Source organism: Psammomys obesus, unplaced genomic scaffold (assembly GCF_907164565.1).
Source record: "Psammomys obesus unplaced genomic scaffold, mPsaObe1.curated_primary_1811, whole genome shotgun sequence".
Taxonomy (NCBI): domain Eukaryota; kingdom Metazoa; phylum Chordata; class Mammalia; order Rodentia; family Muridae; genus Psammomys; species Psammomys obesus.
Genome location: NW_026590435.1, coordinates 837,614 through 906,938, shown reverse-complemented (window position 1 = coordinate 906,938; position 69,325 = coordinate 837,614). Strand labels below are relative to the sequence as shown.

The 69,325-nt window shown below is 46.2% G+C and overlaps 4 protein-coding genes across 14 annotated transcripts; 2 read left to right on the top strand and 2 right to left on the bottom strand.

Moving 5' to 3' along the window:
* Window positions 1–10,531: 10,531 nt before the first annotated feature.
* Window positions 10,532–17,525, top strand: Znf324 (zinc finger protein 324). 2 transcript variants are annotated; one of them, XM_055607351.1, is made up of 4 exons: window positions 10,532–10,587; window positions 13,295–13,463; window positions 13,863–13,979; window positions 14,630–17,525. In XM_055607351.1, exons 2-4 carry the CDS (start codon window positions 13,301–13,303, stop codon window positions 16,021–16,023), a joined length of 1,674 nt encoding a protein of 557 aa, XP_055463326.1. In that variant the 5' UTR covers window positions 10,532–10,587; window positions 13,295–13,300; the 3' UTR covers window positions 16,024–17,525. The 2 variants fall into 2 exon arrangements, with proteins under 2 accessions (XP_055463326.1, XP_055463325.1); XM_055607350.1 differs by having other exon boundaries at window positions 10,545–10,983.
* A 4,503-nt stretch (window positions 17,526–22,028) lies between these two features.
* On the top strand, window positions 22,029–29,827 carry Znf446 (zinc finger protein 446). Its single transcript, XM_055607361.1, has 6 exons — window positions 22,029–22,084; window positions 22,826–23,207; window positions 23,281–23,482; window positions 23,752–23,846; window positions 25,896–25,977; window positions 26,182–29,827. The coding sequence occupies exons 2-6, from the start codon at window positions 22,866–22,868 to the stop codon at window positions 26,733–26,735; spliced, it is 1,275 nt and encodes a 424-aa protein (XP_055463336.1). The 5' UTR covers window positions 22,029–22,084; window positions 22,826–22,865; the 3' UTR covers window positions 26,736–29,827.
* A 5,565-nt stretch (window positions 29,828–35,392) lies between these two features.
* On the bottom strand, window positions 35,393–46,628 carry Slc27a5 (solute carrier family 27 member 5). Of its 3 annotated transcripts, none has more exons than XM_055607347.1 (10): window positions 45,831–46,627; window positions 44,924–45,133; window positions 43,137–43,295; window positions 41,474–41,598; window positions 38,302–38,496; window positions 38,125–38,215; window positions 36,394–36,589; window positions 36,071–36,168; window positions 35,776–35,918; window positions 35,393–35,699 (listed from the first exon to the last, which is right to left on the bottom strand). In XM_055607347.1, exons 1-10 carry the CDS (start codon window positions 46,522–46,524, stop codon window positions 35,523–35,525), a joined length of 2,088 nt encoding a protein of 695 aa, XP_055463322.1. In that variant the 5' UTR covers window positions 46,525–46,627; the 3' UTR covers window positions 35,393–35,522. The 3 variants fall into 3 exon arrangements, with proteins under 3 accessions (XP_055463322.1, XP_055463323.1, XP_055463324.1); XM_055607348.1 differs by having other exon boundaries at window positions 35,776–35,906; XM_055607349.1 differs by lacking the exon at window positions 43,137–43,295 and having other exon boundaries at window positions 45,831–46,628.
* Window positions 46,629–55,411: 8,783 nt separating this feature from the next.
* Zbtb45 (zinc finger and BTB domain containing 45) lies at window positions 55,412–60,151 on the bottom strand. Of its 8 annotated transcripts, none has more exons than XM_055607353.1 (3): window positions 59,921–60,151; window positions 56,789–58,097; window positions 55,412–56,130 (listed from the first exon to the last, which is right to left on the bottom strand). In XM_055607353.1, exons 2-3 carry the CDS (start codon window positions 58,092–58,094, stop codon window positions 55,874–55,876), a joined length of 1,563 nt encoding a protein of 520 aa, XP_055463328.1. In that variant the 5' UTR covers window positions 58,095–58,097; window positions 59,921–60,151; the 3' UTR covers window positions 55,412–55,873. The 8 variants fall into 8 exon arrangements, with proteins under 8 accessions (XP_055463328.1, XP_055463327.1, XP_055463330.1 ...); XM_055607352.1 differs by having other exon boundaries at window positions 56,789–58,094; XM_055607355.1 differs by having other exon boundaries at window positions 56,789–58,094; window positions 59,958–60,151.
* Window positions 60,152–69,325: the final 9,174 nt, after the last annotated feature.

Below are 69,325 nucleotides of genomic sequence, written 5' to 3'. Positions count from 1 at the left end.
TGGTTTAGTCATGGGCTTGACCCAGGTCTGGCTAGGTCAAGTTAGTGGTCTCTCTTCAAGAATTGTTTACCCTTTTTTTTTTTTTTATCGTACACATGGTGTTTGTTGTATTTGAAGAGAATTTTGTGTTGCTCTAGAATGTGTGGTAATAAAAGCCTTATATTTTTCATATTGGGAATTCTGATACCTGTTGTGTGGAAAGTATGGGGTTGGTCCCTTGTTATGGAGGAAATAGCTTTTTCAGAAGTAACCTGATTTTGTGGGGGTGTTGTGTGAGTGTAGTGAGGGTGTGCACAGTAAGTTTGTGTGCATGCATGTAGAGGCCAGAGGATCAACTCTGAGTGTCATTCCTTAGTCCACCTTCATTTTGTGAGCAAGTGTGTGCCATGAACAAGCACTGAGGGAAAAGGAGGACTCTATTGTCTTACTCTGTTGCTCTTGAAAGAGTTAGACTAACTTTGTAACCTGTATGTCTCCTAAAGCCTATAGTTTTGAGTTTTAGGTTCAGGTTAAGCTAAAGCCTCTTAGTACCTTTCCAGAGAATGGAAAAATGTGACCCTATCTATGAGGACAGATAGAAAAAAAGGCAAGCAAGCAATGACCTTCACTCAGCAAAAAGAAAAACTCCTGTCTTTGAGATAGTGTTTCTTAGCAACAAACCCAGACTTCTTCTGAGTAGCTTTTGACCTCCAGCCAAAAGTCCAAAGCCCCTAATCTTCAAGGATGAGCTAACCACCCCCACCTTAAATTACAGCTGCATCCACACTTGGCAGAACTGGCCAAGCTTGAGCACCTAAGACTAACCAATTATCTTACATTATAGCTTCCTCATCCAATCCTAAATTGCCCAAACTGCAACTTCAAATTTCCCGCAATTTTTCTTTTAAAAACCTAAAGGCCTTTGACTCCCAGGGCCACTCTTTGCTGACCGGCAGGGGTGACCCCATTGCGCAATGGTTAATAAACCTCTTGCTTTTGCAACGAGTCTTGGTCTGGAGGAGTTTCTGGGAAGGGCGCGATCTTGAACTCCTGAGCTGTGAGACCCCAGGTCTTACACTCTCTAACATTCCTTTAGAGAGTCTTTCATTGAACCATAAGCTCACCATTTTAGCTAAGCATCTGGGATCTTTGTGTTTCATCTTCTCAATGCTGATTGCAGGCATGTGCAGCAGCCATGCCCAGCTCTTACATGGGTGCTGGGGAACTGAGCTTGAGTCCTTATGCTTGAATAGCAAATGTTCTTGCTCACTGAGCACTCTTCCCAATCCCCACCTTGGTTTTGTTGTTTTGTTTTTTTGAGACTGGGTCTCACTATGTGGCCTTGGCCTGGAGGTCTATATGTAGACTAGGCCTCCCACCTGAGTGCTGGGATTAAAGGCATATGCCACCAAACTCACCATCATATTTTTATATAAGCACTGAAGATGAGATAGAACTTCGTTTCTTATGCTTGTGTGGTTACACTTTTCATTAATCTATCTCCCTAGCCCCCCCCCTTTTTTTGAGACACGGTTTCATATAGTCCAGGCTATCCTTGAACTTGATATCTAATCCAAGCTGGCCTTGAACTCATGATCTGCTTCCACCTCCTAAATGCTGAGATGACAGATTTGTACCACCACATCCGGCTTTCCCTGACTTTTGTATACAAGAGAGCAGAAAACAGCTGTAGTCAAGGTTGGCTTGAGTGATGTTGGTTCTTCAGTCTTCTAGAGAAAGTCTTCTTTGTGGGTCCAGCATTCAGGAGGGAAAGGATCTCTATGAGTTCCAGGCCAGCTAGGGGCTACATAGTGAGCCATGTCTTTTTGTTGTTGTTTTTCTGAGATAGGGTTTCTCTGTGTAGCATTGGCTGTCCTTGACTTGCTTTGTAGACCAGGCTGCCCTCAAACTCACAGAGATCCCCCTGCCTCTGCCTCCCCTAGTACTGGGATTACAGGTGTGAGCTACTATACCCAGCTCTTTTTCCTTTTGTTTTCTATTTTGTTTTGTTTTTTCAATACAGGGTTTTCATGTGTAGCCCTGGCTGTCCTAGAACTTGCTCTATAGATCAGGCTGACCTTGAAATCAGAGATCCACTTACCTCTACCTCTAGTGCTGGGATTAAAAGCTTACACCACCACTACCAGCTATATATTTTTTGTATGTCTGTGTGAGGGTATCAGATCTTTTAGAACTGGAGTTCTGATCCAACTGGAGTTGCGAGCTGCCATGTGGATGCTGGGAATTGAACCTGGATCTTTTGGAAGAGCTGCCAATGTTCTTAAGCACTGAGCCATCTCTCCAGCCCCAAATTGTTTTCTTAATCTAAGAAAAACCTGACCATGAGACCACATAGAGAAAGAGACAAGGGAAATACAAATCAGAGTACCAGAACCCAGGGCACCTATGATGGACACCCAGGAAAGAAGAGTCCAAGACTTGGCTTCAGGATAATCTGAACTTGAGATAGAGAAAAGGCAGAAAGCAGAGGCTGGCTACTGTGCTGAAGCAGGACACAGGATCGAATCAAGGCATGTCATGAGCTCCTTTTCCAAAGTCACTTGGTAAAACAGGTACCTTTGGGCTGCACCAAGGAGTTCCCACTCCTGGGAGAAGGGTATGGCCACATCTTCAAAGGTCACTGTGCTCTATATTGATGAAACAACAGAGGAAGAGGGAGAATAGATGGCTGAAAATCAAAGACCGTTAAGTGAATATGCCCAGGCCACGGTCCTGTGGCTCAGTTTTGACATACCAATCACTGCCATCTCTTCTTAGGATCCTCTCAGCTCATCTTCCTCTTGCTTACTCATAGCTCATCTTCATCTCATAGCTCAACCTTCATTTCAGAAGAGATTAATCTTGATATCCCTGGTGCCACTCCTTCAAAGCCCTACAAGCTCACAGTACCCAGACCAGCCTGTCCAGGAGGAATAGGCAAGTGTGCAGATGCGCAGAATCTATACTCTGGTCTGGCTAATATCTTTGTGTCTCCCAAACATAAGGAATGGAGCCAAGCAAAATGACTAACAATGCTTGTAATCCCAGGATTTGGGTGAAAGATCCCCGGAGGGTATCTTCCGTCAGAGAGACCCCCTCCCAAGGATCAACGAGGCCATTCGGATGCAAACAGCAAGAGGCTTTTATTTTGATACTCGGGTACCCGGGGCGAAAAGTCATTCGGAAGACTTCCGCGCCCCCTAGATGGGAAGCTGGGGTTTTTATAGGGTTTTAGAGGCAGAAGCACTGGTACAGACACGAGAGGGCATGGTTACAGGGGGCTGATTGGTACGTTTACACGAGACCACAATTTGCGTCAAAGTTTGGCAGGGGCACCAAGATTCCAGGAACTGGGTGGTCAAGGGGGGTAGGATGACCCCTTGACGTGGCCCGCCACCTGTTATTTTGTTTTTCCCTATCTTAGCTGAAACAGTCTCACAGATATCTATGAGAGTGATTAACACAAACTGTTTTTAGTATGACTGGGGCACCCTGACCACAGATATCCCAAGTGGGTGACACAGCTAGGATTTCTCAGTAATTTTCCAGTTTCTCATCTGGCCTTCAGAGTTTTACAAAACAGTGGTGTCTCACAAAATGGCGTTAGCTATGTTTAACTCAGTGTGAGGCTGGGGTCTTTCATTGGAAGTGAAGGCAGGAAGATCAGGAGTTCAAGGCCATTCTCTAATACATATTGAGTCTGAAGCCAGCCTAGGCTACATGACACCTCTCTCAAAAACAAAAAGAAACACACACACACACACACACACACACACACACACACATACACACAAATACACACACACCAAAAAAACTCTTGGGATCTCATTTCTCCATTAAGCCTCTAGCAGGGCCCAGGACACATTAGTTCACATGCTCTGCTCTCCTCCTTCTCATCTTTCTCCTTTTCCTCCTCCTTCCTTTTCTTTTGGTTTTTCAAAACAAGATTTCTCTGTGTATCCTTCGCTGTCCTGGAGAGTGCACTCAGTAGACCAGGCTGGCTTTGAACTCACAGAGATCTGCCTGCCTCTGCCTCCCTGAGTGCTGGGATTAAAGGCATACAATATCACCGCCTGGCTTACATGCTGTCTTCTTAAAGGTGTCACTCTTCAAACATCTTCAAACCCTCCATGTCATCTTGCCCCGCCTCATCATCTCACTTCCACCTTCAGCTGCCCAGAACAATGAGCAGATCTCAAATCTCTGTCTTCTTCTCTACCTCTTCTTTTGCTATGCATTATTCCCTCACAGCTGTCCTTGGTCTAATACCCCAACTGCTGATCCACTGACTACCTATCTACCCAGGGTTTCTTGGGACTCCGAGTAATGTAGTGAAGGTTTTGGTTTCTTTAAAAAACAAAAACAAAAACAAAACTCAGTTATGTTATGTAAATTTGTTTTTGTTTTAATCCCAAGTGGTGGGATATGAGCTGCTCTTCATTTATCCACAGCTGATAATTACCTCATGTGGTAGTGGAATTCTGAGAATTTAGAGAGGGTATAAATACCAGAGCAGGGAGAGAGCAAAAAACTCAAAGAAAGAAGGCTGCTGCTCCGTGTGCTGTTGCCGGTTCATCCTTTTGCGGTGTTTATTGTTGCTGGTTTGCTGGGCTGCTAGATATCCTGATGACTGAGATTGGTAGCTCCCAAAGAACCAGACCACCCTAACCAGCTGGAAGTAGTAAAGAAAACTATGCCCCCTTTCACCTCTAACCTTCTTTCTCTCCTTCCTAGTTTTTGGGGTGTTAAAGGGTGGAGAAGGGAGGTAGAGGTAAAAGAAACAAAAATAAAATAGTTTAAAAAAGTATGCCAAAAGTGTAGACTGATCCTTTCTGTTCTGCTACTTGAACAGCCTGACAAAACCCTCATTCCCCAAGGATGATCACCACACCTTTCTGGGGAGGGTGAGGAAGGAACATGCTGGGGATCAATAGCTTTGTTCATGGTAGGCAGACTCTTTACAATTGAGAGAGGGTCTTGCTAAATTACTCGTTCTGTCCTTAGCTCACTTTGTGAGTCCAGGAACGGGGATGAACAGCCCTTCAGAGCTGTGGACTGTGGTTAGCATGAAAAGTATGCTAACTCATTTTGAATTCAGGTCTTTTGAACTCATGATCATCCTTCCTCAGCCTCGAGTGGAACTGTAAGCTTGTGCCACCACACCCAGCCTATGCCTCACTGTTTAGTGCCAGGTCTTCTGTTTGTATAGTTATATAAACACAGGGGAAAACTGAAAGTTTTGGATGCCATCTCGTACAAGACTCCAGGAACCTGAGGCCCAGATCTCTGAACGAGAACTTGGGCACCCTCTCTTCACTGTAGTTTTGGGTCCATCAGAAACTAGGAGACTAGGAGCTGGAAAGAGCCTTTCAGATTGGCGTGGTGAGAGTGGAGGACATCCGCCCTCAGGCTCTCAATTTTCCTAACTTGAGAAATCCATCTAAGGGCTCGGAGACCCGATTCCGGGGACAATGGGAACTGAAGCCAAGCTCGGAAGTCCTGTCCTGTCCACTGCCGCTGTCCGGATTTAAACCAAATCTCTGAAGTTTCATTGCCTCAGGGTTAGACAAGGCCACACTGTTTCCCAGAAATCATCACACCGTCGCTAGGTTGCTACCACGGTGATCGTGACGCACAGACGTGCCTCATTAAAATCACGCGACTTGTACTACATCAATCAGAAACCCTTCGCTGGCCAAAGAAAACCCAGAAGGGCGTTTCCGGGCAGGCCAAAGGGACGCTGGGCCAATGGTAGACTGGGAGTCACTTTTTTGCTTCGTAGAGGAGGTGGGACTTCCGACGTTTGACCAGCCGCTTTCTGTGGAGTGAGCCGTGTCACCAGGTGTTTGACTGCAGCAAGGCAGCCTCTAGGGGTCGCGAAAAACCGGAGCCGAAAGGTGAAAGACTTTACGTCTCTATGATATCAACACAAGTCCTCACCTACTGAGCCATCTTTCTAGGCCAACAATCTTTTGAGAGATAATACCAGAGAGAGAAGCTTCAGAAATAAGGACGATCAGAGTATCAGAAAAAGGATACTAGGCCGGTATCAGAGAGAAAAAAAGGCAGGAAAAAAAAGAGAGAAAGAAAGAAAGCCGGGCCGTGGTGGCTCATGCCTTTCATCCCAGTAGTCAGGGAGGCAGAGGGAGGTGGATCTCTGTGAGTTGAAGGCCAGCCTGGTCTACAAAGCTAGTCCGGAACAGCCAAGGCTATACAGAGAAACCCTGTCTCGGGAAAAACAAAACAGGAAGCCAGGGGGTATTGGATCCTGTCGGGAGCCGCTCCCGCCATTACAAGATGGCACCGGCTTCCTGCTTCCTGGTTCTTCTTGCCAGCATTTTCGCGCTTCTTGCCTGCGCCGCCCTGCAGTTTACGCATGCGCAGCTTTATGCTAATGAGGGTTTAGGCTGCACTCCAATTGCCAGCCATATGCTTATGAAGACTTGAACAGAGTACCAATTACAGACGGACAGGTCGCGCTGCTGGCTATTTAAGCAGAGCACAACCCGGGGTTTGGGTCCTTCACCATCTGCAAGAAAGAGCTGTTCAATAAACTTGCCGCTGAAGAAATCCTCGGTTGTTGCGTCGTCCTTATCGGCAAAGGCCGCGCGCGACAAGTGGTGCCGAAACCCGGGAGCCGCCGAACCCCGGAGTGGAGGATCGCTTTGAAGGACCCCGACTGCTCGTCGAGTAAGGATTCAAAGTCAGTGGCGTGAGAACCGCGGTACTTTTCTGCAAGGTATGATTTCTGTGGTCTTGTTGTGTTGTCTGTGCCTTAGTTGTGGGAAACGGGACCATCAAGACAGTCTATCCGAAGCAGAAAAGGGAATTAAGACCGGTAAATTCCCTAAGGATGGGACCAAGGAAGATAAGGCTAAAGCGCTGAAGGCGCGAAAGCTAGTTAAGAAGTCAAAGAAACCAAAACAGACTGGTAGCAAGGAAAAGAAGAAAGCCACCTCGTCATTGAGCGAGCCGGAGTCTACAGAGAGCGAAAACAGCTCTTCTGAGAATCAACAAACTGATGAGGAATCAGGGCTCGACCCTGATGAGCAGGCAGAGTTGGATGAGGAAGCAGCTAAATATGAGGAAGGGCGTTACCGCCCGGATCCGCCACCATATGTGGCCTATGCTGGCACTTCCGGGTTCTCCATGCGGAAGTCAGCCACTAAAAAACCCAAGTCTGCAGAGACAAAATTTTCCCTGATATCAGAAAAAGAGAGGAAGCGGATTAAAACCGCGTTCCCAATCTGGGAGGACGCTCGGGTAATTAATCAGACCTTATACCCACCTGAAGTATATGAACAAATACCGGAAACAAATCAAAGCTTGGCAGCAGCTGTGCTCTCTGCTCTTATAATCATTAAAGGACCGGATCCTATTTTAATAAGATCCAGGGGAGCTGTGTGTATTTTCCCACAGGACCAAGAAAATCCAATTTGGGTTCCGGCGCGATTGACCCGGGTGGTGAAGCAAGATGAGCCTGACCCTAACTTTGATCCTGATCCTGAGCAGAGTGCAGATGAACCTGGAGGTGGAGACCCAGGAGATCCGCTGGGGGATCCTATCAACATTCCCACGACCAATGCCAGTCATGTATGATGCACAAGTCTTCCCCCGGCTCTTTACCACCAATGACTCCATAGGGCTACCATATTTGCCAATGTCTCAACAATCTAATTGGTCCGCCGAATTTGATGAGACAATGAGAAAATTACGCCTAGCAATTGTTCAAATTAATTCCACTCGCCTAGATGTTTCTGTTACTCAAGGATTATTTAACTGGTTGTCCTCTGCATTTTCCTATTTTAAAGAATGGATTGGTGTAGGAATGTTTGGCATGTCTATGCTCGCGGGGCTGTTCCTCTGTTTTTGGTTGCTCTGCCGTTTTAAGAGACAGCAACATCTTAAAAATGTGGCCATGGTGCGGGCTATGCTGGCTGTGGAACAGGGAGCATCTCCCCAAGTTTGGCTTAACATGCTCAATCGTTGAGACACTGTCCGAACTTGTAGCACTCCTGACGGGCACAGGTTCCCATTGCACCAGGATGCTGTTCAAGACAGACCTCTGCACCTCCCAGGGCTCAGGTTCCCATTGCACGGGACTCAAGGTGCAGAGGGTCTCTTACACTGTGTAAACTCCTTGATCGCTGACGCTGTTGGCTCAGCAGGCTGATCGGTAACCTCATGGTGTGTTATTTTTCTGATTGAGATGGCCTTTAATATATATAAAAGGGGGAGATGTCGGGAGCCGTTCCCGCCATTACAAGATGGCACCGGCTTCCTGCTTCCTGGTTCTTCTTGCCAGCATTTTCGCGCTTCTTGCCTGCGCCGCCCTGCAGTTTACGCATGCGCAGCTTTATGCTAATGAGGGTTTAGGCTGCACTCCAATTGCCAGCCATATGCTTATGAAGACTTGAACAGAGCACCAATTACAGACGGACAGGTCGCGCTGCTGGCTATTTAAGCAGAGCACAACCCGGGGTTTGGGTCCTTCACCATCTGCAAGAAAGAGCTGTTCAATAAACTTGCCGCTGAAGAAATCCTCGGTTGTTGCGTCGTCCTTATCGGCAAAGGCCGCGCGCGACAGGATCCCTGGACACTAGAATTATATATAAGCAGTTGTGAGAAGGCTGATGTGGGTGCTGTGAAGCAAACCTGGGTATTCTGCAAGATCAGTAAGTATTGAGCCATTTCTTCTCCCATCTGGAGATAGAAACCAGGTTGTCAGGCTTGGTGACAAATGCCTTTACTTGCTGAGCCATCTTATTTGGCACTTTGTCCTTTTGGAGACAGGATCCCATGTATCCCAGGCTGCTTTTGAACTCCCTGTATAGTAAAAAATATAATTGTCCTTAGTCTTTCTCCAAAGTACTGGGATTACAAGCATGTTCGACCACACCTGGCTTCTTTTTCTTCTGGGGTGTGTGTGACAGACTCACTCTGTAGTCCAGGCTGGCCTTAAATTTGTGACAAAATCTCCTGATACAGCTTTTGAGTTCTGTAATTATTGTCTCTTGTAGCTCAGGCTGCTCTCAGATTCACACTAAAGCCTCAGCTGCTCTTGAACTCCTGATCTTTCTGCCTCTACCTCCCAAGTACCCTAATTTCAGGTGCTACCACATCCAGCTCTCAGTCCATGCTATTTGAGGACCCACTGCATGTAGGTTGGGAACTGCCCAGCCCAGTCCCAAAAGACCCAATGTCCCTTTTCTGTTTTGAGAGACAAGCCTATGTACAATTAAGGAATTCAACACAGGAAAAATGGGAATCCTAAAACAAGATTACTCATGTGGTGAAATACAGAATAATAAAACCCTGAGAACACAATGTCACTTGTACTTGTCTTGGGTCCCCAGAACCTCCTGGAGAGTGCAGAGTGGGCCAGGCCTTCCACACACCAATCATCATCCGTGCTTGCTTGGCAAGCTGCATTGTTATTGAGTATTCAGCAAAAAACATGTTTTCACCCTGGCCTTCTCCTAGAAACAAAGATAAGCAGGATGGTTTGCCAAGTTTCTTTAACTTGTTTGTGTGACCTTGGACTACATCTGCTACTGGGAGGTGGTTTAAGAAAACAAGTTTGGATGTGACTTGTTTTGACTATAAACTCAGGCTGCAATATTTACTGATAGTCCTCTGGAGCTGATCCCTTGTGTCTTGCTTTATTTCTTTCAATCCTCACTCCCTACTCAGGTACTGTTCTACTTTGCCTGTGGGCTCTGGCAGAACCCCTTTATTGTCCTCCAACAACAGTCTGCACTGAGTCAATCTGCACTGAGATAGCCGTGCCCCTACAAAATCGTATCATTTATCAGTTAAATTCGCCCCAAGGGAATTAAGAATCGGTATTGTGATGTGTGGGAAAAGGCAGGAACAGGTGGTCCTAAACAAGCGGCCTAAGCATAAGGAAAATGTTTGATCTGTACAAGCGTCTGAAAATAAGGGCTTGCAAAATTGACCATGACTTTTTACAAGATGGAAGTCCCTGCAGCCACAGAGCGGGAAATTGCCAGAGCTGATATTTGGGATGTAATTTTGTTATGTGGTCCTGGTTGGCATGGAAGTCTAGCCTCTCTGCCTTCTGAATGCTGAGATTAAAGGCATGCACCAGCATTTGGCTCTCACTTTATACCTCAGGCTGGCTTTGACCTCTTGCCCCTGCGCTTCAGGCGCTGAGACTAAAGGCGTGTGCTACCACCCTCAGCTGCTGCTCTGCCTCTTTAGGCATGGTTCTCTCGTAGCGTTTTTTTCTTTGTGCTCTTGGCTTGTCTGGCTTGCCTCAGGAATCCGCGAAATTCCCACTTCTTCATCTCTAGGTTTTGGTCCAGGGCCGCTTACCCGACGCAGGGACCTACCCAGGACACGTTTGTGCTCAGGCCCCGCCAAAACCCCACGATGATTGTAAATTTCACTATCCAGCGCTCCGCCAGGGCTGGAGGGTTCGCGGAAAGATGCTTGGGCTGTCATTCACGCAAGCCAGCAGGAACTACGTTTACCCGAGCATCCGCTGTGTACATTGGACCTACGCAGGCGGGGAGGCGGGGCTTCCGGCGCTCTAGGTTGTCACTTTGCAGACCGGCTTCAGGCCACACGGTGATTAAGATTGTGGTACGTGGAGGGCTCCGCCGACTTTGCACTGTCCAGGAGGTTTTGGGGACCCAAGACTAATGCAAGTGAGGACGGTGCTCTCAGCTGCCCGCTTCGGGCTGTAGCTCAGTACACGTCGGCGCACTGCAATCCCTGTCTCCTAGCTTCAGTTTCCTCTGTTGGCTCCTAGGCTGCGGTTGAGACCTTTAGGGCCGTGCAGAAGCCACGTACTCTCCATCACCCAGCCGCAGTCCTCTGGGCGTACAACGCCCTTGACTGATCGGGAAACTGAGGTCCCGGCGGGCTGCGCAAGGCCTTGGGCGGGCATGGGCAATGCCCCCGTCTCCCGCCCGCCGTGCCCCGCCCCCACTACAGATTCCGATGGCGGCAACTTGGCCGCTGACAGAACCAGCGCGGGTGAGTGTAGGAATTCTTCCGTGGACCCACCAGGCGTCCTGGCTTGCCCTCTTGCTATGTTATGGGGAGGGAAGCAGTTGTTTTCAACACCACAGTCCAGCAGATCAGTGAGGCTGACCGGTGTGGAATTCTCACGTGTGACAGCCAAGTGCAGTTAAGGTCTAGAAGGAAGTTAACGGGAAGGAGCCATACGTGCAAAAGCCACGGGGAGGCTTATGATTTGAAGGCAGCGTCTCTTCTTTTGAGATTGGCCTCAAATTATTTATGTAGTCACGAGTAGCCTTGAACTTCTGGTGGTCCTTGCCTGTACATCCCTAGTGCTAGATTTTCAGGCATGTACCACTACACCCAGTTTGTATTGTACTGTTGATGGAACCTAAGGCCTTATACACACCATGCAAACACTGCAAACTGAGGTCCATCCCAGTTTCGATCTTAGCAATGTAGATGTGGAATGAACAATTGGAAGGGAGGTCTTGTGTGTTTGAAAGAGCAGACAGGGGAGTTTGGGGACTTTGCCCCAAAGGCATTGGAAGACACGTAGTCATTTAAACACAGACTGGACGGTTTCTCAATTAGGATTTTAAAAAGGATTTTTAAATTTGTAATTGTGTTTGTATGTGGGTATATGCACATGAGTGTTGCTTTTCCTGGGCTTGCTTACAGTCACTTGTGAGCCATCCAGTGTGAATGCTGGGAGTTGAATTCATGTCCTTTGAAAGAGTAGCACACACTCTTAACCACTGAGCTGGCTCTAGGTATTGGGGTTTTTATTTGCTTTGTTTTGCAAGACAGTCTCACTATGAAGATCTAGCTGGTCTGCAACTTGATATCAGGCTGACCTGAACTCACAGAGAGCCACTTGCCTCTTCCTCCTGGGTGTTGAGATGAAGGCTTATACCACCACACCCAGACCCCCCAGTTAGGATCTTTAAAGCATCTTTTTCTGTATGTAGAACAGTTGGAGGATGCATCATTATGCAGAACAAAGGCTATTACCCCATGGTCTGTGTGAATGATGGTGGGACCACCATTAGTAATGGTAGTGGTTAAAGTGGCTGAATTATGAGTAGGTCTGCTTGATGTTTGTGTGAAGAGCTCTCCCATTTGTCAGCCTCAGCATCTGGGAGGATGGAACTACTGTAGACGTGGGAAAGCCCAGGAGTGTGTGATGTCCCAGAGTGGACTGATTTGGTGGGCCTGAAGTGACAGAGTCCACTTAACCGATCCTGGTGTCTTCAGCCAGAACCTGGGAATTGAAGAAGGATAGTGTACTGGCTACTTTAGTATGTCACCTTGATACAAGATAGAGTCATCAGAGAGGAAGGAGCCTCAGTTGAAAAAAAAATGCCTCCATGAGATCCAACTAGAAGGCATTTTCTCCATTGGGGAGGGCCCAGCCGGTGGTGGGTGGTACCATCCCTGGGCTGATGGTCCTGGGTTCTATAAGAAGGTAGACTGAGCAGGATATGAGGAAGCCAGTAAGCAGCACTCCTCCATGGCCCATGCATCAGCTCCTACCTCCAGGTTAAGCCCTGCTTGAGTTCCTGTCCTGACTCCCTTTGGTGATGAACAGCCATGTGGAAGTGTAAGCTGAATAAATCCTTCTCTCCCCAAGTTGCTTTTTGGTCATGGTATCTTGTTGCAGAAATACTAAGATAGTTTCACAGGCTTGATCAGGGGTGGTCACTTAGGATTTGAGAACAATAAAAAAAGGCTTGTGGTGCTTGTGACTGAGAGGAAGAGCTCAGTGGGTGGCTGAGCAAGGGGAGGAATTGATAAAGAGCAGAAAGGAAATGGAGCATTGGTATCGAAGGAAGGACTGACTTCCTGTATGTTTACCAGAATGATGAAGCCACTCCTACCCCATCCCCATGACAGTGACTGAGATTATGAGATTATCTGTTTATTTAAAGAGGTTAGCTTTCCCACACAGGGTTTCTCTGTGTACTATTGACTGTCGTGGACTCCCTCTGTAGACCAGGCTGCTCTTGAACTTACAGAGATCTGCCTGTCTCTGCCTCCTTGAGTCCTGAGTGCTGGGATTACAGGTGGTGCTCCACCCCCACCTGGCTCATTCTTTCTCTTTTGAATTAGTGTTTTTGAGACAGGGTCTCTCTACATAGTCCTGGCTCTCCTAGAAATCACAATATCGATGAGGCTGGCTTTAAACTCACGGAGATATACCTGCCTCTGAACCAGTACTACAAGGAAGAAAGAAGCATTAGGGAGAGGTAGCCATTAGGACACGGAGCTGGTTCCTGCCTCACACAGCCACAGCATAAACACTCTCTCATTCTTGCTGTTGTAGGGCCTAATGGCCTTTGAGGATGTGGCTGTGTACTTCTCCCGGGAGGAGTGGATGTTCCTGGATGCAGCTCAGAGGGCCCTGTACCGCCATGTAATGCTGGAAAACTTCGCACTTGTAGACTCCATTGGTAAAGCCCTGAGTCCTTCATTGGAAGCAAAGCTGGGACCAGGTATGGCAGCCAGCTGAGCATACCAGGTTTGGAGGCCATTACTACTGTCCCCTCTCCTCCCTAACTGTCTTGTGAGTAGAGCCCTCTATCCATGTGCATCTAAGAGAAGGTTGGGGCCCTGGACACACAGTCTGATAAACTCAGCCATTTCCTGTATCCCTGGGGTACAGGCTGGTTACATTCTTCTGTGCCTGGGTTCTAGCAACTTCCTTTGGAGCAGCTGATTCCTTACGGGAACCCTTGAGCTGGCCCTGTGATCCCCCTTTGTGGTACGACCTTTTGGGTTTGGGGTGCATAGATTACATGGTTGATATCCATGGTATCTCACATCCTGCTCTCTGTTGGGGCTGGACTGGCCTAAGCTGGGGTTGGCCTCACATGCTCCTTCTCCCTTCCTAGGACTCTCTGTCCCCCGGCCCCGTGTGATCATCCAGCTCCAGCGTGGTGAGGAACCCTGGGTTCCCAATAGGACAAATACAAATCCAGGCAGGCGTACCCACAGGAGATCTAGCATTGGTAAGTTGAGTCCCACATAGGGTGAACTCAGGGCCAATCTGGGCTACTACTTTGTCTCCTTCCTGGTATCACAGAAAATCTCATCTTGTGGCCTTCTCTCCTGCCCTTAAATGAAAAATTTGAAGGGCACAGGTGCTGTGTCCATTAAGGAATTACTCCTTTTGAGTCCTGCCCCCCTCCCCAATACACACACACCTGTTCTGTGTGGCTTCACTTTCCACATCTAGCTGTCACATTTGTAGAGTTAATCCTTCTCCCCAGTTGTTGTTTGAACACTTCTGGTCAGGCTGTTCCTGGTGCTGTGCATACAGCATTGGTCAAGACACGGCTGTGTAGTGTGAGAATAATGCCAGGGAAAAGCAGACTGCAAACAGGATTGATAAACAGTGCATAGACTGGAGTGAAGAGCACAAAGAGAAAGCACACTAGGGGGTGCATGCTTGAGAGAAAGGCCACAGGACAACCAGTGCAATCTTGACCATGAAGGGCCACAGCTGCCAGTACAGACTTCCCAGCCAACTTCTCCCAGATTCAGCCTATGCCTCTATTTTTCTCCTTACCCTTTTACACTCATAGGGGACCCCTGACTGCCCAGGCTGTCTGCTGTAGTTACTTCCTGATACAGATAACTATCTATCCTCTCCCTTCAGGATTCAATTACAATGCAAGGGACCAACATGTATCTGGAGATGGAGCACCCCCAAGGGTTACCTATGACAGGCCTGATGGGATACCTACTAGTGTCCTTCCCCTTGCTGATGCCTGCCCTGATGCAAAAATCCCGGAGGGACACCAGAGGGCCTCCCCATCCCTGCAGAAAAAACCCACAGGGGTATCAGTGATCTACTGGGAGCAGCTACTGCTAGATTCCAGCAGCAGTGAGGCAACTATTAGCCTGCGATTGACCTCCCCAGTAGGGGTTCCTGAAAATGGTTTGTCCAGAGTGAAGGCTTTCTCAGACTTCCTGGTCCCAGGGAAGCAGCTACAGGTAGCAGGGCAGCAAAAGCCAGAAATGCAGCTAACGTCTGAGAGAACTTTCCAAAGCATCCCTGACCTTCACGGGGCTGAGGAGGGACATAGAATGAGTGGAACTTGGCATGAGTCTCAGAGAGACCACAATGTTCCAGAGCCCCCAATATGGGATGAGCTGGGCGAGGCCCTCCAGGCCAGCCCAGGTCTTCTCTCAGGGGACAAACCTTTCGAATGTAGGGCATGTAACAAAGTGTTTGTGAAGAGCTCAGACCTCCTCAAGCACCTACGCACCCACACAGGGGAGCGGCCATATGAGTGCGCCCAGTGTGGCAAGGCCTTCAGCCAAACATCACACCTGACTCAGCACCAGCGCATCCACAGCGGGGAGACACCCTATGCATGCATGGTGTGCAGCAAGGCCTTCCGACACAGCTCCTCACTGGTGCGGCATCAGCGCATCCACACGGCTGAGAAGTCATTCCACTGCAGTGAGTGTGGCAAGGCTTTCAGCCATGGCTCCAACCTCAGCCAGCACCGCAAGATCCATGCAGGAGGGCGGCCCTATGCCTGCGCACAGTGTGGCCGCCGCTTCTGCCGCAACTCCCATCTCATCCAGCACGAGCGCACACACACTGGCGAGAAGCCCTATGCCTGCTCCCTCTGCGGCGCAGCCTTCAGTCAGGGTTCCTCGCTCTTCAAGCACCAGCGTGTGCACACTGGAGAGAAGCCTTTCTCATGCCCACAGTGTGGCCGTGCCTTCAGCCACAGCTCCAACCTCACACAGCATCAGCTGCTGCACACTGGCGAACGGCCCTTCCGCTGCGGAGATTGCGGCAAGGCCTTTGCCAAGGGCGCAGTGTTGCTTAGTCACCGGCGCATCCACACGGGTGAGAAGCCCTTTGTTTGTACGCAGTGTGGCCGCGCCTTCCGTGAGCGCCCTGCCCTCTTCCACCACCAGAGAATCCACACAGGAGAAAAGGCCCTGAGGAGGCCAAGGGGCAGCATGCACTCTCAGGCCAGGTCTCTGGCGGCATCCTTGGATAGTGCACATCCCAAGGCCACTTCCACCTAGGCCCAGCAGTGGTCCCAAAGCTGGCTGAGGCCTGAGGTCTGCTGTGTCATCCCCTGCTCTCTCTGAATCCCTTTCACTCACTGTTGAAGAGCCTGTATCCTCAGCAAATCTACTAAGAAGCCAAGTTAGGTAAGCCAGGTATGAGGAAGACTTGCCAGTTGGTTCCATTTATATATGACAAGATCTGCTGTTCAGCCACAACTCACACCCACCCCCTGAAAGCAGCTATCTTGGAGCGGCACCCAGAGTAAGCATGTATGCCCTCAGACTGGTAGAGCAGGCAGGGGCTGCTCCCAGAATCAGTGGGTGACCCACAGACTTTTATCTTCATGTTGATGTCACTTCAGGATCTGCTGACTGTGGTGAGAAAAAGAGCAGGCAGCAGGTATAGATGGTAGGATTCAGCCTGCTCTCAAACAACTGGAGATAATACTCTCAAACATTCAGTTTCCTTGGTGCAAGCCTCAGGCAAATAAATGGTTTGTTTCTGAATCTCAGCTTTCTCCTCTAGAAAATGAAGAAGGAAGGAGATTTGGGCCAGTGGAGCGTGGTAGACACACGCCTATAAACCCAGTACGTGGGAGGCAGAGTCCAGTGTTTAAGGCCAGCCTGGTCTACATAGTAAGTTCCAGGCCCATGAGAGCTAAATAGCGAGACTATGTATTTAAAAAAAAAAGTAAATGCTCTAATAGTACCCAAATAAAGTCCAAGTAGACTCATTGTTAGCCATGGGCTAGATGCTACAGAATAAGCAGCTTGTAGGTCTTGTATTTGGTGTCTCTACAGAACCAGGACTCAACTCAGATGGACTTCTCCAGTCTCCACCCACAATCCCTTTTCTCTAGTCTACCAAGCTTGAAGGGCTAGCATAACCCACCAGTAGGAAATGGAGGCTTGGAGGAAAGATGTGGCTTTCAGCACTGAAAGACAACTCAAGAATGCTGGCTCCTCATCAGTACTCATTGTTATGCCCACCCAAGCCTGTCATCAGCCATTACCAAAGCCCGTTATATGAGCCTTTAAGTCTGAAGTGCTAATGTTAACTCTAGAAGATATGAGATGGAGCTGCTTATTTTTGCTGGGCTTGGTATCATGCCCCCACCCCCAACACACACACACACACACACACCGTGGTTGCAAGGTAAAGAACTGAGCAGGGAGGACTTGACATTTCCTATGACTTTTGAGACTACTCTTCAAGGTATAATGACTGAATGGTGAGGGCAGATAGATGAGTGGGGTTCAGTTTGCTTATTTGCCTTCAGTAGGCCAGATCCCATTTGGACCTGAGGCCACACCAACAGGGAAATGAATGCCAGCATTTAAAATTTAAAACACGGGGCCTGGAGAGATGGCTCAGAAGTTAAGAACACTCACTGTTCTTCTAAAGGTCTTGAGTTCAATTCCCAACAACCACATGGTGGCTCATAACAATCTATAGTAAGATCTGGTGTGCAGGCAGAATGTCGTATAAATAATAAATAAATCTTTTAAAAAAAACACATATAATTGAAACACATATAATTTTTTATCTAGGGATGTGAATGTCTACATATCTTGCTCCAGGAATGCCTCCTATTTTTTTTACTGCTATTTATGGTTTATAATTATGCGTGTTGCTGCATGTATTTAAGGGCATGAATGTTGAAGTCAAAGGAAAACTTCCAGGTAGCAGTTTTCTTCTTCCACCATATGGGTGCTGGGCATGGGACTCAGGTTGTAAGGTTTGGTGGCACATGCTTTTAACCACTGAGCCATCTTGATGGCCCTGGTGTTTTTTTGAGACAGGCTACCCTTGGTTATATGTCTTTGTAACTGAAGCTGGCCTTGAACTTCTATTCTCCTGCCTTTACCTCCAGACTGCTGAGACTGTAGGCATACAACACCATGCCTGGTCTAGTCAATGCTGGAAATTTAACCTTGTACCTATTTAGCAAGCACTTGGCCAACCAAAATGTATCCCTCTCCCTCAGTTCCAGGTTTTAATTAGTTCAAAGAATTAGGCTTGGTGATAAATGCCTGCAATCCCCACACTCAGGAGAGAGAGGTAGGAAAAGCTATTCAAGGGTAGCATGAGTCCTATTTACATTTTGTTTTTTCCAAAACAGGGTTTCTCTGTGTAGCTTTGGTTGTCCTGGAACTTACTGTGTAGACCGGACCAGGCTGGCCTCGAACTCATAGATATCTACCTGCCTCTGGCTCCCAAGTACTGTGATTACAGGCATGTGCCACTACTGTCCAACATTGAGGCCCCTGTCTTAAAAAGAAAAAAAATTTAGTTGCAGTAGCCTGACATTTTAAAAATCTGTGTGAACAGTAATACTTGTTTTTACCTTAAAACAATGCAGATAGTATTAAATGGATGCACACAGACATGCCATTGGAGTGTCAGCACAGAGATTTGAATTTAATCTGGGTTCTCAGAGGGGCCATAGAGTAGAAGTACAGCTTGTCTGCAGCCCAGGGCAGGGTTGGATCATCTATATCTCCTACATGGCCACAGTAGGCAGGGGAAGCCTGGAGATCCGAGGAGAGTGGGACAGCTTAGAGCAGCAGTTCTGTTGAAAGAGGAGCCTTTGTGGATTAGGCTGTAGGAGGGAGGAGGGTAGGAAGGAGGCCTTGCTATGACTGCTATTGAGGCTGAGTAAATGTGCAAAGTTGACTCCAGCCCTTTGGGAACTCCAGTCTCATCACCTGGAGGTGATGCATACCTGTAACCCCAGCACTTTGGGAGGCTGAGACAGGAGGGTGTGGAGTTAAAAGCCAGTGTGGGACTATAGAGACAGTTTGGAGGGGAAAAAAAGTCAGATATATTGATGGATACCAACGCTAGAGAGACAGAGACAGCCAGGCAGTTGTGGCATGTCTTTTCTCCAACCACTCAGGAGGGAGAGGCAGGCAAATCTCTGTGAGGTGTGATTCTAGGATAGCCAGGGCTACCACCCTGTCTTGAAAAACTGAAAGAGAAAAAGAGAGAGGGAGACAGAGACAAGCAGGTCTATATAGAAGTTGGGGTTCCATAGTAAGACCTTGTCTCAAAAACCCAACAGAACAAAACCCTTTTGCAGTCATCCTCTCTACTTAAGACACATCTGTCCCACCCATTTGCCAGTGGAATCAGACACATCTGTCCACCCAAGCAGGAAGGGATGTTGTGTGGGACCTAGCTACTCAAGGCCCTGTAAGAAACAGTTCTCTGAGCTAGGCTTCCTCATACACAGTATTCTACTATCAGCACCTCTTGGATGGAGCTGTGTAATGCCAGGAAGACTCAGAACCAAAGATATCTGTTGAGCAAATGAGTTCCCCAACAGTCACAGGAAACCCGAAGCAGATGTCCTGAGCCTTCCTGGCTCCTCAGACTGGGATCGGTACCATCTCTTCCTCACCAGCCTCCTCTACTTGTGTTCCTATTGGCTTTTAATTCCACCCTCCTTGAATGTACTTCTTCCAGTACTCAGAACTGATCTATGTTCCCTTATGTCTGGACTTCCCCAGCAACTATGGTTGTATTGGGCTGGCCCCTCTTAACAAGGTGTAAATGTACAAATGACCTTGGACTTTCTAAGTCAAAATGTTAAACCAGCTAAGCTTGGTATCACCTGCTTATATTCTCAACACTGGGAAGACTGAAGCTGGAGGATGGAGACTTAGAGACCAAACAGGTCTCAAAAACAAAAACAAAAAAAAACAAAAAAAACCCTCTCAACTAAACATATGCACACACTTAGTTCATGTAAGTCTACAAATGAAGATGGGGGAACACTGAGTTTGCCACAACCTCTGACCTTGAAAATCCATAATCCCCACAGTGGAAACCTTCACCCTGAAAGTACCCCCCCCCCCAAGAAGCCCTATATAAATCCTGTCTTCTGCTCAATTCTTTGCTGATTCTCACCCAAGCAGAGTCAGACACCTCCTGAATTTTACCCTCCCAATAAATCTCTTGTGTGAGGTTTGTTGTGTGGCTTTGTGATGTTCCTTGGCTCCCAACTGCCAGGATACCTTTTCCTTCAGAGCTGTAACACTTGCAATGGGGAAACCTTCCCCTCATAGTTGCAGCTCTTCCACTGGGGAAGTCTTTCTCCACAGAGCTGTAACATTTACATTGGGGAAGCCTTTCCCCCTCAGAGATGTAACATTTACAAGAACATGGGTGGCTGAAGAGTCTCAACACTCAACAGTTTTTTTTTTTTACCTTAAATTTCAGCATTTCTAAGACCATACACAGATGATCAGGAAGGACTTGAAGGTGAGCAAAATGTCCCCCACACCAAGAGGAAATGTGAACATCTCAGTATTGTATACCTAACTATAATTTCTTTTTCTTTTTCATTACCCTTAAGGGCAAGGTCAGTAAGTCACCACAAGCCCTCCGCTTTATGATGGCTAACAGGACAACCTGGGTAACAGATCTTGTCTCAAAAAATTTTATTTTATGGTTACACTGGCCAACTCAATATAACCAAAGTAATTGATGAAGTTGGGGCTAGCTCAACGGTAGTTTACCTAGTAAATATGTGGTCCTAGACTTAATGCCCCACACTAAGGAGAAAAAAAGATGGTAATGGTCATGTCAAGCCCAGGGGGAAGAGGAATACCACAAGATTCAACCAGGTCTACCCTGCAGAACATTGAAGGCTTGGGAACTCTCCAACCAGGGTGTGAATCCCTAGAACAAAGATGCTTTCAGGGGAGAGGTCTCTGAGGAGCCCCTTGTAGTCCAGCCTCTCCTCACTGAATAGGTAGTGAGAATCTGTAAAAGACCTGATCTCCCAAATAGCTCAGCTGGCAAGCTGAGTTAACAAACTCTACCCATGTAGCCCAGGAGTTTGGGATGTAGAGAACTGCTGCTCTCCGCCAGCAGATGGCAACCAAGGACGGGGTTCACACGAACCAGAAGAAAACAGACAAGGCAGATCCAGTTCAGCATGGCTATATCATGGTTCAACCATTTGATATGCGGAAATAAAGCTAACCCCATCTACAATTAAACTTCCTCTAACTTCTGGGTGGGGTGGACCCAGACCCGTTTAATCTCAGCAAACGGGAGGCAGAGGCTGGAGGATCTCTGTGTGAGCTCCAGGCTACCATGGTATACAGAAAGTTCCTGGTTAGCCCGGGCCTTTTTTTTTTTTTTTTGGAGGGGGGGAGGGGGCTTTCTCCCAAAACAAACAAACAAACAAAAGCCATTAACTGCCTGTTGAAAAATAAATAAAGGTCACCTGTCCAACTGCAGCCTCCAAAGTTAGGGTTGAGTACACCTCATCCTCAATCTCAGACAAAAGCCTCAATCCTCATTTGTAGTACCGTTCGTTATCTGAAGACTGTTAGTGAGAGAGTAATTTATATGGTTGCCTCCTCTGAGAGCTTGCCCACCCGTGGTCCAATTGCCTCCACAATATCCAGGGAGCTTAACCGGGATCCAACAAAGGCCACACTGGGCCTTCCTGGCCCAACAATGCCTCCCACCGGGATCATTTGGTCGTTGGGACGATGGCTGTATTCAAAAGACCAAGGAGTCTCCACTTAGGCCTTCTTCACCGCAGGGCGACGTTTACAATGTTGCTTTGAGAACTTCAAGAAGCAGCAGGTTGTGCATTATCTGTTACCTAAGAGACACAAGTCGTTAGCAGAGCGCCAGCTTTGATTGGTCAGGACCCCGCACCAGCCAATAGAAACCTGGTCCACTGTGCACATGCGTAAGGAGTCTAACCTGCAATCTGGGTCCGCTGTGGGTGAGTCCTACGGCTGGGGTGAAAGAAAAAAAACGGTTGCCAAGTCAGGAGAGGGAACCCCATGAACTCTGTGGCACCTCAGTCTCAAGGACAGGAACGAAACACTTCGTGCGTGACAAGCCCTGGGAGAGTAAGGTCGTCCTTGCTTGAGGCTCACGGGAGACGTAGTCCGAGCGGAAGGGGCCTCGTAGGTGCAGGATTGGCCAGGCTGGTAGGGCAATGCGCGCGAGGCGGGGCGTTCTGTGAGTGGCAGTGGGACGCGCTCGTGCCGTGTCACTTCCCGGAAGTGCTCCGAGCTTCTCAGGCGGCCAGAGGCGTCAGAGGTGAGCACACTCCTAGCTGGGCAGGCACAGCGACTTCCCACGGCTCCCCCCAAGTTCCAGGAGCGCCCCCCAGCCATCGAACACAGAGCATTCAGTCCCATTCTCCTGAAAGACCCACCCCTTTCAGAGACCGGCACCCCAACTCTGAGTGTCTCTTGGACGGACAGGACGGGTGCCCCAGGAGAGCCGGTTTCAATCCAGCGCGTCTTAAGAGCTGGGACATAACGTTTCAGTTTACGACTCCACACAACATAGGGCTGTTTGCATTGGCCTTTTTTGCGGGATTTCACATACGGAGGCTGATGCAGTGTGAAGCATCCATAATTCAGCTGTAATCAGCGGGCAGTGCCTCCCAGCCCATATAGGCCCCTGGGAGTGCACCCAGGCTTTCAGCTTTGTCCCAGGTGATGTGCTCGGGCCCCAGAGCCTCGGGGCTTCAGGTCACCCTGATGGTGGTCTGACCTGTGTTCTGTTGATCCTTTGTCTATCGGCAGAAGCCGCTTTCATCTCCCAGAAGCCCTCTGTTGTACCAATGTTTGAGCCAGCCATTTGCAGTTTTCTAGAAGGTCCCTGCACACCTTCCACCATGCATTTAATTGTCAAGGCTTTTTCCTGTTCTCCTGCACCTTCATAACTTTCCTGGAAGCCTTCCTGGCCTCAGGATTCACTTTACTGGTTTCTAGGAGGGGACTGGTGTGTGCCTTCTGGCCTTAGATGATACTGATTCCTCCTTTTCTGTAGGCCCCTCTTGTTAGCTCCAAAAAGAACCTTCATAACAAGAATGCCATCTCCTCTGGGTCCCCAACACCTATCCCTCAGAGACTGCGAGACCACCTTTGAGGAGCCTGAGGCTGCACGACTCAGATTCCGAAGTTTCTGCTATGAGGAAGTAGAGGGTCCCCGAGAGGCACTGACCCAGCTTCGGGGATTGTGTCACCAGTGGCTGCAGCCTGAGTCATGTTCCAAAGAGCAGATGATAGAGTTGCTGGTTTTGGAGCAGTTCCTGGGTGTGTTGCCCCCTGAGATCCAGGCCTGGGTGCGAGGGCAGCGACCAGGAAGCCCTGAGGAGGCTGCAGCCCTTGTTGAGGGGCTGCAGCATGATCCTGGGCAACTGCTGGGCTGGGTGAGTGTAATGACATTAGCTTTCTCGAGGGATAGATTGAAGGGTAGAGCCCCTGTGACATGCTTCTCTTCAGATCACAGCCCACATCCTGAAGCCAAAGCTGCTTCTTACAGTCCAGAAGAGGAAGGAATCCTCAGGGAGCCACCACATCTCCGTTGCAACGGAATCCTCTGAGGCAGGCCCTGCAGAGGCACCACAAGATGCCAGGATAGACAAAGCTACCCAAATCAATTGTGGTGTGAAGGAGGAAACCAGTGCTGATGGACAGGAGATGGGTGAGGGATACAATATCAGAACCTCAAATCTGGGTGTATGTGTTGGGGGTGAGGGGGTGTCCTTGGAGAGGTTGTGTCAGGGTTGTGACTCCTGAAATGAGTCTGGATGTCCCCAGCTGGGATAGGGACTCTAGAGAGACTATAAAACTGGATTCCTGAGAAGCAACGAGACAAGGCTGACCTCCCACCATGTCACATGGCAGAAACAGGCCAAGGCCAGTGTGGTAAGGACAGCTTGATACTCTTTCCCATCTGCCTCTTTTTCTCAGTATCTGCAAGCCCTCTCTTTCCAGCCCAGGCCCTTAAGGGACATCTTGAACACCAAGAACCAGCCTCCACATCCTTCCAACCTGGAAGGATCCAGGTAAACAGCCTCCAGCAGGAAATGTAGGCCATGGGTGTAGGAGGGAGGGGGTTGTCTCTGGTGGCTATGCTCTGCCCTGTGGTTTTGTAGGATTCTCTGCCATGTGTTTTTTGCTACTTCTGAGTAGTAAATACCTTCCCTCCCAGCAGGTCCTGAATAGACTGGTAGTCTCTCACTGAAAAAGATTTAGGTATCAGGCCTAGTCCAGAATGGCTAGAACAGGTGGGCATGGCTTCCTTACCTCCAGAGAAGTCAGTTACTGGAAAGGTTTGCAACACCCATAGGTCATGAACCAGCTGTTATGTGTGCAGGTGGGAAAGGGACTGCCACTGCAGAATTCCTGCATTCCTGAGATGAGATCAAGACACTCTTCCCAAACAAGCCTCAAGTCTTGTACTGCACTTCTCAAAGTACAGTGACAAGGAACCTTAGCTGAAAACCCCTGCTACCTGAGTGTATATAGTTAATGTGGAGGGGTTACAAATGTCTTCTCCAGATTCTTTCTGCTACTGAACCCCTTCCTTCCTCAATATGTCTAGTTTTTGTTGTTGATTTTGTTTTGTGAGACAGGTTTTCTCTGTGTAGCCTTGGCTGGCCTGGAACTTACTCTGTAGGCCAGGCTGGCCTGGAACTCACAGAGATTAACCTGCCTCTGCCTCCCTGAGTGCTGGGATTAAAGGCATATGCCACCACTAGAATGTCTAGTTAAGGTGTGTTTCAAGGTTAACCCCCTGGGGGGCGGGGAACAGGTGTGGTCAGGCAGACCGATCTCTGTGAGTTCAAGGTGAGCCTGGGCTACAAAGTGAGTTCCAGGACAGCCGAGGCGACACAGAAAAATCCTGTCTAAAGGATTTTGTCTAAAAAAGATCTTGTCTAAGAAAAAGAAAAGAAACCCTTTTGGTGCCCCTCTCTGTGTCCTCACTTGTAGCCACCACCTCTGGATGTAGCAACCTGTAGCTGCCACCTTCATTTCTCCACATTTGCTTTGGCAAATAGCTTTCAGGGTTATTTTTCTCAAAGTACCAAAGACCTATATGGTAGACGTAGGGCAGGAAAGAAGGTAGAACTTTTAGGCAAGGAATTCTTTGGTAAGGCCATAATAGCTAACCCCCTGTCCTGCCACCAAACTCCCCCTCTTTAGACCGTGCCTGAACCAGCTGGCAAGCACCCAAGCTTCCTCTATCACCTTTGCTGCCTCACTTCATCGCAGTCCTGAGATTCCTCATTATTGTTTTTAATTTTAGTCTTCCCACCCCACCTGATGTTGTTTTTGTTAAGACATTATCTCTCTACATAACCATACATGTCCTAGGACTCACTATGTAGGCCACGTTGGCCTTGTTCTCACAGAGATGTGTCTGCCTTTGGCCCTGAGTACTGGGATTAGTGTGCCCCAACATGCCTGGGTCCTTAGTCCTCTTTTTAAAAACTAAAGTTAAATAAAGGTTTTGCAAACGTAGATCACTTGGTAGAGTGCCTAGTATGTACAAGGTCCTAGGTTCTATTCCCAGCACTGCATAAATTGGTATGGTAGCCTGTACTTGTGGTCCCAAAACTCAGGAGGTGGAGACAGGAAAATCAGAATTTTAAAGTCACCCTCAGTACATAGTAAATTTGAGGCCAGCCTGGGCTACATAGACCTAATCCCTCTCACAAACACCCCAATAAAGGCCAAAAGAAAATTTTCTCACCACAAAGAAGGCAGAACTTTCAGTTTTGTTAATCAGTCTTGACAGAAGGTCAAGGTAGTCTCCTAGCCTCTTACTGACCTTCCAGTACATCCTGTACACAGTTTAGTGACTAGAAGGATGGGGACAGCCATGGGGCTCCTTGTCCAAGACCCACCCACAATTTCAGTCCTTCTGGCCATACTAAGACAGATGATGGTAGGTTGGACAGATGAAAGCAGCCCCTATATTCAGAAATGCCAGTTCTGGTTTGGCCCTTAAGCCTGGTGCAGATGGGGATTTAGTAACCTGCCTCCCATTGCGTGATGGGTAGGGATCTGAGGCTGGGTGGGAGAGGCAGTGACTGTTTGCATCCTTGCAGGAGTGGGGCCTGTTGGACTCGTTACAAAAAGAGCTGTACTGTGGCGTGATGCTGGAGAAGTATGGCATAGTGGCATCTCAGGGTGAGAATTGATGGCCCTCCCTGTCCTAACTTCCTTGCCCCATCCTCCACATGCCTCCCCCGCATGTGCTAGCTCCCTACTGGGGCTCCCAGGGCAGTGGCCGAGCATCTGGGCTGCATCTCTCTTCTAGAAGGTGCCCACCCCATACTTTTGTGGGAGCCCCCATGTGTCCAAGTCCCCAAATGAATGTTCTTCTCACCCCAGAAAGCCTGCCACTGCTAGAGCCAGAGATGCATGTTGAATCTGAGCTGAGGCCAAAACAGGAGATGCCACATGCAGGACCGGAGTCCCTCAGGAGCCATCTCCCGGAAGTGGGAGCCATTGCAGTTGAAGCCTGCCCATCCTCTCAAAGTGAGAGCCTGAGCCCTTGCATGGACCCTCCAGGCTTGTCTCCTGCACCACTACATGAAGCCTCCGTTAAGGCCACACCTCGGAAACTGTACACTTGTGAGCAGTGTGGCCTCAGCTTTGATTGGAAGTCAGTTTTTGTCATCCACCACCGCACTCACATGGGTGGGTCAGGCATAGAAAGACCACCACAAATGGCCTGGGAGCCAGCAATACGGCGACCCCCTGGCCTTCCGGGCTATACGTGCATGGAGTGTGGGCACAGCTTCAGCTGGAAGTCACAGCTAGTCATCCACCGCAAGAGTCATACAGGCCAGCAGCGCCACTTCTGCCTGGACTGTGGGTGCAGCTTTGATTGGAAGTTTCAGCTGCTCATTCATAAGAAGATCCACCAGCCAAAGGGTCCATGAACAGCCAGAGAGAGCTGTCTCACCTGAAGTGCCTCTAGCATCTAAAGCAGCACTTGAGGCATCCTCTTCAACCAAGAGAAGGTTCTGAGGGACCCCAAGAAGATTCCCTGTCCAATGCCAGGCTATCCAGTGTAAGGAAAAGAGACTGTTCCCTGCCTTCTCCCTCTGCTTTGTGGAGCCAGGCCTGGGCTGGATCTTATTTAGCTATGGCTGAGGTCCAGCTTGTGAAAGGGGAGGACACACACTGTTTCGGGATGCTCAGAAATTGTCTTAGGCCCCTCCTTACAGTGGCTGGGCAAGGAGTCTCTGAAAGGTACTGAAAACCAACAACTGCCTTTCCATCCTGCTGTATGTGACCCTCAGAATAATGTGCTAGATTTCTAACATAAGTCTATAACACAGATTTCTGAGAAGAATCCTGACTTCTGGCTCCCACCAATTTTAAAAAAGAGAGAGAGATGGAGAGATCGCTCAGAGGTTAAGAGTGCAAAGATCCTGAGTTCAATTTGCAGCAACCACATGGTGGCTCACAACCATCTGTAATGAGATCTGGTGCTGGTGCCCTCTTCTGACATGTAGGTATACATGCAGGCAGAATACTAATAAGTAATAAATTTAAAAAAAAAAAAAAAAAAAAAAAAAAAAGGCCTTGTGCGCTGACTGGTGGCCACAGGAACCACAGGGCAGCTAAGCCTGGAAAGTCCAATTAGTCAGTTCTTTCTGCCAGTCTGCCTAGTTCCTTGGCCACACACATTGTTCACCACCTCCCTGGCTTTTGAATTCTTGCATCTGGACTTGGATGAAAAATAAGTGACATTCCTTTGGAAGTATGAGTGGCTTCTGAGAAGTTAGGAAACATGGGTCCCTAAGGGTCAGGGCTATCACACATGGCCAGTTCATTAAACTGTAGGGCAAAGAGCCACTCCCTGTTCCCCAGGGGACTGTGACCCTCTGGACAGTTAGGTTTTATCAGTGCATGGTGTCCTATTAACTGTGCCTGTAAACTAGGTGGATCAAAACAGATTTACGTACTAATTTTCTCAACATCAAAGTTCTGGAGCATATCGCACTCGATCAAAGTTGTTAGTAGGGTGGCAGGCTCCCCCTGTGAGCTGTAGAAACTACCTGAAACCCTTGGTCTATGGCCCTTTTCCCCCTCTTTGGCAGTGGGCAGTTGTTTACCTTGTTGAATCATTGACACTCTGATTTCTACTTGCAGAGCCTTTGCAGTGGTGTGGGGCCCCTTAGATATTCCTCTTAAAGTCAGATGATAGGCAGTAGATTTTATTTTGTTTGAGACAGGCACTCCTGATGTAGTGTACACTGGCCTCTAACTAGGGATTCTCCTGTCTCCATTTCCTATGGGTTGGAACTATAGGCTTGTACAACCAAGCTCAGGTTCTTGTTTTTTGTTTTTTCAAGACAGGGTTTCTCTGTGTAGCCTTGGCTATTCTGAACTCACTTTGTAGACCAGGCTGCCCTCGAACTCACAGCTATCCACCTGCCTCTGCCTCCTAAGTGCTGGGATTATAGGCTTGCACCAGCGCGCCCATCCACCCAGGTTGTTATTTTTAAATTCTCTGTGTGTGTTTGAGATGGTCTCAGTTTAATACCCAGGCTGACCTCAAACTCTTCTATAGTCCTCTAGCCTCAGCCTCCTGAGTAGTGGGATTAAAGGTGTGTACCATTAAGGCCAGACTAAGACTTTAAATAATTTTTAATTTTAAAATTTAGAAATATGGAGCAGGATTCAATGTTGTAGGCAGATCTCTGTTAGTTTGAGGTCAGAGTGGTTTACATAGTGTATTTCAGAACAGCCAGTAGTTATGTAGTAAGATCCTGTCTCAAAAATAAGAAATAAGTAAATAAATTCTAGAGATGGGCATATCAAAGTGTCTTCTAGAAACTTAAAATTTCAACACTATCCATTCTTGCTCACTACTCTAGTTCATTCTTTGTTGTTTTTTTAGAGGTGTGTGTGTGTGTGTGTGTGTTATTGTGTGTATGTATACCTGGAAGCCAGAAGAGGGTATCAGGGTCTTCTACCTATTCATCTCTGCTTGTTAATATTCATGCTGGAACCCAAGCTGCAGTTCTGGACTTGAACTCTGGTCTTTAAAGGTGCTTTTGACTGCTGAGCCGTATCTCTGCTTTACTGGACAGAACATTATGGAAGTGTTTGTTCATTCAGTCTGAGTCCCTCCAACTGTTCATATGTGGCTCTTCTTTCCTGTCCAGAAGGGTATATGCCGTCCCTGTTCTACCTGCACCTGGTCACGAATTAGGTTTGCATTTTCATGCACTCTTTAGATCATATGCCTATTCATTATATTTGTCCTAGACAACTGAAGAACAGTATCAGTTCATAGAGCAGGTTCCAGAAACTGCTGTTCACATTGTTGTTTCTTTTGTTTTGTTTGAGGGGAGCTGAAAGGATCTCTCCATATAGCCCAAGCCTGCCCTCAGGTCTGTTTATTTAGTGTGTGTGCATCTGTGTGAGTTTGTGTGTACCATATGAATGCATAGTGTCCACAAAGGTCATAAAAGAAAAAATCTCCTGAAACTGGAGCTACAGGTGATTGTGAGCCACCACATGGGTACTAGAAACCAAACCAAGATGCTATTCAGGATCAGCAAGTGTTTTTAACCACTGAGTCATATCTCCAGCCCCCTGCCTTAAGTTCTTGATCCTTGGTGGCGTCTTTTTGTTTTATTTTTCAAGGCAGGGTTTTTCTGTGTAACAGCCGTGGCTGTCCTGAAACTCTGTATACCATACTGGCCTCAAACTCACAGATGTCCACCTCTTTCTGCCTCTCATGTGCTAGGATTAAGGGCATGCACCAGAAGGCTGTCTTAATTGTCACACAGTTTGTGTTTTTCATAGTTGGTCATGGTGCATCCCTGTAATCCCAGCAGGTGGGAAGGAAAAGGCAGAAGGATCAGGAGTTCAAGGTCTTTCACAGCTACATAGAGGTTCCAGCCTGCATTAATGAGACCCTGTCTGATAAACAAAACAACCTAAAAATAAACAAAATTGGTATCATCTTTTGGTGGTTTTTCTAATCATAATAAATTTGGAACAAAAGACAGAATGCAAACTGTTTGACAACGGTGCGACACGCATAGGAGTGTGGTATATGTGTGTCTGAATGTGTGGATATACATGTGTCCAGGTGTTGTGTACAGGCCTGAAGTTGATGTTAGGCATCTTCCTCATTCTTCCAGTTTATTCTTTGAGTAGGGTCTCTCAATCAAACCCAGAGCTTGCTGGTATGACGAGTCTCACCACCCATCTTGCCCTGGAGATTGTCTCTGAACCCTGAGGCTGGAGTGACAGAGGAGCCACCACATGCTCCAACATTTATGTGAGTTCTGGGGATCCAAACTCTTGTCCTTTTGCTTGTAACACAAGCACTTTAAAAGAGCCATTTCCTCAACAGTTGATATAACAGTCATTCTATTAGAAAAAATTTCCAGAGGCTGGAACAGTGTCTCAGCAGTTAAGAGTACTGTCTGCTTTTCCAAAAGACCTGGGTTCAATTCTTAGCAATTCCATGGCAGCTCACAACTGTAACTCCAGTTTCAGAGCATCTGGTATCCTCTACTGGCCTTCATGGGCACTGCACACACATGTACTGATGTACATGCTACAGAAGATCCATACATGTGAAATAAAATATTATGAAAAAAGAAAAGAGAGGGCCCATGAGATGGCTCAGCAGTTAAGAACACTGGCTGCTCTTCCAGAGGTTCTGAGTTCAATTCCCAGCAACTATACAGTGGCTCACTAACATCCATTAAAAAAAATACATAAGTAAATAATTTTTTTTTTTTTAGTAAATAAATTTTTAAAAAGAGAAACTCTCTCTACCATGTGAGACATGTAAGAAGATACCCATCTGTGGGATGAGAAGAAAGCCCATAGAACCTGACCATGCCCATATTCTAATTTAGAATTTAGAGCCTCCTTTGCTAGGAAAAGAAGATAGTGTGCTGGAGTTGCAGCACATTTGAAGAGAGTACTGGCTATTTAGTTTTATGTCAACTTGACATAAGCTATAGGCATTTAAGAGACGAGATCCTCAATTAAGAACTATCCTTGAAGGAAGGAAAGAAAAGAAAAAAAGAGAAAGAAATATCCTCCAGCCAGGCAATGTGGTGCACACCTGTAATTCCAGCACTTGGCGAGGCAGAGGCAGGTGGGTATCTGTGAGTTCAAGGCCAGCCTGTCTACAAAAGTGAGTCCAGGACAACCAAGGCTACACACAAAGAAGCCCTGTCTCTAAAAACATAAAAATAAAAACATAAAGAAAAGAAAGCACTCTGAGGGCTACAGAGATGGCTCAGAGGTTAAGAGCACTGGCTATTCTTCCAAAGGTCCTGAGTTCAATTCTCAGCAATCACCCAGTGGCTCATAATCATCTATAATGAAATTTGGTGCCCTCTTCTGGCATGCAGGCAAAATACTGTTACATAATAAATAAATCTTTAAAAGAAAAAAAAAGCATTCTGAGCAATCCATGAGGAGAAAGCAAGTAAGCCTCCTCCCCATCACACACACACTCCCTGTGCCCTCAGCATCTGCTTAATGGATTGTGTTTTGAGTTTTGTAATCCAAATAAATCCGTTGCTGCCCAAACTGCGTTTGATCATTGTGGTGGTTTGAATGAAAATGGCCCCCCATAGGCTCTTAGGAAGTGTGGCCTTGTTGGAGTAGTTGTGGTCTTGTAGGAAATGGGTCAGTTAGGGCGGGCTTTGTGGTTCAGAAGGTCAAACCAGGCCCAGTGTTATTATCTCTTCCTGCTGCCTGCTGATCCTACCTAGAACTCTTCAGCAACATGTCTGCCAGTGCACTGCCATGACAGTGATGCTCTAAAACCTCCAAACTGTAAGCCAGCCCCAATGAAATGTTTCCTTTATATGAGTTGCTGTAGTCATTGTGTCTCTGCTGAGCTTTTGCTTTCATGTTCTGTGTACACTACCTCACCTACCCAGATGTAGATTCTCTCTACCAGAAATGTAAAAAAATACAGATCAGGTTTTTGTTTGTTTGTTTGTTTGTTTTTAATGAAACTGGGGATAAAAATCTCATGTTAATACATAAGAGACCAATTCTAATTTAGGCACCGTGGCCCATATCTGCAATCCCAATACTAACAGGCTGTGGTAAAAGGATTAAAGTCCAAAGTTATCTTGCTTAAGTAGTCAGACTGTCCAAAATATACAGAAATCACTTGGGGCAAATATTTGCCACAAATAATACATGAAAAAAACATGTTTTTTTTTTTTTTGTTTTTTTTTTGAGATAGGATCTCTTTGTGTAGCCCTAGCTGTCCTGAAACTCAGCTCATAGAGATCTGCTTGCCTCTGCATCCCAAGTGCTGAGATTAAAGGCATGCACCACCACCACCAGGTTAAAAAAAAAATCTATTTAAAAAAACAAAAACAAAAATGGGGCTGGAGAGATGGCTCAGTGGTTAAGAGCACTGTCTGCTCTTCCAGAGGTCCTGAGTTCAATTCCCAGCATGCTCACACATACATGCAGATAAAGCACTTACTAAAAAAAAAAAAAAAAAAAAAAAAAGCCAAGTGTGTTAGTGCACACCTTTAATCCATTCAGGAGGCAGAGGTAGATAGAGCTCTATGAGTTTGAAGGCAGCCTGGTCTACAAAGTTTAGGACAGCCAAAACTACACAAGGAAACCCTATCTCGAGAAACTGGAAAAACCAACAAACAAACTCATTGAACAGGATGGTGAATGCCTTTAACCTTAGCTCAGACAGAGGCAGGTGGACAGCTGGGATTTGAAGAGGCCTGCATGATTGACACAGCCAATTTCAGGTCAACTAGAGCTACACAGTAAGACCCTGTCTCAAACAAACAAACAAACAAACAAACAAACAAAACTCATGTGAGCTGACCATGGTAGTGCATGCCTATAATCCCAGCACTTGGGAGGCAGAGACAGGCAAATCTCTCTGAGTTCAAGGCCAGTTTGGTCTACAAAGCAAGTCCAGGATAGCCAGGGTTACACAGAGAAGGCTTGTCTTAAAAAACAACAATAACAAAAAAAAAAAAAAAAAAAAAAACAAGAAGGAGAAAGTGGAAGAGGAGGAGGAGAGGAAGAAGATTGTAAGAGCTAGAAGTTGGTGTGGAGTGCTGTGTAAAAAAGCCTTCAAGAAACAACAGGACCTAGGGGGCTGGAGAGATAGTTCAGAGGTTAAGAGCACTGGCTGCTCTTCCAAAGGTCCTGAGTTCAATTCCCAGCAACCACATGGTGGTGGCTCACAACCATCTACAATGAGATCTGGTGGCTTCTTCTGGTATGCAGGCCCACATGGAGGCAGAACACTGTATACATAATAAATAATTAAATATTTTAAAAAAGAAGAAAAGAAAGAAACAACAGGACCATTGCACTCATAAATTCACAGCAACTGTGGTTTCTACCAAAGGCTAGCTGGACTGGGTTGTTCACCAGCAAGGTAGTTACACTTCTTTTGGGGGTGGGGGGAATAGGGGAGAGTTGGCCTGGAGCTCACCCACTAACAACTGGCCCAGGAGGCTGTACCATAACTCCAGCAGGAGTTTCCTTGTCCACCATTCAACACTGAGTCCCTCAAAACAGAGAACACCTCCCAGAGACACCTGCACTCTGTAGCATGTGGCTTTTGGAGTCACTCTCTGGGACATTTCTGGTCCCAATACTTCTGAGGCCTCAGAGGCCCACCCAGTCCTGTCTAGATTGCCACAATTCATAAAGTACTCCCACCTTCTAACAGTACATATCTTATTTTCCAGAGGCCGTGGTGATAAGGACAGGAAATAGAAATGGGTCAGGCAGTTCAGGGCAGAAATTAAATTAAATTAATTTATTTAAATTAAATTTCTTAGCTAGAAATGTCATGGGTCCAGACTTGGCTTGAGTTCAAAGATGCTAGAAGAACATTTTGCATCCTGGTCTGTGTTTTTCTTATCTTTTCCCCCTAAACCAGCATTCCTACCCAGAGGCAGTATGTGAGTATGAGACCTGATTCCAGCCCAGATACTATTCCTTTCCTACGAATACCTTTAAAATTGGATCTCTAGGTTTTCACAGTTTCAATTCCTAGATTTTAGACCATCTCCTAAATGATTTTAGGTTCTCAACTCATGTCAGGGGAAAGTAACAGTAGCATTAGATGCCACTGAATCTTTGAACCCCACATGCCATTTCCCTCATGTGCTTGCTGGCTAGTTTTATGTCAACTTGACACAAGCTATAGTCATCAGAGAGGAGGGAGCCTCAATTGAGAAGACACCTCCATAAGATTCAGTTGTAGAAAAGCCTGAAGAAGCTGGGCAGTGGTGGCACACATCTTTAATCCCAGCACTCAGGGAGACAAAGGCAAGTGGATCTCTGTATGTAGGCCAGCTTGGTCTACAGAGTGAGTTCCAGGACAGCCAAGGCTATACAGAGAAACCCTGTCTCAAAAAAACAAACAAAAAGCAAACAAACAAACAAAGCCTGTTTGGCTGGAGGTTCAGAGGTTAAGAGCACTGGCTGTTCTTCCAAAGATCCTGAGTTCAATTCCTAGCAACCACTTGGTGGCTCATAACCATCTATAATGAGATATGGTACCCTCTTCTAGTGTGTAGGCATACATGCAGACAGAATACTACATAAATAATAAATAAATCTTTAAAAGAGAAAAGCCTGTAGAGCATTTTTAAATTAGTGATTAATATGGGAGGGCCCAGCCCATTGTGGGTAGGGCCATCTCTGGGATGGTACTCCTGAGTTCTATAAGAAAGCACGCTAAGCAAGCACTCCAGTGGACTCTGCACCAGCTTCTGCCTCTAGGCTCCTGCCCTGTTTGAGTTTCTGTTCTGACTTCCTTCCATGCTAGACTATAAATATAAGCAAATAAACCGTTTCTTCTACATTTTGTTTTGGGGCATGGTGTTTCACCATACCAATATTAACCCTAAGACACCTGGTAACACTAGAAGGGCAAGCATCACCTCTTGGGCTTTAAAATAACATATGAGGAGCTTGAGGGATGACTCAGTGGTTAAGAGCACATGTTCCTCTTGTAGAGGGCCTGAGTTCAGTTCCCAGGGCTTATATAAGCTGCCTCACAACTGCCTGAACTCCAGCTCCAAGATCTGATGCTTCTGTGGGTACTTGCATTCAAATGCACATAACCACACACATGCATACATATAATAAAAAACAATAGGGAGCTGGGCATAGTGGCAGAAGCCTTTAATCCCAGTACTCATACTCAGCAGGCAGAAGTAAGCAGATCTCTGAGTTCGAGGCCAGCCCAGTCTACACAGTGACTTTCCTACCAGGCAGGGCTACACACAGAGACCCTGTCTCATCCTCCTGACACCCAAATGCAAGGTTTTAATCTTCCAGGGACCCTAACAACAGTTAACAGGGTGTCCATCATCTATATTGGGTATCCCACCCTGACCCAAGCCTGTCCTTCAGGGGCCACAAAAGACCCAGAGTTGTAGTCAGCACTCTCTTTGCTTCGCTGGAGTAGCTTCAAAGCTGGTCCTCCCATTCCCTTCACCTGGGGCTGCGGGGACAGCTCCAGGTGTATAAACCTATATAGCAGGCTGCACTGACCAGCTGCATTCATCTATTATTCAAATCCACACCAGACTTCTGCATATACATTCAAGTTTATTCTCTGTGGACGTCTGGAATTCTGATAGCTTTGTGAAGTTGACACTGGGAATCCTGGCCACTGTTGATTTCCACACTTTTGGACAACTTTTCAGTTGGCTAGGCAGTCAGAACTTCCAGGTTCCTTCACAAATGGCCTGGTACATGTCAGGCATTAGACTCCGGAAGGTCTGGATCTTGTTGTCCAGTATGTATAGGGGGTCAGCAATGACCCCTACATCAAAACCCTCACGCACCAGTTGTGACTTTATCAGCTTGAAGGTGCTTGTGATCTCCAGAGAGTCCTGCAAAGTAGTAATTATGAGCCCTGACTGTGACACCAGTTCCCATATCCATCAACTCCTGCTACCGCTTGCTCACCTGGATACGGATGAAATGAGGTGTGGCATAGGCAGGAAGCGAGGAACAGACATGCTGGTATAGCTTCTGCCCATCAAAAGTCTTCCCAGGAGCCAGCTTCACAGCAGCCATACCAACCTTACCTTCACACCCTGGAAAGCACACTGTTCATTCTCAGCTGGCCCAGCTCTGCTCACTGTGCAACTGGGCATAACTCATAACCTATATATTTCCCAAATAATGCCCCTAATTTGTAATGACAACCTCCACCCAAAAAAGTGCAAGATTTATTTAAAATCAGGAGAACTCTTCATACCTGGCACAGGCACCCCATAGACATTGACTTCCTCTAGGAAGTCTAGGCTCGACAACACTTCCTCCACCTCTCCAGTAGATACATTTTCGCCCTTCCACCTGCAAGGAGGGAGGCCACGACCCAGGATAGGAATGCTCTGCCCCCTGCAAGGAACACTACACTCCCCAAGAGAGACTCCAGCCCCAGGAAGGGATGTCCCATCCCTGGGAATAGAAGCCACATCCAAGGAAGGGCATGTCCCACCCCTGAGAAGAGGGGGTCTCATCCACCCCTAGGGAGGCAGGACACCCTGGAAGCCAGCCCCCAGCCCACCCATGCCTGACCGGAAAGTGTCTCCAAGGCGGTCCTGGAAGTAGAAGAAGCCTTCCTGGTCCAGGACAAGCACATCCCCGGTATTGTAGTAGAGGTCCCCTTTGCGCCTTACATTTGTGGCCAGTTTCTTCTTGGACTCTTCCTGGGAACGGTAGCCTAGAAAGGGGCTGTGCTTTCGAATCTGGGTCAAAAGAAGTCCTGCCTCCCCTGGAGATGTAAATGGAAAATAAGTCCTAAATGAGGACCCTGACCATCTCTGAGGCAGCCCAAGGTAGAGGTTCCTTACTGTGGACTCTTCACCCAGCCAAACATAGAGCTAAAATGTACTGATAAGGCTACAGAGATAGATAACCAGGGGTTAAGAACACTAGTTGCTGTTCCAGAAGATCTAAGGTTCGATTTCCACCATCCACATGGTGGCTTACAATCACCTGTAACTGTAGTTCCAGGGGAATTGAAACCCTCTTCTACCTTCCTCAGGCACCAAGCACATACCAGGTGTACATACATAACTGCAGGCAAATGCTCAGATACATAAAATAAAAATTATAAAAATATGTTGATGGGAGACACTCAGATTTAAGGCCAGAGAAACCGAGACACCAAGAGGAAGACAGAGAAACTTGGAAAATCGGATAGTTCTGGAAAAGAGAGAGAGACAGAGAGAGAAGATTGTATCAGGGTGTCCATGAGAAAACAGGGCAAGGATGAGGAACTGACAAATGGGGGTTGGAAGAAAGACATACCTAATCCCTTGCAAAACCCCAGGAGAGAAGGTACAGGGAAAAGGACTGGTATCTAGGAGGCTGTGATCCCTACGGAAAGCTGACGACCAATGGAGCTGGGCAGTGGTGGCACACGCTTTTAATCCCAGCACGTGGGAGGCAAAGGCAGTCATATCTCTGTGAGGGTGTTTTGTTTGTTTGTTTGGCTGGTTGGTTGGTTGGTTGGTTGGTTTTTCAAGTCAGGGTTTCTCTGTATAGTCCTGGCTGTCCTGGAACTCGCTCTGTAGACCAGGCTGGCCTTGGACTCACAGAGATCCTCCAGCCTCTGCCTCACAAAGTGTTGGGATTACAGGCATTTGTCCACCTTGCCCAGCTTGGACCTCTGTGCGTTTGAGGCCAGCCTGGTCTACAGAGTGAGTTCTAGGACAGCTAGAAATACACAGAGAAATCCTGTTTCGAAAACCATAAAAAAAAAAGAACAGAGAGAAAAAGAGAGAAACACAAAGAGTGAGAAACTAGACTAAGATTGAAGCAGGGTGCCTGGGCAGAGCCAAGTGATGGCCAGACATGCCAGTGGCTTAAGTTCCAGGTAAGGATTGCAGACACTGATACCTATCACCATTATTAAGACTTAGGACCAGGGACGGTAGCACACTCCTATTACCCTAGCATTTGGGAAGCAGAGGCAGTAGGATTAAGAGTTCAAGACCAGCTTGGGCTACATGAGATGTTTGTCTGTTTGTTTGTTTTTGAGACAGGGTTTCTCTGTATAGCCTTGGCTGTCCTTGAACTTTCTCTGTAAACCAGGCTGGCCTTGAACTCAGAGATCTGCCCACCTCTGCCTCCCAAGTGCTGGGACTAAAGGTATGTGCCGCCACCACCCTGCTACATGAGAAATTATACCCAAAAAAATCTGAAGAAAAAAAATAATAAAAGGACTTTGGGTAGCTTCTTCCAGCCATGGAGGTGAAGGTGACAACCCCTCACATATCCAAAGAGGTCCCCTGGCCTCCTTACCTGGTCCCACAGGGATACAAAACCCCTGTTTGTCCCTCACAGGCTCTGCTGTCTCTGTGTCAAACTGTACAAGTTCATAGGGAATCAGCATCTGCAATGAAGGATGGGAAGCATTGGCAAAGGTACGAGGGGTTCAGTTTCAGGACCACCATCATGCTGGATGTCTTATCCACTCACTCGAAGGAAGCAGCTGGTTTTGCCCACAGCCCCACAGCGCTCCACATAGTTCATTAAGCCCACGTTGCCCTCTGTGGAGCCGTAGAATTCCCAGATTCGAATGGGACCAAAGCGTTGCCGGAAGGTTTTCCACACATCTGCCCGAAGTCCATTGCCCATTGCCAAGCGCACTATATGTTTCTTGTCTTCTGGTTGCTGCAGGAACATCCCACAAAGGGTCAAAAAGTGGTGCCCTGAAGGGTATGGTTGGGAACTTTCTGAAGAGGGTATCTTAGGTGTTAATTGGGAATCAACTAGGTGGTGGGGCCTATACTTAGGGAATCTCCCTAGGATACTTAAGGATAGTTAGACATGCTGCTGGGCATGCCTAAAACTCCAGTGCTCAGGAAGCTAAGGCAGGATTATTAGTTGGGAGATCAAAATGAGTCACATAGCAAATTGCAGGCCAGCTTGACCTATATAGGAAGATCTTCATCTTAGCAAAAAAAAATTATTGAGTCTTTACCTAAAATGTTCCTCCAGACATTATAGGGTTGTTTTTCCTAGAGAAAGTTGCTTGGGGTAGCCTTTATCATGCAGGGTAATGGAGCTAGGAGTAACTGGAGACATCAACCACCTCTGATCTTAATGTCAGGCAAGCATCAGACCATCTAACACTACCTAGGGTAGTTACCAGGAACACTGGCCTAGTATAGTTATTTGTGTGTGGGGGGGGGGGGGTTGAGACAGGGTTTCTCTGTGTAATAAGTGCCCTGGTTGTCTTGGATTTGCTTTGCAGACCAGGCTGAGCTAGAATTCACAGAGATCCTCTGATGGGATTAAAGGCATGCAACATCACGCCCAGCCCTAGGACAGTTTTTACTTGGAGGCATTATCTAAAAACGTTTCTGTTTGGTGTTGGCATTCATCTAAAGTGAAGTAGGCAGTTATCTGAAACCGTATCTCTAAGTGTTAACCTTGGAAGGGGACCTTTCTGAGAAGGCATTTCTTGAGGCTTTTGATTTTAAATTAAAGGGGTGGAAAGACACTGGGGGAGGGGAACATATGGCCTAGAGACAGTTTCCTAGGGACCATAGCTCATAGCTTTATAAAAATAAGAGCATCTCAGCTGGGTGTGGTGGTGCATGCCTGTAATCCCAGAACTCTGGAAGGCAGAGGCAGGCAGATATCTGTGAGTTAGAGGACAGCCTGGTCTACAAAGTGAGTTCAGGACAGCCAAGGCTACACAGAGAAAGCCTGTCTCGAAGGAAAAAATAAGAGAGCATCTCCAATCTGGTGTGTTTATCCTGAGCCACGTTGTTCTAGGTATTTCATATAGTAAATTCATTTCATCTTTACAAAGACTCCTTCAAGAAGGAGCTATTCTTTTTATTCCAGTATCTACCATTAGTAGTTGTATTTGTAAGATGAAATTTAGGGCTGGCTAAGGTCCAGATTGGAACTGTTCGTAATCTATGCTTTCCAAATAAAGCCACTGAAACTGGAAAAGGTAAGCCAGGCAAGGTGGCACTGCCTGTAATCCCAGCACTCAGGGAGGCAGAGGCAGGAGGATCTCCAAGTTGAAGCCAGCCAAGGCTACGCAGAGAAACCCTGCCTCAAAAAACAAACAAACAAACAAACAAACAAACAAACAAACAAAAAAGGAACTGGACAAGGTGACGTCATCTGTTGTGATAATCAGTTTCTCATCTTAACACAATTAAGAGTCACGAAGTGAAGGACTGTGTAGGTTAGACTGGCCTGTGGTATGCCTGTGAGAGATTGATTTTGGAAGACCCATCCTGGATGTGGAAGACATAATTTTATAGGCTGGACTGAAGGAAGGGGAAACAGCAAGGTGAGTATTTGCATGCATGGATTAATTCATTACTTGAGGCTCTCAGCCGTGTATGGGATGTGATGAGTTGCTTTAAATTCTGGATGACCCTAGAAATGATCATCCTGAGTGAGGTATCCCAAAAGCAGAAAGACACACATGGTATATACTCACTTATATAAACCTATAAGATAGGATAAACATACTGAAAACTATACACCTAAAGAAGATAAACAAGAAAGAGGACCCAGGGTATGATGATCAATCCTCACTTAGAAAGATAAATGGGATGGACATTGGATGTAGGAGCAAATAAGTAACAGAACAGGAGCCTACCACAGAGGGCCTCTGAAAGACTCTACCTAGTAGTGTATCAAAGTAGATATTAAGACTCATAACCAAACCTTTGGCAGAGTGCAGGGAATCAAAAAAAAGGGGGGGGGAGTTAATATGACCTGGAGAGGACAGGAGTTCCACAAGGACCAAATATATGTGGGCACAGGGGTCTTTATGAGATTGTTTCTCCAAACAAGGACCATGTATGGTTGTAACCTAGAACCTCTGCTCAGATGTAGCCCTTGGTAGCTCAGTATCCAAGTGGGTTTCCCTAATAAGGGGAACAGGGACTGTTTCTGACATGAACTCAATGGCAGGCTCTTTGACCTCCTCCTCCTCCCCCCTCCCCCTGAGGGAGGAGCAGCCCTGGTAGGCCACACAGGAGGACTTTGTAGCCAGTCCAGAAGATAACTGATAAACCAGTATCAGATGAAAAGGGAGGAGGTTCTCCCCTATCAGTGGACTTGGAAAGGGGCAGGGAGGAGATGAGGGTGGGAGGGTGAGATTGGGAGGGAAAGAGGGAGTGGGATACAGCAGGGATACAAAATTAACAAACTGTAACTAATATTAAAAAAATAAAAATTAAAAAAAAAATTCTGGAAGCCTTGACTTCCCACAATGATGCACTATACCCTAGAACTGTGGGCTAAACAAACCTTTTCTTCTTTAGGTTGCTTTTTTATTTTACAACAAAAGGAAACTAAGACATACCTGCTCGGGTGACTAACCATCAAAACAGCCCATTACAAAATGTGGAAAGTATTTGGAACTTATCCAGTGAGACTTTGTTTTGAAACAGAGTCTCAGTGTAGCCCAGGTTCACTTTCAACTCTGTGCAGCCAAGAGGTGACCTTGCTTGAGATCCATACCTGATTCTTTCTGTCTTTGATGTTGGGTCTCACACATGCTAGGCCTATATTCTACTTCTGAGTCTTATCTTCACTCTTACCTAAATCTTTATCTGATAACTTTATCTGGAAAGTCATCTGGGGCTCCATGAGTTTCACTTTTGAACCTTACCTCAGGAATATTACACAAGTATCGAAGGACCTCACCCACATACTGGATCACGGTCACCCTGTGCTGCCGACAGTCGGCCCAGAATCGGGAGGCAGAAAACTTGGTGGCCAGGACACAGGTGGCTCCTGGTAGAGGGAAAAATCATGTTCCATGTTGCTGTGAGAAGATACATGATTACCTGTTGTGGCATGGCTGTGGCCATGATTGGCTTAGACCCTGCTATGTATATAGATGAGGTCGAGCTTGAACTGCGGTGGTTCTCCAGCTTCTGCCTCCTGAGTGTCCTATTGAGCTTACTGGCATTACTCACCAGTAAAAACCAGTGATATTTTTAATCTAACAGGAAATTCAAGAGGAAAGAGGAGCATACTGTTTTTGTTTTTGATTTTTTGAGACAGGGTTTCTTTGTGTAGCCTTTGCTGTCCTAGACTTATTTTATAGACCAGGCTAGCCTCAAACTCAACAGAGATCCATCTGCCTCTGCCTCACTGAGTGTTGGGATTATAGGCGTGCACCACCATGCCCTCTGAGCATACTGTTTTAACAAGGAACATGTAATTAATTACAGAACTTGGAAAGTCTGACAAGGTGTATCAAATGATATTAAAGGGTCACTATTAATTTTATTAGGTATCAGTTTTCATTACAGAAGCATACTGTAATATTTATAGGCATAAAGATAACAGCATTGGGCTGGAGAGATGACTCAGAGGGTAGGAGCACTGGCTGTTCTTCCAAAGGTCCTGGAGTTCAATTCCCAGTAACCACATGGTGGCTCACAGCCATCAATAATGAGATCTGGTGCCCTCTTCTGATGCTCAGGCACACACAGACAGAATATTGTGTAATACATAAATAAGCAAATAAATAAATATTTAGTTTAAAAAAGGTAACAGCATCTAGCCAAGCATGGTGGTACATGCCTTTAATCCTAACACTCCAGAGTTAGAGGCCAGTAGACTTCTGTGAAGCCAGCTTGATCTGTATATTGAGTTCTGTGTCAGAGAGGGCTAGAGTGAAACCCTGTCTTTCAAGGAAAAATAAAGTGTCTAAAACTGGGCATGTTGAGGGCTGGAGAAAATGGCTCATAGATTAAGAGCACTGTCTCATCCAGAGGTTTGAGTTCAATTCCCACATGGTAGGAGCAACCACATGGTAGCTCACAACCAAGCTACCAAGGGATTTGCTGCTCTCTTCTGGCATGCAGGTGTACATGCAGATAGAGTACTCAAATACATTAAATAAATAAATAAGCAAACCAGGCACGCCTGTAATCAGAGCACTCAGGGTGGGAGAAGCAGGCAGATCACTGAGTTTGAAGTCAGCCTGGTCTACAGATGGAATCCAGGACAGCCAGGGCTACACAGAGAAACCCTGTCTCAAAAAGCCAAACAAACCAACCAACAAACAAAAGAAAACCAAACCTGGCCATGGTGGTTCACATCTATAATTCAGCACTTGGGAAGTATAGTCAGGAGGGTCAGAAGTTTAAGGCCACCTTCAGCTATATACTGAGTTTGAAACCCATTTGGATTATGTGGCCCCAAATTTGGGATGAAGAATAGAAAGTTATAGTACACAGCATGGAATCTTGTCCTTTTGATTGCCCCACGCTAACACCCACTGTGGTCCTTTGGGTTAGAGAAGTCCTTGGTGGACTTACCAAGTTCTAAGCAGCCAAGGACTCCAAGGACAAGTCCCATCGTGTGGTACAAAGGTAGGACATTATAGACCACATCATCAGCTGAGATCCCACAGAAGGACAGCACCCTGCTCGTCTGCACAACCCGTTCATGTGATAGGATGGCTGGCTTTGGAAGCCCTAGAGGGTGAAAGAGCAATAAGGGTTGGGTAGGAAGAGAGACCACAACTTCAGGGTGGGTATCCACAGTCAGATCTGACTAGGTTTGAACCTCTCAAAGGGGAGAAAGGATGGAGAGTTTCTGGATAAGGTTATCCAAACCTATAATCCCAGCACTCAAGAGGGTAAGGCAACTATATAATAGGCAGTTCAAAGACAGTTGGGGCTACTAGAGTCTCAAAATACCAACAAATAAATAACACTAGGAATGAAAACTCATGGTTGTCTTTTTTTTTTCCCTGCATACTTTGTTTTTTGAGTCAAGATATCTCTCTCTCTCTCTCTCTCTCTCTCTCTCTCTCTCTCTCTGCAGCTCAAGCTAGCCTGGACTCACTAGGTAATTCAGACTGGTCTTCAATGCTTCCTTCGTTCTTTCCTTTCTGTAACAAGGCCCCAGACCTCAGTAGGTCCCCAAAACCTTAGTACAGCTGTCTCCATGATGGAAATACCGTCCAGGCTGTAAAACTCAGCATGTAGACAACACCACCTGCCAAAACCAAAACTGGGAAAGTCATAAAATGTACTAGCTTTGCTTTTTAACTTCTGTAGTTCTGCTTCTGGCTAACTGTTCTTGTTAACTGAAGTATGTTAACCCACAACGGTTTTTGTGCTTAAAAGCTCATCCTGAGAAAGGCTCAGTGCTACACTGGGATCCCAAACACATAGTGTAGTTGTTGGCAGCTAATAAAGACTTTCCGTTGGCTTAAACCCATATTGGAGCAGTCTTCTCTAGTGACTACCCCACAATACTTTCTTCCCTCTTTCTGTCTTTCCTTTCTTTCCAACAAAAAGAACCATCATTCCTTTTTTTTCCCACCATATGATTAAAATCATATTTTGCTTATTTGTTGATGGGCATTTCAGCTTCCACTTTTTTGGCTATTGAAACTAATGCTAGCCAGGTGTGGTGGCATATTCCTGTGATCCCACCACTCAGGGAGGCAGAGGCAGGTTTTGTTTTATTTTGTTTTGAGACAGTTTCTCTGTGTAGCTCTGGCTATTCTCAAACTTGCTCTGTAGACTAGATGGACTTCAAACCCAGACAGCTGTAGGCCTCTGCCTCTACAACACCCAGCTTGAACCCTTATTCCTTTTTAAAAACATGAAATGGAATGCTTTGTGAATTTGCCTGTCATCCAAACATGAGAATATGCTAAATTGTGGATTGTTCCAACTTTAGTATGTGCTTCACTGAAATGAACAGACCTTGAACTCTATATACTCCTGCCTCTTAACCTTCTGAGTGCTGGAATTTACTTGTGAACAGCACCACTCTCCCATTGGTTTTCAGAACTGGGAGTAATACAGATCTGGCGTGGTGGCACACACCTGTAATTCCAACTCCAGGAGGCAGAGGCAGGAGGATCTCTGTGGGTTCAAGACCATACTGAGTCCAGGACAACCAAGGCTACAAGAGAAACCCTGTCTTGGAAAAAAAAAAAAAAAACTACACTAGGGGACTAGGGGTTAGAGTCAAAGTCAGAAGTCCAGATCAATGGCAGAGTTGTTGGGTGTGAGAAGACAAACAGAAGGCATGGTGCAAGATGATCAGAGTGCGGAGGGTGGGGCAGAACCACAGGCATCCTCACCAGTGGTTCCTGAAGTATAGATGAACAAGGCCGGGCTTTTCCACTGAATCTTAGCTCGAAGGCTGGCAGGCACGGGGTCAGAAGGTGCAACATCCAGGGCAGCCCCCAGAGCCTCCACGCCTGGAGTAGGTGAGGTGTGGCCAAGGTAAAAGCAGCGGATGTTCTCTGCTAGCAGCTTGGGAAGGACTTCTTCCAGGCTCTCCTGGAGGTCTACAGGACCAACCATCAGAGAATTAAAAAGGCAAATCTTACCTTTCTTCAAAGTCAAGAGGGAGGATAGGAGACCCAGAAACAGAAAAGCAGGCGGTGAAAGAAAAGCTTCCCTGTCCTTAAAGAACTTTATAATGCTAGGGCAGCACTTTAAGTAGTGGGCACATGCCTTTGATCCCAGCACTCTGAAGGTAGAGGCAGTCAGATCTCTGTGAGCTCAAGGCCAGCCTGGTCTACAGTGTGAGTTCCAGGACAAAGAAACCCCGCCTCGAAAAACCAAAATAAAAAGAAATCTTATAATTAGTAAAATATAAATTTAGTCAAATAAAGCTGGTCATAGTGGCCCATGCCTTTGGCCCTAGCCCTTGGGAGGCAGAGGCAGCTGGATCTCAATGAGTTCAAGTCCATCCTGATCTACATAATGAGTATCAAGACAGCCAGAGCTTCATATAATGAGACCCTGTCTTGAAAAAACCTACAAACAGAAACTTTAATTTAAAAAATTAGTCAAACAGAATTAAAAGATTTAGGGAAGAATAATGTTCAAAGTGGTAACCCTATAATTACTTTCCAGGTAAACTACATTTTGACCCTAATTGCCTAGGACTGGAGTAAACACAACAAAAGGTTCTCTGCCCAGCTTCCAAAACTTCTGACCTCCTTTGCTTTTGTCCCTTTCTGCTCCTGGGGCACTCACCTGTGTCCACAACCAGCACACCGGCCCCAGAACTTAGCACAGAGTGTAGCAAGGGTTTCCCTCGGCTGTGTGGGTTGATCCAGGCCACAGGGCAGCCCAGCTTGGCCAACCCCAGAAACACACTCAAAGCAGAAATGTTCTTGGAGGGGAGCACTAAGAGGGCAGCAGTCTCTCTGGCCTGATGGCTTGTGGCATCCTTCAGCTTTGCTTTCAGTGCCCATGCTGCCTGACAGGCCCTGGCATCCAGCTGTTTATTTGTGATTGAGCAGGCCCCAGATCCTGTACACAACAAGGCCACTTTGTCAGGCTGTGCCCGTGCTTGCCGCTCAACAGCATCCACAAAAGTCTCTGGAGGTTCCCTGTTAAAGCGTCTCCTGATTTTCAGGCCATAGAAGAGGAGCTTGAACGTGAAGGCCGCATCTTTGTGCAGCCATCGTAGTCCTGGAGGTGGCTGTGGAGGCAACAGGGATAATGTGAGAGCTGCAGCTGCCAGGCTCAGCCAGTGGGGCATCCAGGAGCTGATCCAGGGTCTGGCGAGCAATGTCAAGCTTAGCAGCACAAAACATGTGAGGTCTCCCAGGAACCAACGCAGGGTCAGAGCCATAGCTGCTGGCCATGGGGGATGCCCCAGGCCAACCAGCAGCAGCAGCAGCAGCAGCAGGAAGAGGAAGGTCAGCTTCTGCCAAACACCCATGGCACTGACTCTTTCTGAAGTGGCTGAAAGTGTGTAATCTCAACTGAGCTCTGAAGCCCTAACTTCCTGCCTTTAAGGAAATCTGCCTACCCCACAAATGACCAGATACAATCAGCAACTGCTCTTGACCCCTGGACTCTGTTACTTAGTTCTTACTGGCTGGGAGTCCTCCTACAGTTCCAGCCTCCTGCCTGATTGCCAGGTCTGCCCCATCTCCATTGGACACCACCAACCACCTTTCTCTCCTATCTGTCAGGTGTGGGAAACTAGTGAGACAGGGAACAAAATCTGCCTAACTCCAGCCACAAGAAAAAAACAAGGTAAGGAACACAGCCTGTGGTTTTATTTGTCTGACTTGAACTCCTTTCATGAAACCCAGCCCTTGCCCTGAAGGGGGAAAAGGCACCTATCAGGTAGACAGTAACAGCTCGGTAAATAATTAGAACACCTTTATCATTTAGATTTAAACACGATTCTGCTCTCCTTCATGAGCCCATTGAACTAAGACATTTCCTAATTTCTGGTATCCCTATGGATTGAGTCTTGGTGTAAGAAGGAACCAAACAGAAGCTATTTTGAGCAAAACTTGCATTTTGAATAGGGGCCAAATAAAGTTAAAGTTCCCAAGACCTCCCTAGGAAACTGATCCTGCTTGGCAGACAAAGATGTGTATGTGGGTAGCTAACATCCTGCTTGGCAAGTTGAAACAGTGCTAGGCAGTTGCCCTGCCACAGTTCAATAACCCAACCAGTGAGAACAGGATGGGAGTACTACATAGGGGAAATGTTTCTTTAAAAATTCCCTAGCCCTGAATCCTGATTGGTAGAAAACTGCAGTGTAACTTGGCACAGATACTTGTGGGTTTGAGACTTAAAAGTTTTGAACATTCTGGCTGAGGTCACCTCCTGAGTAAGTCCTGCATCCCTGATGTATAAGTAGTGGCTTGATTACAAGACATTTTTGTTTTTTGTTTTGACTTGAGTGTTTGTGTTGGATCTAAGTGTACCCCATAACATTTGGTGTGCTGGCTGGGAATCCAAACACTCTACCCAAGTACCTGATTGTAATCATCCGCAGCCAAGGGACTTCATTTTTGAAGTCCAAGACCTATGGAGGTAAGCCTCTTTCTGGTTCTGTTTGGTGCATCACTGGTTTATTCATTGAGAGAAGCAGGAGGCAGCACTGCTTTCAGAGTTTGAGGGGACTGAGGGACACCTCATCAACCTCCTGGGCCCTTTGATAGGGCATCTGGTCCTCCCCAGTCTATTGGTTATTCTCAGCATGTTGGTTGGTCCATGACTGTCAGTTTGTGTGTGTAGTTAGTGTTTATTTGATTGTTGCTCTGTGTTTCATACTCAGAGAAATGAGCCAAACTTCATCTGCTGGCAGTTCATCCCTTGACTTAGTCTTCACTCATTTCAAAGATTAACTGGTGCTAAACCAAATGCCATCAACCACTGCAGCAAGACCTGGAGTAATACGCTTGCAGAATGTGATGCTTGACCTGGTGGGCAGCTTTCTCCAGTAGGGAGGATGGCAGGCTAGTCCGGTTACAGAACTGCTTTGTGGGTGAAAACTGGACTGAGCTGGTAACAAGGCACTACAACCTTGAAATTACAGCTAGAAGAGATAAGGAAAGTTTTATCTGTCTGTTTTAAGTGTAGAAATGTATGTGGCCACTACATGTCTGTTTCTGACCAGTCTTAAATATTTGAATTTACTATGTTCTGTGTTTTGGTTACAGATAATAATCAATTAATGGACATGTTTAAAAATCTGTAACATCTGTAACAAAAAGTTATCTTAAGATTTTTATATAGGGGGCTGGAGAGATGGCTCAGCGGTTAAGAGCGTCTGGTCTTTCAGAGGTCCTGAGTTCAATTCCTGGCAACATGGTGGCTCACAACCATCTATAATGCTCTCTTCTGACATGCAGGTATACATGCATATAGAGCATTCATAAACATTAAATAAATAAATCTTTCTTTTAAAAAGATTTTTCATATAATTCCTGTCCTATCTTAAAAACCAGCTTTATAAAAGGTAGAATTTACAACAATACTTGTTTAATGAGGGATTAAAATTAAACCACCACGTGTTCATATACAAAAATGTATCTTACTGGCAGCCAAACTTTGTAACATAAGGGTAATTCACTTGGTACTGATTTTAGAGACACTAAATTGTTTACATTGTTAAAACTAGGTTTTGTCTTCTACAAAGTATGGTTATGCTCTATGTCTTCACTCTTGAAGTTACAAAAAAAAAAAAGACTTTAAGGAACAGGGGAAAGGGGATGTAGGAGGGAGGGTGATACTGGGAGAAGAGGGAGGAGCTTATGACTGAGATATAAATTCAATTAATTAATAAAATAGTACTTTATTTTGATATTGTAAAAGCATACAATTGATATTAATTAATTAATTTTGTTTTTTTAAGGCATGGTTTCTGTGTAGCTATGGCTGTCCTGGACGCTCTGAGGCCAGACTGGCCTTAAATTCACAGAGATCTGCCCGCCTCTGCCTCCCTGAGCACTGGGATCACAGGCGTGCTCTACCGCACCCTACCAATTGAGCGATTTTAAACTTTTTTATTAAAGATTTGTTTATTTATGATGTATACAGTGTTCTGTCTGCATGTATGCCTACACACCAGAAGAGGGCGCCAGATCTCATTATAGATAGCTTGGGAATTGAACTCAGGACTTTTGAAAGAACAGCCAGTGCTCTTAACCTCTGTGTAGCCTTGCCTGTCCTGGACTCACTTTGTACACCGGGCTCACCTTGAACCTACTGCACTCTGCACTCTGCCTGCCGCTATGTCAACTGCCTGTGAGCCACCATGCCTGGCTGATTTTAAACTTCTTTAAAGAAAATTTTGGGAGGTATGGAGAGATAGCTCAGAGGTTAAGAGCACTGGCTGTTCTTCCTAAGGTTCAGAGTTAACCACATGGTGGCTTACAACCATCTATAATGAGATCTGATGCCCTCTTATGGCCTGCTAGCACACATGCAGGCAGAATACTGTATTAAATCTTATTTAAAAAAAAAAAAAAAAAAGTGATTTGGCCAGGCATAGTAATGCATGCTTTTAAACCTAGCACTCAGGAGGCAGAAGGAGGACCTCTGTGAGTTCAAGGCCATAATGGTACCAGGCCAGGGATACATAGAGAGACCTTGTCACAAAAAAAAAAAAAAAAAAAAAAAAAAAAAAAAGCAGAAGAAAAAAAGGAAAATTTTGGGAGGTGGGATTTAGTTAGTGGTAGACAACTTTCCTAGCAAGTGCAAAGCCTTGGGTCCAGTCCTCAGTTCTGGAAAAAAGAATAAAAGGGAAGTTTTGGAATTTTACAGAAAATTAAAAACTGGATTTTTGAATCCCTGCACGCCAGATCTCATTATAGATGGTTGTGAGCTACAATATGGTTGCTGGAAATTGAACTCAGGATCTTTGGAAGAGCAGCCAGTGTTCTTAGTCTCTGAGCCATTTCCCTAGACCCCAAAACTAGATATTTTTAAGACAGCTTTTTAAAATGTTTACATTTATAGGACTGGAGAGATGGCTCACTGTTTAAGAGCATTGGCTGCTTTTCCCTAGCACCCGTGTTCAATTCCCAGCAACCATATGGCAGCTCACAACTGTCTGTGACTTCAGTTTCAAAGGATCTGCAGACAAAAGGCCAATGTATGTAAAATAAAGATAAATAAATAAAAAGACTAATGCTAAAAATGTTTACATATATAAGGCTATTTTAAAGTTTATCAGATATTTTATTATGTCTTTATTAATATATGATCTTGATAAATAGGTAAATAAAAGACTAAACATTAGTGCCACAGCTAAACACCACAGACTAAAGAATTCCTATCTTATAATGCAGTGAGGCAATGACCTTAAACACTCTGACAAAGACTTTGGAACAATTTCTCAACCTATGGGTCTCAACCCTTTGAGGGTCAAAAGACATTTTCACAGGGGTAGCCTGGATTTGCCTGCAAGTCAGATGTTTATTTTATGGTTGGGGTCACTACAACATTAAAAAAAAAACTATATTAAATGGTTACAACATTTAAAAATTGAGACTCTCTGGCTTAAAAATAGTCCTTATCTAAGGACTATTCAGGCTAACAGAGACTGATTTAAGCATATATGTCTAACCTCCTTGTTTTTACTAGCATTGTTAAGCTACAGATATTTTGGTAAACTAAGTTATACAAGAAAACTGTTGTGTTCTATAATGACATACCAGATAAGTACAGCCTAAATAAATAAATAAACCATGTAAGTTCCCAGTCTCTTTATAGACTACATTTATAAGTTAAAAATCTTTGTAGGGGGGGTGTGTCTGTGTAGTCCTGGCTATCTCAGGCTTGCTTTGTAGATCAGGCTGGTTCGAACTCACAGAGATCCACCTGCTCCTGACGCCCTGAATGCTGGTAATACAGGCATACACTACCACACCTGGCTAAAAATCTTATCTTGATACTAAAACAGCTTCAATCCAGAAATTGTTATTTTTATTATAAACTGTTAAACATGAATAAACTGTGATATTGTCAGAACTGTATTTGTAGTCATGCTAAGTACTAACGCAATTAATTATAGGAATAAGCCTTATTTGGCCTCCTGTTTTTGTTTTCAAGGTACAGCCTAAAGCAAATAATTAAATACAGACAAGGCTTGATTGACTCAGATATTCATGATAGATACTGGAGAATTGATAGCCTCACTTTACCTAGACAAGATGAAGTCAGTCTCTCCCATCCCCCTCCTCCACACAAATGTCTCTGCCACTGTCCTGAAACCTCTGCCCCCATCACCAATGAGAGAGAGACCACAGAAGCGTGGGGTGGCTGCCTAAGTAATGAACTATGGATCAGTCTCTGTCATTTTAATTAATACATAGGCCATTTAGATTATAATTTAACCTTCTTGGGTCTCAGATCACATTGACAACTACGCTAACTAGCTTAGTCAGCAAGAGAACAACAGACAACTAGTTCCTTTCCCCAAGGTAATCAACCACCTTGTTAGTTCATTAGTTAATTAAAATTACTGGATCTCTTGTTAAGAAAAGGAAGACTGGGGCTGGAGAGATGGCTCAGAGGTTAAGAACACTGGCTGTTGTTCTTCCAAAGGTCCTGAGTTCAATTCCCAGCAACCACATGGTGGCTCATAACCCTCTATAATGAGATCTGGTGCCCTCTTCTGGTGTGCAGGCAGAATGCTGAATGCTGCATTAAACAAACAAACAAAAGGCAGACAAGGTTTCCCTTGCTCTCGGGCTTCAGATTAAAGGATAAACCGGGTTCAAATGTAACTTTTCACTAAAAGAACATGGTTTACAATGACTAATTATCATCAATAATGATCGCTTGTGTCTCTGGTAAATTATTAGATTAAAAAAAAATTCAAAGTCAATGGAAGTTCTAACAAACTTAAAACTTAAGTTCTAAGGGTCTTGAAAATTATTTAAAGCATATAAAGTCAAGCTGTAAAAATCTATTGTTATAACAGAAAAGACACTGTTTTTTAAGAGCACTGTTTTTAAGAGCACTGGCTGCTCTCCCAGAGGTCCTGAGTTCAATTCCCAGCAACCACATGGTGGCTCACAACCATCTATAATGAGATCTGGTGCCCTCTTCTGATGTGAAGGCATACATGCAGATATTATATAAGTAATAAATAAATAAATAACTTTATTTTAAAAATCTATTGCTATAACAGAAAAGACACCAGAAGCAATGGGAGAAAGGGAACAGGACAGGAGCCTATCATAGATGTCCTCTGAGAGACTCCACCCAACAGGGATCACAGCCAAATTTTGGACAGAACAGGGAGTCTTATGGAAGAAGCAGAGGATAGAAGCATCCATAGGGGACAGGAGCTCCACAAAGAGAACAACAAAGCCAAGAAATCTGGGCCCAGAGGCCCCTGCAGAGACTAATGCACCAACCAAGGACCATGCATGGAGAGGACCCAGACCCCCTGCTCAGATGTAGCCCATAGGCAGCTCAGTCTCCATGTAGGTTCCCTAGTAAGGGAAGCATGGCCTGTCTCTGACATGGACTCAGTTGCCTGCTCACTCTTTGATCACTTCCCCACAGCAGGGCAGCCTTGCCAGGCCACAGAGGAAAAGGATCCAGGCAGTCCTGATGAGACTTGATAGGCTAGGGTCATATGATACAGGAGGAGGACTCCCTTTCAGTGGACTAAGGGAGGAGGATAGGGTAGAAGAGGGTGGAAGAGTAGGACCAGAAAAAAATCAGGGAGAGGGCTACAATTGGGATATAAAGTGAATAAATTGTAAAAAAAATTAAAACAAACAACAAAACAAAACAAGAGGGCTGGAGAAATGGCTCAGAGGCTAAGAGCACTGGCTGCTCTTCCAAATGTCCTGAGTTCAATTCCCAGCAACCACATGGTGGCTCATAACCATCTATAATGAGATCTGGTGCCCTCTTCTGCCCCACAGGCACACACACAGGCAGAATACTGTATAAACAATAAATAAATCTTAAAAATAATTTTAAAAAATAAATTAATTTTAAAAAGTTTATTGTTATGAGATTTCAAAGGTTCAAAGTTTTAACATTGATAAATGAAGTTCTGATAAACTCGTAAAACTGATAAACTGATAAAAGAGCACTGACTACTTACTATTTAGTCAGGATTTTAAATTTCCTTTGGTTATCTTCTAAATATAGACTTAAGGATATCTAGAACTTTTATCTCCTTTGATAAACTAAAATTCAGCTGGGCGGTGGTGGCACATGGCTTTAATCCTAGCCCTTGGGAGCCAGAGGCAAGCAGATCTCTATGAATTGGAGGCCATCTTGGTGTACAGAGTTCCCAGACAGCCAGAGCTATAGAGAAGCCATCTCAAAACACCAAAAAACAAACAAACAAAAAAACACTAAAATTCATGTGAGTTTCAGTATGGAGTCAAAAGGGTCATAAGGCTTGAATCCACCTGCCACAAGTCATATGGACTCCAGATAAGTACAACCTAAGTTTCTGCACCTGTCTATTGCTGAGAATGGATTCCTCCCCTTCACTAATTACTAGGAAATTTTAACATCTGTCCTTAGTCTATTTGTTTCAGCAGATTCCCACTTGGCTGACAGACTCCATCCAGGGAACATCTTCAGACTACAAACTGCTGAGCTCTTGACTTGCTGAAAGGTTACATAAATCAGTCCATCCAATGGACTGTCTCTGCAGCTGAATCAGGTAACCAGATGCTTCTAAAACTGCCCCATCACCCAGCCTTTGACCAGCATTTCGGCTTTCCTGGGTCCTGACAACTGATGCCCCAATTTCACCTGGTACTAGTTACAGAAGAGAGTTCATTGTCCTTGCCCCCTTAATAGGCTGAGAATGCTCAGTCAAAAGTAAACTCCTTTGGGGGGGAAACTTTTGTTTTTATACCAATCATTCTGGGATAGACCGAGACACTTTAGCAAAAATAAAATAAAACCTGATGGATAGTGAGGAACTAAGGAGACAGGCTAATAACTGCTTCCAATATCTCTTTGATTGGTCCTGTCGGCTAACCACCTTGCTCAGCACGATACCAGGACCACTGGCCCTTCTTTTCCTCCTGCTCCTCAGTTATGGTCATGGTCCTAAGGACCCATTACAATTCCTTATACTCTGAAATAGATAATCAAGGATCTGAATACTGTACAAGAGGGGTATTTAAAAAGGAACCAAACTGAAGCCATTTTGAGTAAAACTTCCATTTTGAATAGGGGTCAAAGTTTATGTTTCCAAGATCTCCCCTGGTAACCAACATCCTGGTTGGGAAGATAAGACATGAATGCTAGGCAAGTCCCCTTACCACAGTTAATAAAGCAACCACTGAGAACAGGTTAAGTGTGCCACATAGGAAAAGTTCCCTTTCCCCAAAACCTGACTGGTAGAAAAATGTGTCACTTGGCACGTCTGGTTTGTGGTTTTCAGGTTTAAAAGCTCTGTAACACTGACTCATGGTGGTATCTGGAGGTTGGGAGTAGGCATGGGGGTTTGCAGTTCAGTTCCCAAGTCTGCATCCCTAATCTATCCATAATGGCTTGATTGCAATAAATTTCTGTTTTCTGTTTTGGTGGTTGAGTTGTGTTGAATCTAAGTAGACCCCATAACACTGGAACTCAGAAGGCTGAGCTATGCTTGTGATACCCAGACACAGAGGAGTCCCATAAGGCCAGGAGACAAGTAGGTAGAGCTGGGGCCTGATCTTCCATGCTAGAGCCCTTCCCCTGGCACCAAATCCGTAGAGTGAGGCATCAGCTCATCAGAGGTGGGAAGGAGACAGGGAGAATGATGCCTCTCTGAGCTGATGACAGCAGATCTAATGCTGTTTTCTTTGACACTAGGTCACCTTCTTTATTCAATTGGCAACCTGGGTCCTAGCCATTCTTGCTTCCCTCCTACCTGACACAGCTATCCAGTTCACTCTGCATTCTCTAGTACTTGGCTGGTGCCCCAGTATTCAGGGTTCAAATACCCTCAAAGCAGCCTGGACCCCAAAACCCTCCTGGGCATCTCACAAGTAAGGTGTCCAACATTCATGTCTATCATAATTGGGAGGGAGAATCTTAAGTCTAAAATGTTTCTGGTTGAAAAAGGGACTCCATTGTGAATGTAGCAGCCAGTATTTCGAATGGGAATTCCCTCCCCACAGGGCTAAACACTTCAAGAAAACTGGATGACTATTTTATATATATTCAGCCCATCCACCCACCTAAATCCCCAAATACAAGTTCAGGATATGGAACCAAACTGTGCCTAACTGCCCAGGAAATCTCAGAGGACTGCAAAGAAGGTGCAAACCAGGAACATGGGGACCAAGCCCCAATATCATAGCACAGAAAGCCTACGAGGCATGCACTGGCCCAATGTCCTTTATTAGAACAGAATCCTAAAGTCCCATAGTAGGTTCCCTCATGCTGAATGAAGGAAGGGTGGCCCAAAATAGGGGTGAGGTCAGAGAATTCTAGCCCAGCACTGGGACAGAGGACAGCCCTAGATACCATACCTGGCAGGGGTTGGGGCACAAATCCAGCATCGGGTTCCAAGAGTCTGTGTGCCCAGCTCAACCTGGAAATGGAAATGGCTATGTCTCTGAGGTGGCAGGGTCTCTGACTATCTTCTACCCAGTCATGTCCATCCAGAAAAGATAAGCATGTGTAGGAGGAAAATAGGATTCTGAATCCCAAGTCCATGGGGAAAATGGGGTCAGAGTGGAAAAGGGAAAGGGTCCGTACTCTGTAGCAGAAGCCTTTTAGTGGAGTGGACCTTGCCCAAGGCATCTGACTGTGCCTGTGTGAGGTGTGCAGCTGGATCTTAATCAAGGTGCAGGGTGAGCTGCCAGGTGCCGCTCCAGCAGGGCACGATGTGAGAAAACCTTGCCACAGGCAGGGCAGGGCGCACGCTCAGGCCTGTGTGTGCGCATGTGCACGTTGAGGGAACTCTTCTGCGTGAAGCGCTTGGCACACACTGCACACTGGAAGGCTCGCACGCCGGTGTGTGTGACCATATGCTTAAGCAGGTAGTCACGTAGCGAGAAGGATCGCCAGCACACTGCGCACTGATGTGGCTTCTCCCCTACAGATGACAAAGCAAGTCACACACACATTAGTCCTGCTTGCTCTCCATGGGGTCTGTTCTTGGAAGGGATTCCTCTATTTTCCCTCCCAAATCAATTCAGGACACCTTTGCTCGTCAAGGAAACCACTCTGGAATCCTGCTTTGCAGGGATCCCCTCTCCTGGACCCACATCCCCATTCAACTATGCCATTGTCTAGAAGGGACCCTAAAAAAATGAATCCTACTGGTCTTGAACGCCTATTGCCCATTTGGACTATACACTCACATCTCCCCAACCTCAAGGATTCTTCTTCCCCAACTTCCACCAGCCTCCTCTACTCAGACCCTTTTTGTGATCCACTTTCATGGGAATAAGCCTTTCATCCTTCAACCCACGTCTCCTCCTGCAGCTCCCACTCCAGAAGCTGGCCAATTTCCCACCAACGCTTCCTTTAACCTGACCACCCCAGGCTGAGGCTAGCTTTCCAAAGGCTTTGGAGTCTTTGGAAAAGCAGGCTCCCACTTTTACAGGGGAGCTAAATTTCCAGTCTTCTAGGGTTATCACAAAACAAAGCTGCTCAAATGGCCAATCCCACCCGGGGAACCAAATCTCCAATGATTAAGGATATTAGAAATCTGTGCTAGTAGAGGCAATTTCCTTTCCTCTCCCACTCACCAGAGTGAATGAACATGTGCTTGGTGTAGTTTTTCCTGGAGCTGAATGTTTTGCGGCAGTGGCTACACTCATAGGCCGGTTGCTCAGCACCTGGGGCCCCGGGGGCTCGCAGAGGAGCGCTTGAGATGGCTGTGGCCTGAGTAGCAGGCACAGCTGGGAGCACAGCTGGGGTTTCTCCCAGCTGAGCACTGGGGGCTGCATCTGGCTGGAGCGTAGGGTAGAAGGTAGGTGGGGGCGCAGGGGTTGGCCCCGATGGAGTAGAAGGTGTTGGTGCTGGAGGACCCGGGGCGCCCAGGTGAAAGGGAAAGAGAGTCACTGGGGGGCCCGGGGTCTTCACGCCAGTTGGGCGAGGCCCAGCCAAGGCACAGTCAGGTGGAGCAGAGGTTTCCACTGGACAACCTTCTGGACCCCCGCTGCTTTCTTCATGCCAAGCTGACACATAACTATCTGGAAACACATCCTCGGTCACTGTAGTCCCCCGAAGGAAATCTCTCCCAGCACCACCATAATCAGTGATGGCAGCGGATGCAGGTAGGTCCTCAAGAGCACTGTCAGCTTCGGTAGTAAGGAAGCCTCCTGAACAGTCAGGGAAGGCAGAGGGCTCCTGGCCCTCACTTGGGCCACTACCACCTTCACCTTCTTCAGCGTCAGTTTCTTCATCTGTCTCTTCATCGTCATCCTCGTCACCTCTGTCTTCTGGGGCGGCAGTCAGCGCTGGCTCTGCATCGGGGCCCTCGGCCTTGATGGGTGCCGGGGGTGCAGGCAACTGAAGCCGTGCAGGCTGGCGCTGCTTGCGACTGTGTGCAGCATTGGGATGTCCTGGTGGGCGAGCAGCCAGCAAGTGGCGTAGACGGTGGCGTAGCTGCGCAGGTGCAAGTGGAGGGGCCACGGGTGGTGGCAGAGGCGGAGGCGCTGGTGCACTGGGTACACGGGCACGCGCAATGATTTGAGTGCATTCATCAATGACTGTCTGGATGCGAAGCACAGAGGCTGCTGTGAGGACCTGCAGCGCTTCGCCCTGTGCCACCACCAGAGAGCCGCTGTACAGGAACTCGACCAACTGACGCACTGTCTGCGCAGGCACCACTGGTGGCACACGAATCTCTGAGTGGCCAAGCAGCAGCTTATCCTGGAAGAAGGGTGAGCCAGCAGCCAGCACACAGCGGTGCGCACGCAGCGAAGCCTCTCGGATGCGCACAGTCACATCGCAGAAGTGACCGCCTAACCTCTGCCCGTTGAGGGTCTCCAGTAGTGAGCGCGAAAAGTTCTGGAGGTGGATGTGGTGCACTGCCTCTGTCGCTGCCATCTGCTAGATGAGGAGACAAGGAGACAATGGGAAGTGGGCTATCAGCTAAGGACTCTGCCATCGTATGTCCTAGTTCCCTTAGTCCTTTCACAAGGTTTCGTCACATCCTCAGGCTTGGCACACCTCATGGGTCCCTAGCAGCCAGTCCCTAAGTCCCTGAACCAACACATAAAATACAGCCCCAGACTAAGTACTCTTCAGTGAACTCCATCCCTGGAACCCCAGAATATATCCCCTACTTTCTGTCCCAAGGAGGATTCAGGCTTAGCCTCCGACTGGGAACTTACCCAGCTCCCATCTTTAATAGCCTTAAATCATGGGAAGGCCCTCCTTCCAAGGGGTAGCCTTGTTTAAAACAAAACAAAATGCTAGTAAGCCCTGTTCAAAACTGGCAACCCTGCCTAATTGAGAATGACCTTTCTGAGGAACAATAGGCTAGCTCATCTCCACCAAGCTATCCATGACACTTTCTACTCTGGCTTTTTTCTTTTCTTTTGTATTCTTCCCTAGTCAGACTTCTTTATCCTAACACCAGTAAGATCCCACGAAGATCCAAGATTGCCTCTGAACTAGGTCTCACTAACTAGTGTATTTGGAGGGTGGGATGCACCTGCCTGGCACAGAATGATTTGGGAGCACCTCTTCAAGCTGGGCATTAGTGTCCTTCATATCCAAGGAAAGCAATAAATAGTACAGCCCCCCCCCCTTTTTTTTCTTTACATCACCTGAGAGGTGCTATGTGGGGGCTTTAAAACTTTAAAAGGGATCTGAAAGGCCAGCAAGCTAGAATCCCATACTTCTTATGAACCCTAAATCATCATCCTGGCACTAACCATGCTGGGGAACTGGACAAGGATAGTATTCCTCCGTATCTCCCCCACCCCTGTGCAAAGCCCTGCAAAGGAGCTGGGAATTTGAGATATCAGTTAACCCATCAAGCAGGCAACTCCAGGTCTCTCAGCCTGTTTCCTTATTCAACAAACAACAGTGTTACACTTGGGTCAGACTTCATACAACTCTAAGGGAGAGAATCAAGATACAGGTTATGTCCTGATGTCTGTCCACTGTCCACCAGCCTGTCTCTCTAGGGCCATGGCCCCAGAGTTCCCACTCCATTAAATCCTGCTCATATACAGGGACTACTGAAATCTCAGACTCAATGTTTCTAGATCCTTAATACAAAAACGCCCTTCCCTTTGGCACAGCCAGATTCCTCCCTTTCTCTTGGATTATTTTATACATCGTTCTAGTTACCATTAGCCTGGACTGTTGGAAGTCACCTTACATCCCCACCTCCAGGCCTTTCCCTCATGCGGCAGCCAGAGGGAGCCTAACCTAGTTTATCTCTGCGACGATGAATTAATTCCTCACACGGACCAAGGCTTTGCACCTACCTCTGTCAACGGCCTCCTTTTTCAACTAGTGTGCCACCCATACGTCCTGAATTCCTCCTCAAACCCAATCCCGGCCTACTTCCCAGAGGGTCGGAGTTCTTAGATGCAGCAGGACCTTCCTGCATGTCTCAAAACAAAAGCACACTCTCCCACTTCTGCTGCTACGTTCTCGCGGCCACACCCTCACCCAGGCCATACATTTTGTTCCACTAACCTGTCTCTCTCCCACCCTACGCCAGAGACCACTTCAGGCCCACTACGACAGCACCCACTCTTTCCCGCCTCTGCACCCTTGCCTGCACTCCGCCCCGGTTCTGCAGTGCCCTCTTGCGTTCGCAACGTGCGCACCGATCCTCACGCGAGCGTCCCTCTCCAGGCACGCCCCAGCCTTCCCCCTGACTCTGAGGCAGGGGAATGACCGCTTGACCCCACCTCCGACTCCTCAGGCACCAGGCTCAGTAGTGGCTACCTCCTGCTTGTCAATTTGAAGGCCGCACTTCCGGGCCGCGAAACGGAACCGTTGCCCGCGGCGCAGGCGGAACGATAGTGGGGAGGACGTTTCCGTTGTTTCTAGTAAGTATAGGCAGTCGTTGGACAGCACTTCCGGTCTGGTTCGCGTCAGAATCAAAATCGCAGAAGCTTGGGTTGGTAGAGATCAGTGAGCTGGAGTACGTTTCCGTTGTCTCCTGGCTCATGTGAGTGACCTGTCAATCAATCCTCGGGCCACGCCCTCGGTACTCTCAGCGGGTCTGCAGAGGGCGCTCAAAACCGAGGCTAAAAGCCTGGACCTATTCTGATGGGGTTTCTTTTACAAGAGAGAGAAAGGTTCTCTCCAGTCTCTTACATTCCCAGCCCAGATGAGGATGCTTCGCAGACTCCCCTGCAGTCGCTCTAAAGAACACAGACCTGCCTTCCCATGGAAGCATCCTCATTCGGTGCCCCACCCAAGCCCCCAGATATTTCCTGCTCTATAAATGAATGGTTGTGGAATCAATGTCCCAGCTTGGCCACAGATCAGAATAGAATATAGGACATGAAGTGGGGTAGAAAGCAGGGACCAGTAGCCTAGCCACGCAGAACAGCCAGAGAGTCGTCCACAAAGGCCCCAAGGTCCTTTTGTTGTCCAAGACACCCATGAACCAAACCTATCAAGTGATGGGTTGGCCTTCCTTTCCCCTCCATTCTTGGGGCAATCAGTCAGCCACTGTGTAAGGCCAGGTACCTGGTTTCAGTGTATCTGATACTGTGGAATCTGACGGGTTGATACCTCAGGAGGAAGATGTCAGTATGCTTTATTCTCCATCCTGGACAGATGCTGGAGAGCTGTGTCGTGTGTCCTGGTGAAGTTTATCCCGGATAAACCTTATTAGAACCCAAATTTAGGACTGGGAATGTAGGTCAGTTGCTAGAGTACTTACCTAGCATTCAGAGGCCTTGGGCCTGATCCTCAACATCATGGCAGTTGTGTGCAGTGTCTCACATCTGTAACCCAAGGACTTGAGAGTTTGAAGCAGAAGGGTCAGAAGTTCAAGGTCACCCCCAGATGTTAGAGTTTGAGCCCAATCTGGGCTATATACAAGATGCTGTCTGAAAAAAAGAACCCAAAATTTTACAGCCAAGAACACTATCACTTAAGAAGAGAGAAGCTGGAAGAACTGGAGCTTTAAGGCAGCTTCAGCTGTAAGAACCTGTTCATCAAAAACAAACCCACCTGCTGGACAGTGGTGGTGCAGGCCTTTAATCCCAGCACTCCAGAGAAAGAGTCAGGCAGATCTGTGAGTTTCAGGCCAGCCTGGTCTACAGAGAGAGTTCCAGGACAGCCAGGCTGCACAGAAAAAAACCTGTTTTGAAAAGCCAAATCAGACTAAACCAAAACCCACTTAAGTAGAAGAGCTGGGGAAATGCCTTAGCATTCATGAGACCCTGCACTGGCTGAAATAAACAGCGAAATGACCAAGCATAATTGTCTGGCATCTTTACATCTGTTCAGGTTCGGAGCCCAAGAAAGAGACCCTGCCTTCTCCCACTGAGTCACTTCCTTCATACTTGACAACCTTCTCTTTGCTCATTTCTCTCCAGTTAAGGGGACCCTTCTCTGTAACCATTTTGTTGCCTCACCTTCTTACTTGACTGCTATGTCATCAGGGCCTTCTCTAATGTCAGGCTTTACCATGTTCCATCATGTGACTTGTCTCCTCCATCATGGAGTCTCCTACAGTAACACACGGGCACAGCCCTATTTTGGGCTGCCATTGAGTTTTACCCTGCAAGCATACCACCAAACTAATCTGGCAAAGAGGAGTCTGGATGCTAGTGCTGTATATCTGTAAACCCTATTGGTACTATTTAGGAGTGCAGGAACAGATTTTTCTGAATTGAAGGTTCAAAAGGCACCTAGACTAGTGGTGGCACATACCTTTAATCCCAGCACTGGAGGCAGAGGCAGGCTGATCTCTGAGTTCAAGGCCAACCTGGTCTATAGCGTGAGTTCCAGGACAGCTAGAGTTACATGAAGAAACCCTGTCTGGAGCCGGGCAGTGATGGTGCATACCTTTGATCCCAGCACTCAGGAGGCAGAGTCAAGCAGATCTCTGTGAGTTCAACACCAGCCTGGTGTACAGAAAGTCAGGAAAAGCTTATTTATAGAAGACTGATCAATTAGAGTTAAAAAAACTAATAGTAAGCCAGAAACAGTGACACATGCCTGTAATCCTAGCACTCTGGGAGGCAGAGGCAGACAGATCACTGTAAATTTGAGGCCAGCCTGGTCTACAAAGTTAGTCCAGGACAGCCAAGGCTACACAGAGAAACTCAAGTCTTGAAACAAACAAGTAAAAAAAAAAAGTAATAAAACCAGGGCAGGCACTGCATATACCAATGAAAGGACCAGGCCTCCTGACCCTCTGCCCCAAAAGTCATCAGTCCCAAGAACTAGGCCATAGGTCACCAATTCCAGAAATAAGAAAACCATAAAATTCCCTACCCAAGGAATAGCCTGGAGGTAACCACAAGAATGGGAAGGTATCTTATCTCTGGGTGGGGCATCTGTGCTGGGCAGCTCACAGAATTAACGTTCCTGAGGTCTATAGATAGATCACTGAATGATAGTTATGTTAGTTAGCCAATCACTTTGAAACAAGCTTGTCCTTGCTGAATGTCATCCAATTGTGTAACTGCTAAACTGGGAAATCTGGGTTCTTGCTCAAACCCCAAATAACCCCCCCACCCCCCCACCCCCAGTGTAGCTGCTCAGGGCTCTCCTCTCTGATCCACTTTAATGGTGATCGTGGGGAGACCGAACTTAAGCCTGAATAAAGCTCTTTGCCCTTGCATCATGGACTGGCTCCTGGTGGTCTTTGAGGACCTTAAGAGCTGAGCACAACACCCAGAGGAGGAAAAATACAGGGGAGGAAGAAAACAAGCCAGTCATACTGTTTAACAAGCATGGAAGTTAGTCACATTGTAGACAAACAAACATACAACAGGGATAGGAGCTTTAGAGAAAAGATTAAGGATGGCCAAAGTACCAGAAAAAGTATACTTTCACTCTGGACAGCTTTGAAAAGAAAAAGACAAAAAAGGAAACAAAAGTTGTAGGGTTTTTGTTGTTGTTGTTGTTGCTGCTGTTGTTTGTTTTTCAAGACAGGGTTTCTTTGTGTAGCCTTGGCTGTTCTAGTCTTGATTTGTAGACCAGGCTGGCTTCTAACTCAGAGATCTGCTTGCCTTTGCAAAGCAAAGTGGGCAGACCCAGTGGAAAGTTATGGAGGCTTGTGGGTAACTTTGGGAAAGGAAAAGTACAGTATGTCATTAAAGGTATAATTATTCCACCTTTTATCTAGCATTACTTACGTTGAGCCCACCTTTCTGAAGGGTTGTGTTTTGGCTAGGTGATTGACCAGCCCCGCTGGATTAGTTCTCTACTTTTTGAGTAGCTTGCAATGTTAGGTCTCCACTACCAATTTTCCATTAATGGGCATTTGCTGCTGCTGTATCAGCACCATCATTCGGGAGGCTGAAGCAGGAGTATTACTATGGGCTACAGAGTGAGAACCAGGTTACTAGAACTACATAGTAAGGACTCTTGTTTTTAAACTCAATACAACAAAAAAAGGTCAAGAGTGGTGGCACACGCCTGTAATCTCAGCACTTGGGCAGCAGAGGCAGGTGAACCTCTGTGAGATGAAGGCCAGATTGGTCTAGAGTGAATCCAGGACAGCCAAGGCTACACAGAGAAACTGTCTCAAATAAACAAAAACAATAACAAATGACAAAACAAAGCAAACAACAAAAAGATTTGTTGCAAATCCCCAGAATTTATAGTCATGTTAAGTGAATAGGTATACTCTACTGAAAAAATTTTTGAAGAGGTGATCAAAGTTGTTCATCAAATACTTTTTTTTGTTTGTTTAGGATTTTTTTTTTCTGTATACAAATACTCTGTTTTCATACATACCAGAAGAGAGAATAAGATTTCATTACAGATAGTTATGAGCCACCATATAATTGCTGGGAATTGAACTCAGGACGTCTGGAAGAATAATCAGTGCTCAATCTCTGAGCCATCTCCTCAGCCTCCAACAAATACTCTTTTAAAATAGGAGATTATTGAGTCTAGAGAATGGCTCATTGGTTACAAGCGCTTCCTGCTCTTTCACAGTAGAGGGGGGTGGGGAAGAAAAAGGAAAAGATATGACTGTTCCTAGTTATGATGAAGGAGAAAGGAGAAAGGAGAAATTTTGTTTTAGATGAAAGGGACAGTACAGCTAAGGCAGACACATTTGGGAGAGCCTAGGTGGTCACAACCTTGAGCCACGTGAGAGGGTGAAGAGGAAGGTAGAAGAAAAAGAGAGGAACCAGGTGCCCCAACCAAGAGGCTCAAAATAGAGAGTAGACAGAAAGATTAGGTAACCAAAATGTTTCGATTATATAGGGAGGGATAGTTGGGGGAAGGGCAGCCCAGCCCTTGGACTGAAAAGTTTAAGGTGTAGGTGGCAATTTGCCAACCAAGAGGGCCCTGTAACAGGTAGGGACTAAGGGATGCTGGAAGAACCTGGTGGCCAGGTCTGCTTTGATGTGTTCAATATGCACCTCAGCCATTTGTTCCAGGTTTAAAACCTAACACAGAGGACCCAGATTCAAGTCCTAGTGCCCACTGGTGGCTCACAACTATCCACAACTCCAGTTGAAGGCATTTGATATCTTCTTCTGTCTTTCACAGGTACCAGGCACTTGCGTAGTACACAGACATACATTGAGATGTGAGGCCTGTGTAACCCCATTTCTGAAAAAGAAACTTTGTCTTAATGGTAAATGACCTGGGCATAAACTCCAGTTTCAAAAGGGAGAAAAACCCACAAAAATAAATGTGCTTAGATTACTCACCTCTGGTAATATTTAACTATCACCCCTAGCAACAGCTAATCAGGGAATAAATACCTGAAGTTTACCCAGGTGCTCTTTTTGTTAGGATGAGTAAAACAATAACAGTTTGGCATTCCAGACACCTGATATTTGCTAAATATCAATCATAAAACTGCTAAACTGGGATTTCCCTAACCTTGCTGTAATCCAGCAAGGTTAGAGGGCAGGGATAATTAGATAATAATTATCTAATTATCTAATAATTAGAGGGCAGGGATCTGCCTGCCTCTGCCTCCCAGAATGCTGGGATTACAGGTTTGCACCACCACTTCCCTTTAATCCCAGTACTCAGGAAGTAGAGGTAGTGTTATGCCCAATTCGTGTGACCCCCCCCCAAAAAAAAAAAAAAAAAAAAAAAAACTACTGGGAGTAGAGGCTGTTACAAAACACATGAGGATCTTTATTCGAAGCTCTGAGCTGGACTCTCACAGACACCAAGGTATTGGTATCCAGCAGAGAGCCTGGCGCTCCAGATTGTGGCTGATTTCTAGGTCCCAGTCCCTCCCAGTATGCCCAAAGCAGGGGATTCAGCTTGGCAAGCTTCTAATGGTTAATACAGGAAAAGAGAATGCTCCATTTCAAAACTGTTTGCTATGGGAAAGTGCCAAGGCCATGGCCAGTTCTGACTTTCTTTGTTCTCTCTGTTGTCAGTGGGGGGTGTGGAACTGCCAGCCTTGAGTAGTCTGTGCTATTTTCAGGGGCAAAGGTACAAGCTGGAAGGAGTTGGGGGCCATCGGGGCCTTTATCCTGGACGAGCAACAAGGTCAGCTCTTCCCTGAAGCTGGCTGGATCTGCCTAGAAGCAGCAAGGTCAACTTGCCTGATATGTTTTAAACTTTTTAGCTCAGTACCCCAAAAAGCTAGTTTTTAATTCTTTGGTCCCTCAGTAAGTGGATGGATCTCTGTGAGTTCAAGGCCAGCCTTGTCTACAAATCAAGTCCAGAATAGCCAGGTCTCTGTTGCACAGAGAAACTGTCTTGAAAATCGAAACTGAGTGACCAAAGAAATTTGGGTATTGGTCTAAAGTTTAAAGCATAAGTCTGAATGAAGGCCAGTCATGTGGAGACATGTCCAGCCACCTGCAGGGAGGAACTAGACCTACCACATTCTTTCCCCACCCACTAAAAATATAGTTGTCAGGAAACCAGCTCAGATGGCCAGGCCAGAACCCTTTATGGTCTTTATGGTCTTGGTGCCTAGAGTAAACCATTCATTTCAAAAGTCAATTTCCCTTACCCAGTCATGTACCACCAAGGCATGTAATCCACTGCTTGTGGTTTTGCCCTTTAAAAACCTTGTTCCCCTAGACCGAGGGGCCGCATTTCTCCTCTTCACCAGGGAGGTTGCTTTGATCCAGGGTCGATCTTGTAATAAAAAGATCCTCATGTGTTTTGCAATGGACTCGACTTTGGGTGGTTTTTTGGGGTCTCGATATCTGGGTACAACAAAACCAAAAACCAAAACCAAACCAAAACAACAAAAAAGGTTGGGTTTGTTGTATGCCTTTCATGCCAGCGCTTGGGAGGCAGAATGATCTCTGTGAGTTTGAGGCCAGCCTGGTCTACAAAGAGAGTCCAGGACAGCCAATGTTATACAGAGAAACCCTGTCTGATAAAAAAATGAAACAAGTAAGAAAACATTTCAGAAGCTTAGAAAGGAGTAGGCAAATTGGGCATAGTGGCACACATTTGTAACCCCAACACTCAGGGAGGCAGAGGCAGGCAGATCTCTGTGAGTGTGAAGCCAGCCTAATCTACAAAACTAAGACTACACAGAGAAACCCTGCCTCGGAAAAACAAAAAAGAAAAGAAAAAGAGAGACGTAGGCATGTGGCTGAATGAGGGGTAGAAATGTGAGATGCACCACCAACAACTTGCAGAGTAACAGGAACCTCAGGCATACAGCTGCAAGGAGGTACATCTGCCCACAACCTGAGCAACTGTTAAGTAGATTTTTTCCTCTGGAGCCTTCACTTAAGATCCCACCTGGCGAGCACCTCAAGTTTGGGCTTGTTGGCCATAGAGCTTGCCTGCAAGCGTGAACTGCAAAAATTTTACTTTTAGTTACTCAGTTTCTGATCACTTGTTGCAATATCAGTGAAAAACAGAAACATCGGGGGCTGGAAATACTCCATTTAAATTGGGATTTCCTCTACTGGGTAATAGCGGGAAAAGCAAGCAAATGTCTTTAATTTACTGTTCTACATAGTAAGTTCCAAGCCAGAAAGACCTGTCTTTTAAGACCATGTCTTACTAATTAATTAATTAGTTAGTTAATTTTAAAAAACAAGAAATGGGAAAAGGGGAAATTTCAAAATAAAACACCCCCCCCCCATAAACAGACAAACAAAAAGCTCACAGCATATATCAGTCTAAAAAAATCCACAAAGGTCTTAGCCCTGAGTTGAGGGCCCACTAGGAAATCTAGGGTGTGTTTGGGAAGAGGACCTAGCTGCAGCCTTGAAAAAACACTTGTTAAATTTTTTTGAAAGACTTTATCACAGTGGTTATTGAAACATTTTCGGAAAAGAAAACACAAATGTATCCATTAGAAGACTTCTTAAAATTTTTTTAATTTTAATTTTATATTTATTTTAATTACATTTATTTATTCTGTGTGTATTTGTGCATATGCATGTAAGTGCAATTCTTCAGGACAGCTTGCTGTGTGGGGTTAGTTTTCTCTCTTCACCTTGCCACCATGTGGGTGGGGATATTGAGTTTAGGCCTGGAAGCTAGTGAGTGCCTTTATAGGCTGAGCCATCTCTCTGGCCCTAAACATACATAATGTTATATAAGACTACATGGTTTCCAGGACCTCCGGCAAGGGAAGAGGCAAACAGCATGAATCAGTCACTGAAGGGAAAAAACTGGTCACAGTGACCAGACCTGTAAAAATATTAATAAAAAAATAAAATGAAAGGAGTGGAGGCATACAGATCCTTCTCTTTTGATTGAAGCAGGTCACATGGGTCAGAGAGAAGACATTGTCCAAGTACCCTTGAATAGGTACTGGTTAGCATCCTTTTTTAAAAACATTGATTTATGTATATATATTTACATTTAATTTATATTATATATGTATATATTCATGTATATGGTAGTTAACATTTTTTTAAAGATTTATTTATGTATATGGGTATTTTTTCTGCATGTACACTTGCACCCCAGAAAAGGGCAGATTCCACGGGACAGTTACAGACAGTAGTGAGCTGCCACATAGGCACCTGTTAGCATCTTAACCTCTTCTTTTATTATCAGGCCAGGTTCTCATCTAGGGTCACCCACTGGGCCAGCTACTGTTGGGCAAAATCCAAAACTTAGGTCCTATGTCCACAAACTATGTCCTAACCTAGTGAGCCTTGACTGTCCCCAAAATACACATACCCATGTTCTTTTTGTTTCTGGTTCACCCAGAGAACTGCACTCAACATGCCTCATGGAAATTGCTTCCTGACACAAGACAGAAATGAAGGCTGGAAGCAATCCCTGGCAATGCAGGATAAAGTAGTACAAACAAGTAGGGATAATTTAGCACGGAGGGGAAATGGGAGAGGAGTTGGGGAAGGGCAGTTTACTCCCCCCCCCCCCCCAGCCTCTAACACTGCAGGAGGCGAACAGAAGAGGCCCAAAGAACACTACAGAAGTAGTAGAAACAGAAGTCAGACCAGGCCCAGCTGTTTCCAAAGACCAACCAAGGGGGGTGGGGTGGGGTGGAATATGAGGAATGCGTGTTGGAGTGAAAAGGTTTACAGGAGTAGCTTTCATATGTAAAAATATTCCTGTAGCTCAGGGCAAAGGCCACAATTTAAGGGCCCTTCCTTAATTACCTCTCAAGGCTTCTGAAACTCCATATTTGACAGTGGGGTGCGGGCATGGTATTCTCCACCACAGTAGATACTGGTCTGCCTTTACAACACAGGAAGCTGGGCTTTCCTGCCTGCATGCTCCAGCGTTGAAAGTTTCCCCACTTGCTCAGTTCAGTTGTTATCCAAAAGTTTAAGTGGAATGCAGCCTTACTCCCTGCTGTTTTAAACCATTCTTAGCCTCCCGTGAGTCCCAGCATGGGTCCTAGTCTCTACACATTCCCCTAATCTAAAGTCACCTTGGAGTAATGGTTTCCACTACACCTAGATGTGGGGTCACACAATACAAAGTCTTGGCGCCTACTGTTGCAGTCTCTGTCACCTTCCCTTGGGCTTCTGAACCCCCAAAATATGAAATTTCCTTTTCAATAAAAAAGATTTTACATTGCTGCAATGGTGGTGGTGCACAGCTTTTCCGTGTGTTTGTTTTCTCCGAGACAAACACATTCCTTCTTTTTTTTTTTTTTTTTTTTTGGTTGTCCAGACAAGGTTTCTCTGTGTAGCCCTGGCTGTCCTGGAACTAGCTTTGTAGACCAGGCTGGCCTCAAGCAG

Excerpts from the sequence above, each read along its gene's own strand:
- Znf324 (XM_055607350.1), top strand. The coding sequence starts at position 10,900 with ATGCCCCCGTCTCCCGCCCGCCGTGCCCCGCCCCCACTACAGATTCCG. Across the intron at positions 10,984-13,294 it reads CGCTGACAGAACCAGCGCGG|GGCCTAATGGCCTTTGAGGA; the intron begins GTGAGTGTAGGA and ends TTGCTGTTGTAG. Across the intron at positions 13,464-13,862 it reads GGAAGCAAAGCTGGGACCAG|GACTCTCTGTCCCCCGGCCC; the intron begins GTATGGCAGCCA and ends CTCCCTTCCTAG.
- Znf446 (XM_055607361.1), top strand. The coding sequence starts at position 22,866 with ATGCCATCTCCTCTGGGTCCCCAACACCTATCCCTCAGAGACTGCGAG. Across the intron at positions 23,483-23,751 it reads TGCTGATGGACAGGAGATGG|TATCTGCAAGCCCTCTCTTT; the intron begins GTGAGGGATACA and ends TCTTTTTCTCAG. Across the intron at positions 23,847-25,895 it reads TCCAACCTGGAAGGATCCAG|GAGTGGGGCCTGTTGGACTC; the intron begins GTAAACAGCCTC and ends GCATCCTTGCAG.
- Slc27a5 (XM_055607347.1), bottom strand. The coding sequence starts at position 46,524 with ATGGGTGTTTGGCAGAAGCTGACCTTCCTCTTCCTGCTGCTGCTGCTG. Across the intron at positions 38,497-41,473 it reads ACTTGTGTAATATTCCTGAG|CAACCAGAAGACAAGAAACA; the intron begins GTAAGGTTCAAA and ends ATGTTCCTGCAG. Across the intron at positions 36,590-38,124 it reads TTGTATCCCTGTGGGACCAG|GGGAGGCAGGACTTCTTTTG; the intron begins GTAAGGAGGCCA and ends TTACATCTCCAG.
- Zbtb45 (XM_055607353.1), bottom strand. The coding sequence starts at position 58,094 with ATGGCAGCGACAGAGGCAGTGCACCACATCCACCTCCAGAACTTTTCG. Across the intron at positions 56,131-56,788 it reads GCACATGTTCATTCACTCTG|GGGAGAAGCCACATCAGTGC; the intron begins GTGAGTGGGAGA and ends TGTCATCTGTAG.